Source organism: Arachis hypogaea, chromosome 3, assembly GCF_003086295.3.
Source record: "Arachis hypogaea cultivar Tifrunner chromosome 3, arahy.Tifrunner.gnm2.J5K5, whole genome shotgun sequence".
In the NCBI taxonomy this organism is placed as follows: domain Eukaryota; kingdom Viridiplantae; phylum Streptophyta; class Magnoliopsida; order Fabales; family Fabaceae; genus Arachis; species Arachis hypogaea.
This window is the reverse complement of record NC_092038.1, coordinates 9,164,599-9,223,599: the sequence shown is the minus strand read 5'-3', so window position 1 is coordinate 9,223,599 and position 59,001 is coordinate 9,164,599. Positions and strand designations below refer to the sequence as shown.

The window sequence follows — 59,001 nt, the reverse complement described above, 5'->3', positions numbered from 1 at the left end:
GACTTTTATGAGGGAGTTATTCAGTACCGTCATCTATGTCCCTCTTTTCTTGCTAATTTACCTGATTTGAAAAAGAAAGGATTTCCTTTTGTTGAAAATCTGGAATTTTTAGACTGGAATCACCTTTTCAAAATCAAAAAACCAGTTTACCCTAAGTTAGTCAAAGAATTTTATGCAAACATGACTTACCATGAAGGAACCGTGCATTCTTATGTTAAGGGCAGAGACATTATCTTGAATAATGAGACAATCAGTGACTCCTTGAAGTACACTGATGTAGGGCCGTGTGCTTATACATCTGTGAAGTGGGATGAAGGTGTTGGTATCTCGTACCATGATGCTCTCGCTCACATTTGTGAACATGTTTCTTTAATTGATGGCATCACACCCACTCACAAAGCCCTAGGATATGAACGTGCTTAGTTGCATCGTATTATCAACCACATTTTAATTCCTCAAAGTGGTTCATATGAAAGGGTTTCTTACACGGACACACTTGTTTTGTATGCCCTAATCACTAAAACAGAAATCTCCTTTGCCTATTTGATAGATAGATACATGTTTGATTCTGTTAGAAGTGTGAAGGATAAAGCACTACCTTATGGCATGTTTTTGACTTGTATATTTGAGACTTTTGGTGTTGATTTGTCAAATGAGGATTATGAAAATAAACATTCATACCTAAAAGGGGGTGGTTCAGTGAAACAGCAAAAAGGACCAACTCGATCTGAGAGAGTGGTTCTAGATGATGATGATGAAGAATACATCCCAGATGACTCTCCTCCTCCCTCCACTGAGGGTACTTCCATTTCCACTGGGAAGAAATCTGCTCTGTTGAATGTAGTTAAGGATGTGGCTCAAGAGTTTGTTTCACAATCAAATCACTTAATTGCCATGAGCAAGGAACAAAGGAAGCTAGCTAGCAAGCATGAGAACTTCCTGAAGAAATCAAGAGATAGGGTGGCTGTGCTCATGACCTTCATTGATAACATTAATAATGATGAAGACATTGCCACCGATGTTGAAGAGGAAGCTGCTTCGGAGGGGGATGGTTCTGATGCCTAAGATTTGTCTCATGAAAACTGCTGCTGCTGCTCTCTTTTTGTCTCATGAACTCTATTTATTTATTTTTTTTGCAAATTGTTGAACTGTTTCTTTTTTGGATGACTGTAATAACTCTTAATACTGCTGCACTTTTGACAGTTTAGTTAGTACTTTGATCCGTGCTCTAATTTTTTTCTGCAGGATACAAGATTTTTTGTTGTTCTATTTTATTATCCACCCTTGATGACAAAAGGGGGAGTAATAGCAATAGAATAAGAAGCAATAGGATAGGATATGTTTGCATGTTGAATATTTCTCCTGCAGCATATTCAGGTTGAATACTCTTTGTTGCATTAATACTTGCTTTCACATGCTGAATCTGTTTGATGGTATTAGCTTGATGATTGGGCTGATTATGTAATGTTGCTCATTTGATACTCCTTATACAAGATATATTGTACATAGCTCTTTATTGTGCTTTCTTTAAATATAATGTGAAACAGGGACAAAGAGGAAAGCATAAATCCAGGGGGAGCTAATACTGAAAAGGAACGGGGGAGCAATATAAAAGCAAATGAAAAATATCAAAGGGAGTTTTCTAAACCTTAATCAAATTCACTTCCTTTTGATTATTGCTTAAATCATGTTTGTCATCAAGGGGGAGATTGTTGAGTTAAGAAATTAACTAAATTAATTAGTGATGACAAACATTATTTTTGGGCAAAATAAATAATTAGTGTTGATCAAATTTTAATGGCATATTACTAACTATTTATTTCATGTTGCAGGCCAAATTCATTCAAGCAGCCCAAAATGGTATAAAGACAATATAGCAAGGCTGATGGGTAAAGCCCAAACAAAAGCAAAAGATAGAAGCCAAAGAAATCAGATGGGCCAAACGGGTTACATGAACCAAACAGATCCAAGCCCGATTTGATTTTCAATTCCCACCATATTGCTCCAACCAAAGCAACGTTCCCCTCCTCTCAAATCAAGTCAAATCAAACATTCAGAAAAGTAAGAAAGAGAAAGAGCTTCTTCACCAAACTAAACACCAAAGAAGCAAAAGAGAGAAAGGTTAAAGCTTGACACACAGAAATCTAATCAGAAAATCCAAACCAAATCAAGCTTAGGTCAAAGGTAATCCATCTCATTTTGCTTGCATCAAATCTTCTTCTCTTCTTCTCAACTCTCTGCTATATCCGAAAATGGCATTCAAGAAAAAGTGGTTCTCTGCCCTATTCTGTTTTACATCTACGGTCACAAGTGATACTTGGGGACCAAGTAGCTTTTCTATGGCTAAGATCAAGTTGACCATGAGAAGATTTCTATGGTTACTGCTTTGTGGCTTTCGGTCAAGATGAGGAAGTCATAGGGAAAGTTTCTACTCTGAGGATTAAGGAGAAAAAGTGAATATGTGGTTGGTGAAGCCCAAGGCTCAAGATGTTAACCTTGGAAGAAGGACCCAGCAACATGCAAGGAGTTAAAAGAAGTTTTTCTGTTCATTCAGAACAGAAGAGAGAAAACCAGAGTTTGAAAGTTTTGTTCTGAGAAGAGCTCTTTGAAGAAGTTCAACTAACTGGACAGTGTAACCTAAATCAAAGGTGCATTCCGCCAGTATGAAGAACTGAATCAGAGGCTTACTTATCTGGTTTTTCGCATAGCACAGAGGCTGTTAATGAAGTCAATCTCCTTCATGTTTTTACTGATTGTAATGTACTTTTCAAAGCTTATCTTTCTGTAATTTCTTGAGAGAAAATGCAGTGTGAGAAAGCTTGAGAAAAAGTCATAAGTGAAAAAGGCTGAGAGATACACTTGAGAGAAAAGCCTAGAGTTGTTTTCTGATTTCTTTAGGTGTGATTATGTCTTGTATCTTGTACCTGCAAGGTGTCCCTTTCTTAGTTGGGTTAGCACTAAGAGGTATAGTTAGGTATTAGCATAGCCAATGTCAAGTTAGGTTAGAACTTGAGTGTGATAGGATTGGGTTAATCCTGTGTTATTGGTGTATGTAATACTGTTAACTATAGTGAAATTCTTCCATAGTTGTGGAGGAGACTGGATGTAGGTTGCATAGCACAAGGCAACCGAACCAGGATACTTGCTGGTGTTAGCTTTTCTCTTCTCTGCTGTGTTCTGTTTTCTGACATTCATGAGACAAAAATAAATTGTCTCATAAATTTCTGCTGCTGAGTTCAAACAGAATCAAAACTGCAAAGTTATTTAAAAGGGTAATAACAGCAACTTAAAAAGAAGGCATAGATTCAACCCCCCTTCTCTAAGCCTACCACAACCTTCACTCCGGCATGGGAAGATTTAAGTTAGGTTAATGTTAATGCTTGCAAGCATCATCATTCAGCTAAACTTTGTGATAGTATTGTTGCAGATAAACTAAGAAGTAAAAACAGTCCTTCAGGATTTTCAGGGGATTGTTATGAAAGGATTATGTTCTATGTTACACACTTCATATATAATCGATTATAATGATAATAGATTTGGGCAACAAGTTTTCAAGTTTGTTTGCTAGGTTAGTTTGAAGTTTTTTTAGATACTTTATATCAATTATTGCACTGGTGCAGATAGTGTTAAGAAGACAGAAGATCCTCATAAAGGTGAATATAATGCAAGAAAAGATGAAGATAAAAATGGATAGGAAATGAATAATGAAGAACAATGCCATTACGGTAAAGCTTTGAGAAGAAGCAAGACTTTGAGAATTAACTTGTGCAAATTCGTATTATTAATTGCAGAAAAAAAAACGAAAATTGAATCATCAAGCTAGATAGTTTTAGTCAATTATCCATGGCCATTTTCTCACGCCACCGAGGATTAGTGTAATTGAAGTTGCGTGTTAATGGCTTTACATTGTTCAAAGTTCAAACAGGTCTTTTAGGTTAGAACTAGGCAAGCTTACTAATAGGCTACCAATACCATTGTGTTTAGAGTATGCTTTCATTTTTGTTAAGTATGTTAGGAAGAAGAGACACGAATACACTTCAATCATTTAATGATTCACATATGCACAGTATTTATACATTTTGGCGGACACATTCACTCTCTCGACCATTGGCGTGTGGCATCGTTAGTTTGAGTGGACACGTGACTTTCTTTACTCCTTGCTGGCACAGATAGTTTGAGTGAAGTGTCCCCTTAGTGCCAAATTAGAATAAATCATTTATTTTAATGATTAATTAAACAAAATTAATTAGAAACCATTCGTGACACATGGCATAACCATCCATATCAGCATGCCACGTGTCACTGGTCATTATATCATCATATCATTACACATTGTCAAACTATGGAGTGACACGTGTCACTAACAATTTACGTCATCAGGCTATGTCATTACGTCGTTAATAGAAAATGGGTCACGGACTAGCATGATGTATTTTCATCAATCTCAAAGACGTAATTAGTGCAATTAGAATCTTAGGAATGAGTTTGATACACATCGCCACTTTCAAGGACCATTTTAAAATTTAATTGCCTTTTGTTTCTATTGCAAGCTCAGTTTCCTCCTTCTATATGAATCTTAATTTTTTTCTCTTTCTTTTTCGATTCCTAATTTTTGCTCATTCGTCATTCTTATACAAATAAAAAGATGTGAGTTTTTTTTTTCAAAATACCAAATTTTACCTTTTCAAATAATTTGTATACATATATTTTAAGAAAATTAAATAAATAAAAGTAAAAGATAAATTTAAAAAAAAATTTTGATTAAGAAAGACAAAAAAAAATTGTATAAATTTATCATTTAGAGATAATATGTAAAAAAAGTTTAAAAAAAATTAAAAAATGTAGTTATTTGATATATTTAAACTGATTTTTAAAAAAATTATTTGTATAAAATAAATAAATTTTTTATCAAACCAAATAATAACATATGTCAATAAAAAATAGTTTCATGTAAAATTAACTGCCAGGTGAAATTTCACCATAATTAACTGCTGAGGCTGAGCTTATCCACGCGCACCTTTCTCACGAGTGTTCACAATCACTCTGCACGTGCCGTCACAATTCGCACGTGCTCTCTGTCCCCTTCAAAGTTAAAATTCAATTCATTAATAATTTCATTTTCTTAAAAAAAATAATAATGATAATAGTATAACTTTTATATATGACCATTTAATCATTTATAAGTCAATAAAAAATATAAATATTTTTATTAATGGGACGATATATTATTAAATATACGTATAAAATTAATTTATTTACAATATATTAAAATAATAATAAAGAATAATTTAATTTTAATATAAAATATTTTATATGATCAATCAGTAAATCTATATTTTAGATTTTTGTTTATAAAATTAATATAAAAATAATTATTTTTATTAATATAATATTAAATATATGGTCAATGAATTATAATTTAAATGATATAATTTTTCTATACTAACTTTAAGAAGCTGCGAATTCGAATTTTTTTATTTTCGGTAAAAAAATTATGGCTGCATTAAATTAAATTAATAATAATTTATACCGTATAACTAAAAATATATGTTAGATAATTAGTATTTATGTCAATACTATCAAATTTTTTAATATATTAATATTATAAATTATTAAGTAATATATAAAAAATATTAATTTTTTTAAAAACTTTTTTCTCTTATTAATTAAATTTAAATTAAATAAATAAATTCTAAAACAAAAGAAGAAGAATGTTACGTGGCAAGACCTCTATAGAATCTACAAGCCCCAATAATATATATATATATATATATATATATATATATATAGAGAGAGAGAGAGAGAGAGAGAATTGTGGGTTTTTCATTCTTGCACTTAGTTGCTTATATTTACTCTGAAATTTAATTTTGCCGCATGAGCAAAAGTTAATCAAATAGAAGAGTGAAAGGAAATTCTTCTAGGAAGAAAAGAAAAGAAAAAGAAAACCCATCTGAAACCCCCTGAAGAAATTCAGAGAGAGACAAAGGAGAGCGAGCACCATTTCAATTCTTAGTTCCCTATTTGCTTTCTTTTTTCTTTCACCGCTTCAGAGATAGGAAAGAAGGAAAGACAAATTCATGAGCTGATGTGCTATCTATCAATTACTAACAAAATTGGAAAAGAATTCTTATAGGATCATATATATTTCGTTTTTCTGTATCTGCACTTTGAATTCGGCACTTTTGGTTGGTTGGTGGTGTCGTAGCAGAAAGCTAGAAACACTGATTTTCCGCAAATTGAAAGGACAGAAAACGGTTTTTGGGAGCTTCAAAACGGCGTCGTTGGAAGGCACTTAGCGCTTCGATTGCTACAACGCAAATGGCTGAACGCCCCTGAGGTTTTAACAATGCGGCGAACAATGCTTTCCAAGCAAGAAGTACGTGATTATCTATTTCTCTCAATCCATTCTTAGTTAGGGTTTTTATTTATACTATACTCATATTCATAATATGTAGTTCTGTGGGGAAGTTGTTTTGTTAGTTTGGTACTTGTTACGATAGGGTGGGATGATTCAGTATGTTCCGGTTAGGGTTGATTCCAGAACTTGGTTGAAATCTTTGCTTCTTTTTCGTGCCTAGTTTAGTGCTTACATAGCGTTTGTTCTTATGGTTGCTAGAGTTTGGATCGATGATAATTGTTAGTGTAGTTTGGAATTACCTTCTAGATGAGTTCAGCATTGCGAGTGTGTTTCTGTGGGTAAGGAGCTGAAGTTTAATCAAATATGTGAAGTAGCAACTGCATCTGGGTCTCATTGTAGTTTGATAATTTTTTCTTGATCATTTCTGTTTCTTTAATGATTTCTGACTACATTAGATGCTTTGATTTTAGTGAATGCTGAATTTCATGGGGAATATTTAACTTTGATGCTTCTTAAATTATATTGTTTATCATCTATTTGCCATTTATGATTTATTATCCACTATCAACTATTGTACTATTCTTGGTGATGTTATCCTCTCTGTTGATGTTAAGCGATGACATTAAAATTAACAACCCACAAGAACTTTGTATGGCTTGACATATTTTTATTTTATGGTTAGTCAAGACCTAACAGCCAGCTAAAACTAGATATAAATAACGAAAAAGGATATCTTTATGCTTTGAAGGTCTCTTTTAATGGTTGATGGAACCTTGGCCTTGTAGAAAGAATTAGTGGGAGCTATATGACTAGTGAAATCTGCATCAAAGCTCATCTTTCTTTTAACATACTTTTTTATACATCAGGTATTACCTGAATCTGGAAAAAGAGGTGTGTCAAACATTCTATGATCCAGAACGCTGATATGAAACTCGAGTCAGGGACTTGTAACGTTTGCTCAGCTCCTTGTTCGTCCTGCATTCATCTTAGTCGAGCTCTCACTCGACCAAAGGCCAAAGAGTTCTCTGATGAAAATTGTCACTTGGGGGAGGCCAATCAGTTTTCTACGGATGAGGGTGATCAATCTTCTCGTAGGAGCAGAACTTGTGAAAGATTGAATCATGCTAGCAGTGGAACCGGTAACATGCTTAGTGTTAATTCCAGTCATGAATCTCTGTCTGAAAATGCTGAAAGCACACGAGTTTTATCAGAGAAGTACCGGGATGCCAAATTTTTAGAAGGTCTTGATGACAATGCTTCTTGTATCAGTAGAACCAGTGATGCTGATTTAATACCTGTTATTAATGGCAATACTGCTGTGCTTTTGACAAGAGTATATCCAAAGTCAGAATCAGATTCAGATAGTGATGTTGGTAATGTGAAAGACAAAAATCATAAAGTTCCAGTCCGTGATGGACTGCATGAGAAGCAAGGGGAGCAGGTTAAATCACCAGTCAAGCCTGAAGCTCACTCTGAAGATGAGAGTGATGACTCAGATGTTGAGCATGATGTGGGTACATTTGCTTTTATTGTTTGTTTACTTTTCTTTGAAATAGAGTTATGGAGATGAAAATTTTTACTGATCCTTTGGTGGTATAGGGTAGTGAATTGTAAATGTTAGTCTACTCACCTTAAAATCATTCTTGATCTTTCATATTCTCTTTATTCAAACTTCCATTTCTCTTGCAAAAATTGTGTATGCTGCTCACCATGAGGACAAGCATTCTTATGATTTCGTTAACTGGAAAATAGGTAAAAGTTTGTGACATCTGTGGGGATGCTGGTCGGGAGGAGCTGCTTGCAGTATGTAGCAGGTGCAGTGATGGTGCAGAGCACACGTAAGCATACGAACTGTTCATATTCACTCTTTCTTTTTAATCATATTCTGTATAACTCATTGAATAAAATGAGTCGTAATATTCTTATTTCTTTGAATCAGCTATTGCATGCGAGAAATGCTTGAAAAGGTTCCAGAAGGAGACTGGTTATGTGAAGAATGCAAGTATGCTCAGGAGACTGAAAATCAAAAGCTGGGTAAGAGTTAGGGAAATACAGGAGGATAGTTTTCTGCAGTTTTAAATTTCATCTCTCTAGTCTTTATGCTGTTTCACAATTATTTCTTTCTTTTACTGAATTTGCATTATATTGATGGCACTGTAAGCTATCAAGCACCCACATCTATTGCTGTGTATTAATGGATTTGTGGAATTTTATTGCAGGTAAAATTAATTCAACTGCACTTATCTCTGGAAAAAGGCCTCTTGAAAGTGAAGAATTGGCTAAGGCAGCAAAAAAGCAAGCTCTTGAGTCAAACATTGGGTCACCAAAGGGTTCAAGCCCCAAGAGAGTATTTCCACTGTCACGAGAGTCTTCATTCAAGAACCTTGATAAGGGAAAGTTGAAGTCTGGTTACCACAGCTCCATTTGTAATCACCCTGATGGCAGTGACAGAGAACTTGCTCGCTCTCTTTCAGCTGGTCCTCGAAGTCAAACAACAAAGAGTATGGATTTATTTTTATTTGCTCAGGACAATTCTACATTCCTAAGATATTTTTATTGTTTCTTTAAGTGGCTGTGGATTTGTTTTTAGGTACATTGTTGAAGTCAAATTCATTCACTACGAATTCCAACCCAAGAGTCAAACTTGTTGATGAAGTCCCGCAAAAGAAGAAAGGGGGCAGCGAACATGCTTCTAAGGATAGCGAGGCACCAAGGCAAATAATTAGCAAATCTACATCATTCAAATCATCAAATTTGAGCAGTTCGAATGCCACTGAATCAAAAGTTAAAATGCTTACTTCTAAGTCTGGAACAACACAGGACCTGAAAGGATCAAGACTAACAAAAGAATCTGACAGGAAATTTCTCTCTAGGGTTGATCAGCCTGTGGTTTGTTCAACCATTTCCAAACCTATAGGTGACCATAAGCTTTCTCCTCATGGTGAGACCAGTAAACCTTCTGCAGTTAACAATCGAGAGCGTAAGGTCAACCCAGATGTGAGATCAAATTCATTATCTAAGTCTAAGAATAATATAAACCGCAAGAGTTCGGCACCTTTATTTAGTGCAGGTGCGATCTTCATTGGAAACATGTTATTGCTTTGTGTTGATATTTTGTTTGATCCCGCAGGAGTTCCACTTATATTTTTAACATTGTTCTTTTCTGTGGCAATTAGCTTGTCTTGATATTTTAGTTTCAGTGTAGGAACTGTATCATCTATGAAACTGTATCTTATACTAGTTTCAGTGAGATAACATTTTGGTGTATTTTGTCATTTTGTGCTTGAAACTAAGAAACTACGTAATCTGCCAAGACTTATCTTATTTTGTTCCTTAAATTTCAGAAAGAATAGCAACCAGTGGTGAAGAAACTCAATTGGATGGGGCGCCTCAATCAATAGAATTTTCAAATCAAATTGATAATGCCAAAGATAGTTCTATTGATCATGTGAGCTCTGGTCTTACTAATGCCTCTGGAAGCTCAGTCTTTCACAAAAGTAAGGATTTTGGCCATGCAACAGAATGTCGTGGGGTTGCTAATAGAGAAGAATTCAGCCTCGAAGGATCAACCACTGCCCCAAACAGTTCAAAAGACAAGATACATAAAGATAATAGACTGAAAGCTGCAATCCAGGCAGCTTTGCTTAGAAGGCCTGAAATATGCAAGAAGAAAGAAGTACCTGATCGAACTGATGAATTTTCTACATCAGGCAGAGACTTGAATTCCGAAGTCAGTTCTCAGGATCAGTCGATTGTTATCAACACACAAAAGAATATTCTTTCTACTGAAGAAACAAAAGCGAGGCAGGAGATCCTTCACAACCCAACATTTGAAACTCCATCTTCCAATGGTTCGAAGCCAGTTAGCTTTGGTCCAATACAGCCAAGAAAGTTAGAATCTGTTGGTCCTGATCCTGGAAATCCTGTAGTGAGAGATTTCCAGAATCAAGCTTTGGCTGTCTCAAGTGTTCTTTCACAGATAGCAGTCTTTCCAGAACATCAATTCATCTGGCAGTATGTTAACATTCTGTGATAAGCTAGTTTCTCGTTATTCTAGATTGCTCTTGTTCTATTCCTTTTTAATGTTTAACTTTTAAGTGTGATCTACGTGAACTTTGTTGTTCATGCAGAGGTGTCTTTCAAGTGCACAGATATGGAAAGCTACCTAACTTGTATACTGGAATTCAAGCACATTTATCCACATGTGCATCCCCCAAGGTTCTTGAGGTAGTGAACAAGTTTCTACCTGAAGTTTCCCTCGATGAAGTTTCTCGCTTGAGCACTTGGCCTTCACAATTTCATCAAGGCGGGGCTAGGGAAGATAATATCGCTCTTTACTTTTTTGCCGAAGACATTGAAAGGCAAGGATATGAATATTATTTTATTGACAGAGCTACGAATTTAATATATATTTCTTCGATTTTCTGTCTAGTAATTATTTACTTATTCAATAATTTTTTGATTCAGTTATAGGAGACACTACAAGGGTCTACTGGATCACATGATTAGAAATGATTTAGCACTTAAAGGAAGTTTTGATGGTGTTGAACTTCTCATATTCCCATCTAATCAGCTTCCTGAAAATTCTCAGCGTAAGGACTTTTTATTGACTCTTGCTACAACCTATAGTTTGTACCACAACATAAGAAAACTTATTGTTTTAACTGCATTTTCTGCAGGTTGGAATATGCTGTTTTTCTTATGGGGTGTATTTAGAGGACATAGGATGAATAATTTTGACTCTGCAAGAAAGGTTTGTATTCCCAGTTTGAACGCGGTGCCAGTTGAGAAGGATTTTCCAACTTCTGTCATGAATTTGTCTGAAACCCACAGCTCACTGAAGCGGATGGATGAACAATCAATTGCTTGTGGTAGAACATGCAGTGCAGTTCTCCCTTCCACTTCCATAGGTGAAGGCCCTAATGTTTTCCATGGGGATTTTGATATCAAAGAAACTAGTGATGAGGCATGTTTGGCTTCACAAGTAAACTTACATAGGCAAGATAGTAGAATCAACACTAAATCTACATTGGAGATTCCTTCAAGCAGTGGTCAGTTGTGCCAAGAATTGCATTCCGCAGGTTCATCCCCGGTACTGTTTTACCCTTAAATGCTTAATTTGATATACTTGAAATTTTCTTTGCTAATTCTGCGATGTGACCCTGATCTATGAAATTTTTTAATTTCAAATGCTATTTTGATTTCCTATATTGTAGAATGTGTACAGTGGTTTATTTGGCGCTCCTAGCCTCCTACAATTAAGTTGAATTGCTGATGTTATAAAGTTACCAATCTTTAAATATTAAATCAAAGGGAAGATTAAATATAAGCATAATGAAGTTTTGGTATTAGAGACCATGTTGACAGTTATGAGTGCTGCTGCTAAGATGTTCTTGCTTTGTGCAGAAAGATGGACAGCAGAGAGTCCCCACACCTCCTGAAGCAATGAGAACACTTGTAAGTAACTGGATTGTGGAAACAAATAGTGACTATGATATTTCAGTCAAGCAAGAGAACTCTCTGTCTTCAGGGATTCCTTCTGCCGAGAAACAAGAGACAGATGCTGCAAGCAATACCTCTGAAAATCAAATTTCAGAGAGAATTAACCATGATGAAGATCAACATAGGCCTAAAAGGAAACTGATAGAAGAAGATCTCAATATTAGCATAGAGGCAACGCTTCAAGAAGACCCATCTATAACAATCATAAACTGTCAGCAAACTAATGATAAAAAAGTTCAGCATATAGATGTTTCAAATGCAGTTTTGAAGGCTTCCACAGATAGTTATCAGAAATTGCCTTGGGATAAGGTGAATGGAAAATTGGAAGATGGAGAAAGTTCCAGCAAGAAGCTCAAGTCAGGTTTAACTGATATTTATGGAAGTTGTAGTTCAGGAGGTAGGGAATCTTCCAATGGCAGTTTTACGGGCCGTGCAAACCATCCTGGTACCTTCTCTTCAGTTGAGGACCTTGGAACCATGGAAAGAACCTTCTTTCCTGTTGATTCGCATAAGAAAAATGACTCGCAATTGATGCTCAACGGCATGCCACTGGAGGGGTCTTGTGAGTATGAGGGTCAATTTCAAGTTGGGATTCCAAATCTAGAGCTTGCTTTGGGGGGCAAAATAAAACCACAGCCACTGCCAGTTCCAGCGCCGCCCCATAAGGGTATGTTCCCTTTTCTCGTCGGAGCTGTAGACAAGAAAAATAACCAGAAAAAACCACCTGAAGTAGTTGGGGATGAGCAAGAGGGCGACAACAGTGTTGCTGCATCTCTTTCCCTGTCTCTATCATTCCCATCATCGAATAAGGAACCTGTCAAACCTGCTCCAAAAGCTGAACATTCGACTGATGGGCATCATGTGAATACTCCGTTTCTCCTTTTTGGGAGATACACAGACAAATAAAATCTACCTAGTATATCTCTAATCTTGTACATTATCTGTTCCATATGCCTTTGATAAAAGCTATAGCCTATCATGTAGGACCCCTTAATCCACCTTCATGAGCCTCTAGAGTGAATAAGTGTGTTTTCTACTTTTCTTCCCTCCTTTACTCCTTAGTTAAATACATGTTTTTGGTATTATCTTTTTGGTTCAAAAACACATAGTTACGGCTGTTTGTATATATAGTGAGAAAATCAGCCGGCATAACTTCGGAAATATCAATAGGAGCTTGCGGATGACTTTCTTTTTAAATGACAAGGTTTCCTTTGTTCCTGACTTCATCATTGGTCTCTTTTTGCACTGCATATAATTGACCATCATCTCTGGTTTCCCCACTTGATTACTACTACTAGTAGTAATAGATTAGCTAAATTCTTTATTGGGATTTCTTCTTGTATGACCCATTTAACGTAGCACCGATAACGTGTATGGTTTTTTATTTGAACTAAGGGGCATTCTTTAAGCATGGATTTTGTTGAGGGTTTTTAAAATGAATAAACTATGGAATTTAAGGCATTTCAAAATACTGATGTTTTAATTATAATAAATATATATAATATATTTATTGAAATTAACTGTTAAAATTATTAGAATATTGGTATTTATTTATTTCTAAAATATTTAAAGATTTTCGTGAACTATAAATGATGTACTTGAAAGGTTCAAAACAAAAATAATTGAAAACGACAAATGAAGTTTAAGAAAAATTGAAAAGATTCAAAATTGGAAAATTCCATCAAAATTGGCTTGTAATGTGTATCACTGTATTGTATTATAGAGAAGTGTTCAAGAATGATTAAAATTTAGAGTAAAGGATATTTTCGTTCTTGACCTTTTTTTTTTTTGCGGACATTTTCATCTTTAAGGAATGGAAAATACATTCAAGCTTCTGACCCCTGAAAAATGTGGACATTTATGTCCTTCCGTTGAATTCAGTCGTTTGCATTGGACGGAAAATGATGAGCTGGCAGAGGTGGCGCTGAGGTGGCCGTAACGGATGCTAGGTGGCATGGAGCATTTCGTAACAGGACATATAAGTCCCTGGAGACAAAAACGACGCCGTTTTTGTAACCTCCATCACCGCCGCACAGCCGCGCCTCCGTCAGCCACCATCAACGCCAGCGACCTCCTCCTTTCTCTCTTTTGAGCGATCCTCAATCTCATACCCATTAATGGATGCTTCCTAATCAGGACAACCTTTATGGATAATGGATCTTCGATGCTACAAACATCAAAATAATCAGGATAATCGGCCAAAAGAGTCTTCACATAATCATGAAGAAGACCCAGATCCCATTTTAGCTTCTCAATTACATAAAGTGGCAATTTTCCCATACCAGCAAGCATCAGAAGCCTTGCAATCCTATGAACAATGTCTACATGGTTAATGAGACATTTGTGGATATCCATTTCTTCTTTGTGTAGGCATAAAGCATGAGGTGTAAGTTTTAACATGTGGAGGGAAGCCACGATTTGGTTGGAATTGCATGAAAATACAATGATACTTGTCTATAAATTTGGTGGTTGTCATGAAAAGATTGAGGGGTTCTTTCAATAGAGAAGCATTGTATAAGGAGAGGGATTTGGAAGTAGATGAAACTATTTCATTCTTGAAGGAGAGGGCCTGTTTAAAATCTTTTTCTTTAAGGATTGCATTCAACTATATTGACCAAAGGACAAAACGTCCAGCACAAACTTTTGTACCATTCAACTATGTTCTATTTTAATAGAATGCTATTAAAATAACCTACTCAAATTTTTGTCAATTGTGTTCAATTAAATCCTAATTTACTCAAATTGTGTAAACATAACCTACAGAAGAATTCTCAAATTATAAAAAAATTACAACAGGTGAAGGGGAGTGGATTAAGTCAAGCTGTAAAGGTCATATGTGTAGTTGAAATATTTAGGTCCAGTTTGGATAAATAACTTAAATAAGTTCTTTTAGAAAAAGAGCTTAAAAGATAAGGACTTTTATTAATAGCATCTTATAAATAAGTTATTTTGTATTTGGATTTTTAGTTATAAAAGTACTTGTTTTAAAGTTGTAGTGTTTGGATAAATAACTCAAAAAATAATTTTTTTTACAGAAGAGAATGAATATTAAAATAACGATGATAACAAATATTTTTCAATATTAAATGTTGATTTTACATAACCTAATCACTAATATTGTGTATGATATGGTAGGTGAAAATAAAAAATAAATATAAAATGTGTGTCAATGTATATTTTGTTGCTGTTTTTTTAATTTTTTTTACTCCTATTAGAACTCTCTTCTCCTTTATTGAGGTCAAGAACTTGCTATAATTAACTATAAAAATAATAGCAAGCTATAAAATCACATATGAAAAAAATAAATTAAAACTGAAATTTCATACCACAGTTAAATACAAATTTAATAATAAAAATAGAGTGATAAAATGATAAAAAAATACTTAGAAGGAATATATGTAGTCAGATGTAATATTGTCTGAAAATAAAAATGGTGGTAGAGGATCAATACTTCCATCAGATAAATCATTACGTGAAAATGGTGAGGTTTGGAACATTGCGGGAGAATGATGGTGGAATGATGGTAGAAGGTCAGTGCTTCTAGCAGACCTTGAGTGAAAATGGTGGTGAAGGGTCAGTATTTTTCACATAGTCAAGAAGAAAAGTAGATTTTTTTTGTTTTGAAATTAATTTTTTTTTAAAAAGTGGTAGAATGACTTATCGAGAAATAGAGAAGTCATATATTTCTACTTCTTCAAAAAGCTATAAATTAACTTTTTGAGAAGTTAAAAGCTTTTTTTTAAAATGGTGCCAAACACGCAGACTGTGACTTTTCATAATCCAGAAGTAAAAAAAAGTAGCTTCTGCTACTTCCCAAACGGGCTCTTAGTATGACAGTTAGCAACATCACAACATCCCCTTTCCAATGCAGCAAACAAAACTTTTCTGAAATTCGGCAGCATCTCAGTAGTAAATAGTACATTTTCCAAAGTCAAACAAACAATGAATTCAACAGTCAATTATAGGTAGAGAGTGTAGATCAAATAATCAAGTCTCACCGAATCAAAATTGAAGTTCAATATGCATTAAGAACTCAGCATCACTAAGCAAGAACAAAAACAAGTAACATGAACCATAATCAAGCATAGTGAAAACCAAGTAGCACAATCAACATAAGTACAGCACAATAACTTGAAATACAACACAGAGAACAAAAGCACCAGATTCAAGCAGCAATTCTCATCGAGTTCAACAATTATATCAAAAGTAAGCTACACAAAACCTAACAAAAGTGCATCATTGAATCAAAGGAATTAGCTCATTTTAAAATAGAGATGTGGCATCAGACAGCAAAATAAGCACATAAGAGTTCATTGTTAACCAAAACAGGCAATGAGAATTTACACAGCAGCAGTGTAAAACATCAGTCTCAACAATTTCTATTAACCAACCATAATCCTAACAACTCAAAAACAATTGAACAAACTAAATATAATGAACTACAAACAGTGATTGCACAGACAACAGCATTAAGCAAGTAAGACCTAATCTACTATCCACGCCAGATTTTCTAACAACCTAATGTAACTAACTAATCTAACCAAATTGAAATTAGCTAAACAAAACTAACTAAATAATATTAATTAACTAATTGCAATAATAGGGTGAATTAAACAGAGAGAAAGAAGACCTGGAAAGCACACAGTGGTGCGTCGGTAGAGAGGCGGCGGCGCGGCGACAGTGGGTCGCCGAGAAGGTTGTCGCGGACGAACGGTGGGTGGAAAGAGGGTGAGAAGAGAGAGAGACTAATGGGAGTAAGGGAGTGAGAAAGGGAAAAAGACGCGTAAAAAGAGGAAGGAGGAGGTCGCCAGAGTTGATGGTGGCTGACGGAGGCGCCGCTGTGCGGCGGTGATGGAGGCAGGGGCCAAGGAAGAAGAATGGAAGGGAAAAATGACGAAGGAAGAAGAAAAGGCAGATAAATTCGAAACAGGATTGGAGGAGGTTACAAAAACGGCGTCGTTTTTGTCTCCAGGGACTTATATGTCTTGTTACGAAATGCTCAATGCCACCTGACCTCCATTACGGCCACCTCAGCGCCACCTCTGCCAGCTCATCCTTTTCCGTCCAGTGCAAACAGCTGAATTTAATAGAAAAACTTAAATGTCCACGTTTTTCAAGGGTCATGGCTTGAATGTATTTTCTATTATTTGAGAACGAAAATATCCGCGAAAAAAAATGTTAGAGACGAAAATGTTCGCGAAAAAAAAGGTTAGGGACAAAAATATCTTTTACTATAAAATTTATTATTTTTGGTCATTATTTTTAACTTTTAATTTAATTTTTTTAATCTAATAATTCAACAATATACTCTTAACCTATACTTTTAAACATTGATAACTAATTAATGAATAAAAATAATAAATTTCAATAATCTTCTAATATTTCCTTCTATTACACAGATATAGGTTGTATACTTGTACTTTTAATGTAGGTTGCGAAAAATAATGTTACACGTTGTTTTTCGGAGTTCTTCATAGGTTTTCAAAAAATAAATCAGTTAATATATTTATAAATTACTCTAGTAATCTATTTTGGTAAATTAAATATTAAAAAATATTTAAAAAATAATTTTTAATAAATAAATTCTCAAAAATTTAAATATTTGATAAAAATAATCAAACAGTTAAGTAACTTCGTTTATGTAATTGTATTTGTCAAATATTTAGATTTTTAGAATATTTTATAAAATTTTAATTTTAATATATTAATAATATAAAATAATTATATAATTATGTTTGTTATTTTAATTTTTAAATGATTATTTATTAATTAATAAAAATAATTATTTTAAATAATATAATATTATGTAATTAAATATATATATAAAGATATATATATATAATTATAATAATAATATATTAAAATTAAATTTTATTTTATAGTTGTTATCTCTTACTTATTTTATAAGTATTTAAACTTTTTTTTCATGTAATTTTGGTAATTTAATCAGATAAAATTAGACCAAGATATTAGGCAAGAAGGCGGCGAGGTACTGCGCCGTCCTTTGCTTGTAATATTTAAATCGCGATTTGTGGCCACACGCAAGCCGGAATGGTTAGAATTTAAATAATGGTAATGGCAATTGAAAGAGATTTTTCTCCTAACCACACACTGCAATGGTTGAATTTTCAAATTTAGGTTGCGTTTGTTTTTAAGAATAACATGCGACAATGTATTAAGAATTTATTTGGGAAGCTTTTAACAGTAATTTTTTTAAATTTTTTATTTATAAAAAATAATAATATTAATATTTAGTATAATTTTTAAAATTAAATTGTAATTTTTTAAAAAATTTAAAAATTTATAAAAAAATTAAAGAAAATAACTTTTTTTATAATATTATTATTTTTTATCACATTTTTATAAAATAAATATTATAAAATTAAAAATTTAAATACAAAAAATTTATTTATAAATTATTTTTTATTTAAGTTATTTTTTTAAAAGGAGTTTAATTAAGTTGTTTATTCAAATTGGCTTAAAAATAGTATATAAAAAATAAAAATATAAAATTTTATGTTTTTCTATTCTATTTGATGATAAATTAAAATAAATTATAAAAAATTAATTTATTTTTATTTTTTATTAAAAAGTTTGAAAAAAATAATAATACAAATATAATTATAAAAAATAAAAAATAAAAAATAAATTGTATTTTTTATTAGTGTTTCTGTATCTTTTCTATCAGAATGAATATAAAATATACTAATTTAGTATCTTTGGACACAATATTTCTATCCATATCTTATCGGTCAAATACGATTTTGTATCTTTATATCTCTGTCTCAGTATTCTATTTCTGTAGTAACAGTGTGTAACTTACTAATTTTAACTTTTATTGTAATAAAAAAATAATTTTAATACACTGTAAATATAAAATAATTTTATATATATTTAATTAATATTATATCACTCAAAATAAATATTTTTTATTTTTTAGATTTGATTATGTAAATTGTTATTTAAAAAACGAATCAATTAAATTATTGCATAAATTTATATTATCAGAATTAAAATTAAATTCTTAAAAAATAATGAAAATATGTGTTGTGCTCCCTGAGCTAAATAGGAAACGAAATTACGAAAGGTTGCCACAGCGTCGCTATTGCTGCTGGTCCATCCACACAACCCACGCGCACTTTTCTTCACGTTTGTTCACGGCTACCCTGCACGTGCCTCAAGAATTCGCACGTGTTCTAGCTCATTAGAAAAAATAAAGGAATTTAATTAATGATAAACAAAAGTCTAAAACGTTGTTAATCAATCAAGAGTATTTAACCATTTTGATATTAAAAAAATTTCGCACCAAATACTTTAATCCTCAACTAAAATTAATTACTTAATTGGTTTCTAACAACTTTTTCAGTTATTTAGATTATTTGTTTCGTCAACTTTAATAGAAGATAAAATAGTTTCTGGCAACTTTAATAAGGGACAAAATAGTCCCTGACCCTTCTATTCGAAAACGATATTATTCTCTTTCAATTTCTATCATATCTGGTATAATTTTAACAATCTAATACTGTAATTTCAAATTACACAATGCACACTCTGCAACTTCAATGTTCACAAGAAAAAAATCATCAACTTGTTTTCAATTAATTCATACTCAGGAAACTAATGAATATGTCTCTCAAGTACTTGTCGTCTTCGATGGATCCTATGAATATAGACAACAAGTCTGATTTGTTAAAACCTGTCGTCGTCATCATCTCCCTCCTCCTCTGCCCTATTATCTCCATGGCCACATTGTCCACCACTCCAATTGCTTCCTTTAGCTTCTTCACCGAATCAATGTTCAGTAATCGCTTTAATTTCCATATGAGCGGCGACAACGACATTGCTCGTTGTACTAATAGCTTGGATGTGAAGTCGAAGTTGTCTACCAGCTTGAACTTCGAGAGAGAGAAAGAATGAAACACTCGGGGTTCATTCCAAATGAGAATTTGCATATGATGTCGAAGGAGAATCTTCTCCTGATGTCCTAATGTCCAACAATCTATATTGCTTGCCGGAGAGTGGAGAAAGGCATGCCTTTAGGGTAGTTGTGGAACTTGGTCTTGAAGATGTGGTAAACGTTGTCGGAGTTGAAAATGATGCTGTTATCGAGGACGTGGAAGTAGATGCTTCTAGTGGGTGAAGTGCAGAAGAGGAGGGTGTACCAGTCACAGAGATTTAAGAAGTGTGTGGTCTATGACATGTTGAAGTAGATACGACATGCATGGTAGTTACACAATGGTTTGATTTTGGAGTTGAAGAAGAGGAAGGAAAAGATGGAAAAGAAGAATGTGAAGGTGAAGAAGAAGAGTATGAATGTTAGGGTTATCCGATATATGATGGAAATCGGGGGATAATAGTGTCGTTTCCGAACAAAAGGGTCAGTGATCATTTTGTCCCCTGTTAGAGTTACTAGGGACAATTTTTTCTTTTGTTAGAGTTGACGGGACAAAGGACCTAAGGTAGCGTTTAAAAGAGAGACAGAGACTAAGAGACCGAGACTGAGAGACAGATACTGAGAGATAAACACCGAAAGAAATTTCAGTATTGTGTTTGATATAAAGTGAGAAATAGAGACTAAAATAAGAATGAAGTTCTAATTTAATTTGCACAAAAGATAAAGTTAAAATTAATTAATTGAAATGAGGGTATTTTAGATATAAAATATTATTAAAGTTTTAGTCTCTGTCTCTAAAAATATCAGTCTTATGTGTTTTTACTTTTTGATAGTACTAAAATACTAAAATTTTTGAAAATAAAAACTGAAATTTTAACACTAATTTTTAGATTAAAAAACATAATATTAAATTCCAATTTTTATTCTAATATTTTAAAATAAATACTACCTAAATGACTAATAAAATTAATTATTAAAAACTAATTAAATAATTAATTTTAATTAAAAACTAAAATACCTGATTCGAAATTTTTTAGAAATCGAAACGGATAAAATACTCGTCCATCAAAAATAAAAATCACTTGGGAAGACCGTGTAGAATCTACAAATCTTAAAAGGAAAATAAGTATAGGGCTTCTCAAGCTCTCATACTCGCATTGATTAAATGATTATCTTATTATCGTGGGGCTTAATTAGAAGAAGAAATAGATTTTCACTTTTAATCATGTGTCAACTAACACTGGTTCTATTTTTTTGTTTTAGCGTGATTTCTTTTAAAAAATTGAGTTACCTCGTTAAAGTGTTTATAAATTGTGATCCATAGGTCACTTGTGAATTGATAGATATTATTTTGTTGAAAAAAGAAAAGTTTTATTGAAGCGTTGAATGTGTTTTTTGGGTTTGGTTTTTTACATTATTTTCAATTTAATAGACCAAAAATTAATCTGTCACTATATGAAACTCAATTTAAGCGTTATATATGTTTATTGGTTCTAACTTTTGTCTTTTGCAAAATAAATTCTAAGTTTTTTAATTTTAAAATTATATTTTTAATTTAATTCTCATTCTCAATTTGTAACTCTTTATTATTGAATTTTTTAATAAATAATTTTAATATTTTATTTATGAATATAAATAATTTGAATATAATTTATATTTTTTATTCTATTATTTATTTCGTTTACAGTATAAATAAATTAACTATACATGTATTTCGTTTATATTATAAATGAGATAAGACATATATATGTAAATGTATTATAGGTGCACACGTGTTTAAGTAATAGCTTATTTCGTTTACACGGTAAATAAAATAAGTGTATAATTAATTTATTTACACTATAAACGAGATATGTTCAAATGACGCCTATATATAAAACTCATTTATAACATATTTGTAGTGTTATTTTTAAAGTTTTTTCCCTTCTCTTCTTCTTTTTAGACATTTTTTTAAAGATATTTGAGGTATTTAGACGTTATGACACGTCCAAATATACATAAAAATTATATCAACTGGCTGAATGTGATATAGCGTATTATTGGAGCGATCGACTCTGTGATTAGCGTTGTTATTTTGTTCTTTTGATAGAAAAGCATATGGTTATAATTAGGAAAGTTTGATTGGTTTTATTTTGTAATATATATGAGTATATTAGATGTTGTGTTACGAACATATAAATAAGGGTAGTTGCTAATTTAGTTTTTATTAGTTGTTAATATCTATTTTAGTAATGTGTGTTATTGAATATTAGTTGAAATTTTTGTTAAATGAATATGTTAAATGTTTTATTTAGAAATTTTAGTTGTTAAATATTTTATTTAGAAATGTTTTATTTTAATAACCATTGTTACATTTGAATTAATTGTTTAATAAATTTTAGGTTAATGTACATTTTTTGTTTTTAAAATTTAACAAAAATTTTAAAAATACCCCTAAGTTTTATTTTGTTTTAACTTTGTCCTAAAAGTTTTCGATTTACATCAAATAAACTCTTAACGGCTAAATTTTTAAAAAATTTAAGACCAATCTAACAATAATACATGAAAATTATGTTTAATTTACTTATATTGAGGGGTTGTTCTTATGAAATTGTAGTTGAATCGGTCTTAAATTTTTTTAAAAATTAGCCGTCAGGGATATATTTGATGCAAATCGAAAACTTCTGGTACAAAATTGAAACAAAAAAAATTTAAGAGTATTTTTAAAACATTTGTCAAACTTCAAGGATAAAAAATATAATTTATCCTAAATTTTATTTTAATATGTATGCTGAAAATTAAGTTTAGTAATTTTATAAAAAAATTAAAATTATAATATTTGAAATAATTGTTTATTACATTCTAATTTATTTATTTTGTATTTTATATTTTGTATTTTATTTTTAAATATGACATTTATTAATTTATAATTTATTGTTAATAGAAGTCTCAACTCCTATTTTTGAGATGAATTAGCTACACTCTTATACCACTAAACACCATTTACCCTTATTTAAGGGAACTGATTTTGGAGACATGGACAATTCATAAACTGTTTGTTTACAATAATTGATTTATGCATTTGTTGAGCGTTAACATCCAGAGACTCAAATTTTTCACCTGTCTTAAAGTGAGTGCACTATTATCCTGTAAGATATTGCGTACCACCTTAGATTACGCACTAATAGAAAATCAGTGAGTGACTAGTTGAGGAATTTTCAGACATGATACCAACACCTGACGTGGAAGTGGGTAGAGGAGTTACTGAGTTAGGCCTCCTCATACTCAAGGGGAGTAAAGAAAGGAGTTGTTTTCTATCAACCTGACGTGGCTTAGGGAGCGAGTACATCATATGCTAGCTGATACAGATCTAGCCACTCTTTGTCAGTATACGAGGTGCTACATCCTGCTACTGATCAGGGGTTATCTGATGACAAATAAGTCAAAAAATTAGGTTCATATCAGGTGGCTTCTCTTGTTAGACGACTTTGACAGTTGTCATAGTTTGTCTTGGAGATCCGCTATGCTGGCATGAACATATTACTCGTTGTGCTTTGCAGCACATCGATCCACTACAGATATTGCTGGTTATGGGACATGCATAAGATATTGAATTGTTATACCTACCGGGGTCTTAGGTACAAAATCCTTATTCTTTATCCGACTTCTCAATATTCACGTCCATGTAGCCACTAGAATAGCACAGTGGAGAGGGGGTGATGCAATAGGTGGGTCATCTTGGACAAAATTCGAATGTCCAAAATCATTACCGCCCACATCATCAACCTCTGCAAAAAGATCCATCACTTGTTGGGCCATGATTCTTCTGTGGATATTAAACATTAGGCGCACATGCTCATCGCCATCGAGCTAAAAAATACGAAAACAAAATACTATATTTTCCATCAGTGCTAACAACATATACCCAACAGTTCTAACCTCCTTTGTCCCATTAACACTCATGCTCATCAATATTAAGCTCTTTAACTCAAATAGAAAACTTAAATGACGAGTGCACAATAGGATAGGATTATCACACTCAAATACAACTCCATCATCATTGTTTCTCATGTGACAATTAGGATATACACTCGTAAAAATATATTCACCACTAGATATTTTTACTAAACTTATTGAAAGAATCGAGAAGAAGAATGAAGAAGGAGTGAATTGTGAGGAAGATTAATACTTCCAAATCTTTTTTCTAGCTGGTTTAAATTTGTCATATTATATCTTATTTATAGTGTAAACGTTTTAATTATAATTATATCTCATTTATAATGTAAACGAGATATGTTGAATGTGTCGTCTCTCACGTGTCACTGTGAACTTGTTTTATTTGTTAAAAATGTGTTGTGTAAACGAGATAAATAATATCACACAAAAACATAAATTGTGTCTAAATTATCTATATCCGTAAATAAAATATTTAAATTATTTAAAAAAATCCTTTATCATTGCTGTCACTATTATTTCAATTCCTAACTCTTTATTAATATTATCCAAATCTTTTCTCATATAATTCTCCTTTTCGACTACTCCATCGCCATCACTGCTATCACTACCACTGTGATTTTCTCTTGACTAACATCAATAAAAACATAATTGAATGACTAAACCAGTTGCATAGCCTTTTGAGACTAGGCGAATTGGCAGTTCACCTACTCTTAAATGAACTAATTCCTAAGTTTAAAAAAAAAAGAAGTGCATCCAAATAAATAGCGTTATCTTAATTTTTCTTTTGAAAATAAAGATTTTCTTATTTTATTTAAGAGAAAATTTATGACAATATAATAGCTTGATTTAATCCATATATTATAGGAATTTTATTCGATAAAGTGTGAAAATGAAAAAAAAAGAGATTAAAAGAAAATGTTGTAAATAGGAAGGAAAATAGAAGGTATTAATTATGCATTAATGTCTCACAATTTCAAATTTTGGGAATCAAAATAATTTATGTGGGTATAATTTGGGCTAAAGAATTTTAATATGAAATAAAGAGGTGTGTTTTTGTTGGAAATATAGATTTTCGGTATATATATACAGATGGGTGGATATTACAGAGGTGCAGGCACAACACACAGGTAACGTGCTGACTCAGCACACACCCAACGTGTTGGACAGTTGTCCAAATCAAATGCAACACGCATTATCCGTGTGTTGACACGTGGCGCACATCCATTCAAAACGCATCATGCGTGATTCACACGTGGCAACCTGGCAAGCAACACTCATCCTGCGTGTTGTACACGTGGCAGACGCTGGTTGGATGACGTTGCAACACGTAACCTATGAGGTGAATCTTCTGCCTATAAAAACTGAAACTCGTAGAGAGGTATTTTTCTCCAGGGTTGGTGCAGTACAGGGCACTGCAAATATAGTGGTTTACCATAACGGTGAAGTTATACGAAATACATATGAGGGGGTGAGCTTTGCCTGTGAGAATTCATTTTCGTTTGTAGTTCCATGCACTATAAGGGTGATGGCTGTGCTGGCTGTGATGCGACAGCTGGTTGTGATGTGATCTATGATGACACTGATGGTTGTGATGGCACTATGCGATGAGACTGATGGTTGTGATGCCGTGACTGATGGCTGTGATGGCTCGACTGCCCATGACCTGAGTTGTCGTGCTGAGATTGTTGTGGGCAATGATAAAGAAATGGCTGAAATACTACATAAGGCTGTGCTGGCTGCTGGGGGGATGCTGGAGTGGCTGCTGGGGCGTATACTAGGGTGGCTGTTGCGGTGGATGCTGAGGAATGACATCCGACAGCCTCAGGTACATCCTGTATGATCCAATGTACCAACTCCGGTAATCGGAAGACGGGGGTAAAGTTAACGATTGGTTGCAGATCCCGATCTCGCATACGACTGTTGCGGTGGTTCTCCCATTGTTGTATTCATTCGTCATGTATCCCGCGCCAGTCATGGGGCTGTACTCCCCGAAGAGTATATCAATGTCACAATGTGTGTCACTTGTATGGCTTGTGCTGCTAGAGGGGAGATTGTGCATATTTGTATTGGCGAACCATTCGATCCACCGGAAGTCATTCGACACACTCGAATGACACCAATGGCCCTACCGTGTCACAGACATCAAGGTGTGCGTGTAGTTCGGCATGTATGATGATGCTGACATACGACCTCCAGACAAACTACAAAATATTGCGAGGGCCATTACATTATTAATAATACCGTAAATTATAATAGAAAACCTCAAAACCCATACTCACCTCTTCCATAAAGTCAATTGCGTGCCTAATAGACGCCACGCTCGTAGACATCCATGTGTTGGGTCCATGGATGATGACTCCATCTGCAACACAGAACATTATTTACAGAGTTTAAATTACATATTGCCAGTAAAATATAATTAACATACAAGTGAAATTCTAATAAATTATTTACTGTTAGCTGCGTGCCACCGGTATATCAGCTTACACAAGCTGCTGCTGGGGAATGGGCGCAAGTCACGGCATATGCTCCCATGCCCAAATAAACAATAAATGAAGTGGGCCATCCATCTCCTTACAATCGTACCGTGATCCATGACACAGTGACCTGTAAAGGTGCGAGACACAAGCTAACCTCCAACTGTAATTGCCGATCTAATCAAAATTCTGGAGCAGTGGTAGATACTTCGCGTGGGCATATGCCGTCGACTTATTCGCGAAGAGGGTAATACCCAGCAGACAGAAGATGTGACACCTAACATAACGCTTAACAGACTCCGATGTGTCTAAAAGTCGTGTGTCTCTAATATGGCGAACCCATGAAAGTTTTATGTAGCTTTTGGAGGAATTGCTCACATGGGTTCGCTGCCGAATATCGCGAGGCTTTGGGTGACCAAGAAGTCGTGACTGCTATCGGTCCAACCGGTCACAACCTCTCCATCGATCGGTGGGCCGAATATGTGTAACACATCCTCCAATGTCACTGTAACCTCATCTATTGGCATTACAAACGTATGCGTCTTCGACCGCCACCTTTCCACAAGAGCAGATAGCATCGCAAAATGCCCTCTAATCACTCCAACTCTCAAAAGCTGGTACGATCTAGTGGTTCGTAAGGCTTGGTCAACTGTCGAATGCCATGTCTCTGGTTGGTTAAGCTTACGGGGCAGAAGATTCCTATTAGCCTGATAAAGTTCAACCACAAAATAAATTAATTTAATAAATAGAAAAAAGAATAAAATTAATAATAGAAAATAAAATAAATAATCATTACAAAAATTCAAATTTCTTATTATTCATATTCATATTTTTTATTAATTTCTTTAATAAAATCATTTAGACAAATTATTCAAATAAATAGTGACAAACTACTAAACTAATGCTAATCAACTAAATACTAACAAATTAACTGAAAATAATAAACTTACATAGTTAGGAGTCAATAATATGATCTTCTGCAGATGTATAATCACGTACTATTTTAGATGTTCTAGTCTTACTTTTAACTCTAAAATTAACTAATCACTCCTAACACAATAAATAAAATAAAATTAAAAAAAAAAACCGTTGCTGCTGATGACTGTGGCTTGATAAGATGAGAGTATATGGTGATAGTGAAGGAGGGAACAAAAATAAAATGAAGCCAAGCCCCACTTCACCTCCGCTTTTATACACTGGAACCAAACTAAACCGTAAATGACACTTGTTCCCCAAGCAAGGCTTGCCTCTTGTATAGAGACAGCAGTTAACACGTTACTTGCATGCTGTTGCATGGCCGACACGTGATGGAAGGACGTTACCACGCATCCTGCGTGTTGCTTGGATGGTGCACGTGGCTTTCGCGTATTTGGAGTCACTGATCAATGTACTTTGAGAACATGCGGAGAATCTCTACAAAGAGTATCAGGGATGCTGCATGTTGCTTTGCAACTGCCACGTGGTGGATCTCTGTTGGAATCTATGATAAAGTTGCCTCGAAAATTTGCGCAAAATCTCTGCTACGTTAACACAGAATCTACATGTTGCCTGGGAATATGATACGTGCGAATTTCTGTTGAAAATCTCTAATAAAGCTGTTTTTATTTTATGAAAAGCTAACACGAAACCTGCGTGTTGAGCAGTATTTTGGCACCTCTACATTTCTATAAAATATTCTAAACATCAATATTTAAGTAACACACCACTTTTTTTTTCCATATCTAAAATAATTTCTATATAATTTAAGATTAATTTAATTTACACCTACAAAAATAATGGTATAATACGCCAATTAATCACGTTAGTATTTTATTAACAAAACTAATACAAAAAATATTATATGTTTGTTTGAGTATCATTAAATTAATAGAATTTTTTTAATATAATTTTTTTATTTTTTTATTTTTTATTAATTTTTAATAATAAAAAATATATTAAAAAATTAAAAAATATTTTTAAAAAGTTATAATTAAAATTTTTAAAAATATATTTTTTTAAAAAATATATTTTTATATAATAAATAAACAAAAAATATTTTTATATTATTATACTTAAATATAATTAATAAATAAAAAATTTATATAAAATATTTAAATATAAATTTTTTTTATTCTTTTAAAAGATTTTTTAAAAAATAACTCAAAAAATATTATTTCTTAAAAATTCATCCAACAGATCCTTAATATAATACCTTAATCATTTTTCAATTTTGCATTTACTTATATTTATTGTCAATTTTATTTTGCAGCATGCGGAAAAATAATTTTAGGGAAGAGTGAAAGGAAATTCGTGTGGAAAAAAAAAACACAGAAGAATTTTAGAGACACGAAAGAGAGCGAGCTCCGTTAGATTATATAAATTGACAAATTGATTAAATTCTCATTTGATAAAAACTCATCTCTGAGATTTTTGTTTTCTTTTTTTCACCGCTTCAGATCACAGAGGGAGGGGAAAAAAAAGAAAAGGGAAGAAAAGAATTTATGAACTGATTGCTAATTTATCAATTACTATAAAAAATGGAACGAGAATTCTAATCGGATCGTGTGTTTTTAAGTTTTTCTGTATCTGCACTTTGAATTCGTGCATTTTTGGTTGGTCGGTGTTGTCGTCACAGAAAGCTAGAAACTCTTATTTTTTTGCAAATTGAAGAAGAAAGAGAGAGGGGAGAGGTTTTTGGTGGCTTCAAAACGGCGTCGTTTAAAGGCACTTTACGCTTTGATTGCCGCAACGCCAATGGCTGAACGCCCCGGACTCTTTTGCAATGTGTTTGGAAGCAAGACGCTTGTGATTATCTGAATCCATTCCTATTTAGGGTAACATGTTATATTAATTATTCAGATTTGTTCATATTTATATATATCCATTTTGTTTTTCTTTTCTTCGTTCATATCTGTAGTTATGTGGGAAGTTGTTTTGTTAAGTTTGGTACTTGTTAGTTGTTATTATAGGGTGAGCTGATTCAGTGTCTTGGAGTTAGGGTTGATTACAGGACTTTTTTTGAAATTTTCGCCTGCATGTTTTATTGGTTAGTTTAATAGACTTAGCGTTTATATGTGGTTATGCAAATTTGCAATAGTTGAATATGTTATTTGGTTCTCAGAGAAAGAATTTATGGATTAGTGCTTGCAAGGTGTTTGCTCTTATGTTTGCAAGAATTAGGATGGATGATAATTGTTAATGTAGTTTGGGATCACCTTCTAGATGATAATTGTTAATGTAGTTTGGAATTCACAATCTGTTCTCTTTTTAGCTCAAATATGTATAGTGGCAACTGCATTTGGAACACATTGTAGTTTGATAATTTTGTCTTGATTCCTTCTTTTATTATTTATGACAATGTTAGAAGTTAGATGCTTTGATTTTAATGAATGCTAAGTTTCATCAGGAATAATTAACTTCAATGCTTCTGAAATTTTTTTTAATCATTTATAATCTCTTTCCCATTTATGATTTATCCATTATCAGTTACCATACTATTCTTGATTATGTTATTATCTCCCTAGAGGTTAAGCAATGAACATTAAAATCAACAACCAACCAGCTTTCATCTCTACTACTTTGTAAGGCTTGTCACTTAATATTTAATTTATGATTGAAGTCAAGGACCTAAGGTCGAACTAAAACTATAGATAAATAAAGGTGAAGGGTATCAATATACATTGATGATCTCATTTGTCGTTTGATGGAACTTTAGCCTTGTAGAAAGAATTAGTGAGAGCTATTTTTGATTAGCGAAGTCTGAATCAATGATCAACTTCCTTTAACATTGGTTTTTACACATCAGGTACTACAAGAATTGGGGGAAAAAAAGTTTGTCAAACATTCTATGATCCAGAACGCTGATATGGAACTTGAATCAGGGACTTGTAATATTTGCTCAGCTCCTTGTTCATCTTGCATGCATCTTAATCGAGCTCTAACTGGAACAAAGGCTGAAGAATGCTCTGATGAAAATTGTCGATCAGGGGAACCCAGTCAGTTTTCTATGGATGTGAGTGATCTATCTTCTCATAGGAGTACAGCTTGTGAAAGATTGAAGCATGCTGTCAGTGAAACCAGTAACTTGCTTAGTGTTAATTCTGGTCATGAATCTCTGTCTGAAAATGCTGAAACCACACAAACTTTATCAGAGAAGTATCACGATGCCAAGTGTTTAGAAGGACCTGATGACAGCTCTTCGTGTATCAGTAGAAACAGTAATGCTAATTTAGTTAGTGATAGCCATCAAAGAGATGCAGACAAAATAAATATTTCTTGTAGTTCATCCTCAGTTAGTCACTTAGGAGTAGAAGGATCTACAAGTGGGCCATCTGTTTATATATCAGGCTTGTGTGAGATACCCTCTTCTAAAGATGCAGATATGCCAGAGAATTCATCAGAATGCTGTGTTGGAAATGTTGAGTCATCGCCAACCAAGGAGATAATCACTGCTAATTTTTCAGGTGAAAAATTTCTTGCAAATAACAAAGGCCTTGTTAATGGCACTACTAGCAAGTTTTCGGCAAAAGTATATCCAAAGTCAGAAGCAGATAGTGACAATGGTGTTGGTGATGTGAAAGACGAAGATCGTAAAGTTCCAGCCCATGATGGACTGCACGAGAAGCAGGGGGAGCTTGTTAAATCACCCGTCAAGCCCGAAGCTCAATCTGGAGATGTGAGCGATGACTCAGATGTTGAGCATGATGTGGGTACATTTCCTTTTACTGTTCTTATACTTTTCTTTGAAACTAAACTTGATAAAGATGAAAATGTGAGGAGTGGATTGTACTGGTTTGAATTTTTCAATGATTCTGTTGTGGTATAGGGAAATGATTTGCAAATGCTATTTACTCAGCTTATAATCATTCAAGAACTTTCGTATTCCTTTACTCAAACTTCCATTTCTCTTGCAAAAAAAGTTTATGTTGCTTATCACAAGGAAAAGCATTTTCATGATTTTATTAACTGGAAAATAGGTAAAGGTATGTGACATCTGTGGAGATGCTGGTCGCGAGGAGCTACTTGCAATATGTAGTAGATGCAGTGATGGTGCAGAGCACACGTGAGCATATGAACCTTCCATACACAATCCTAGTTTCTATTAGATTACCATATATTCTCATTGACTGAAATGACTTATAATTCTTATTTCTGTGAATCAGCTATTGCATGCGAGAAATGCTCGAAAAGGTCCCAGAAGGTGACTGGTTATGTGAAGAATGCAAGTATGCTGAGGAGACTGAAAAACATCGGCTGGGTAAGAGTGAAGTTTCACATATGGTAGTACATGGGAAAAACAGGATAATGTTCAAATTTCAGACCCTTTATTCTTTATCCTGCTTCACACACATTTCTTTTTCATGCTGAATTTGCTTACGTTTAGGGCACCATATCGAGCACCACATATATTGCTGCGTGTTGGCATATCTGTGAATTTTTTTTCAAACACAGATTTCTGATTTATTTTATTTATTTATTGGTTGCAGATGTTGAAGAGAAAAAGGTCCATAAAGTTTGTTCAACTGCGCAAATATCTGGTAAAAGGCCTTCCGAGGGTGAAGAATTGGCAAAGGCAGGGAAAAGGCAAGCTCTTGAATCAAGTAAAGGGTCACCAAAGGGGTCAAGCCCCAAGAAAATATTTCCACTGTCGCGAGAGTCTTCATTCAAGAGCATTGATAAAGGAAAGTTGAAGTCTGATCATCAGACCTCCATTTGTAACCACTCCAATGGCAATGACATAGAACTTGCTCGTTCTCTATCTGCTGGTCCTCGGAGTCAAACAGCTAAGAGTATGGATCTATTTTACATTTGTGAACACCTTTCTACCTTCCTAAGATATTTTTTTGTTTATATATGTAGCTGTGGATTCTTGTTTAGGTACATTGTTAAAGTCAAATTCATTCAACAACATCAATTCCAAGCCCAGAGTCAAACTTGTTGATGAAGTCCCGCAAAAGAAGAAAGGGGCTGGTGAACATACCTCTAAGAATATTGAAATGCCGGGACGAATGATAAGCAAATCTAGTTCATTGAAATCCTCAAATTTGGGCCATTCATGTGCCACTGAATCAAAAGTCAAAATGGTTACTTCCAAACCTGGAACTACTGCAGATCAAAAAGGATCAAAACTAGCAAAAGAATCAGGTGCCTCTGATAGGAAATTTTTCTCTAGGGTTGATCGGCCTGTTGTTTGTTCAACCATGGCTAGTTCTGCTCTTCTGACATCTAAGAGTGATCAGAAGCTTACCCCTCGTAGCGAAACTGCTAAACCTTCAACAATTAACAACAATCACGAATTTAAGGTCAACCAAGATGGGAGATCAAATTCATTATTGAAGTCTAAGAATAATACAAGCCGTAAGTGTTTGGACCCTCTAGTTAGTTCAGTTGTGGTCCTGATGGGAAACATATTTTTCCTGTTATGTTACTTTTATTTTTTAACATGATGTTTTTACATGCCAATTAGCTGTCTAGGTATTTTTGTTTCAGTTTAGGAACAGCATCGCTTATGAAATTGTCTTATTTTAGTTTCAATGGATCATCTTTTGGTTCATCTTGTCATTTTGTGCTTAGAACTAAGTTGAACTATGAAATCTGCAAAGATTTCCTCTTATTTGATTCCTTAAATTTCAGAGAGAACATCAACCAGTGGTGATGAAACTCAATTAGATGGGCTGCCTCAATCAAGAGAGATAACAAATCAGGTTGATAAAACCAAAGGTAGTTCTGGTGATTGTGTGAGGTCTGGTCTTACTAATGCTTCTGAAAGCCCATTCTGTCACAAATGTAAGGATTTAGGCCATGCTACAGAATGTTGCATGGTTGATAAACAGGAATTTGGCCTGGAAGGATCAGCCACTGGCCCAAACAGTTCAAAAGACAAAACACATAAAGATAATAGACTGAAAGCTGCAATCCTGGCAGCTTTACTTAGAAGGCCCAAAATATGCAAGAGGAAAGAAGTGTCTGACCAAACTGAGAAGTTTCTTACATCAGCCATAGACATGAAGTCCGAAGTCACTTCTCAAGATAAGGCGTTTGTTATTGACACTCCAAAGAATATTGTTTCTACTGAAGAAACAAAAGTGAGGCAGGATATCCTTCAGAATCCTACATTTGAAATTTCGTCTTCCAATGATTCGAAGCAACATAGCTTTTGTCCAGCTGATTTTGGATCACAACCTAGAAAGTTAGAATCTGTTGGTCCTACTCCTGGAAATCCTGTAGTTAGAGACTTTCGCAATCAAGCTTTGGCTGTCTCAAGTGTTCTTCCAAAGATATCAGTCTTTCCAGAATATGAATACATTTGGCAGTGTGTAACATTTCGTGATAAGCTAGTTTCTCTTTATTCTTTATTGCCCTTGTTTTGTTCATGTTATAATGTTTAACTTTGAAGTAAGATCTACATGCTTTTTTTTCATGCAGAGGTGTCTTTCGAATGCATAGAAGCGGAAAGCCGCCTGACTTATGTACTGGTATTCAAGCGCATTTATCCACATGTGCTTCCCCTAAGGTTCTTGAGGTAGTGAACAAGATTCTTCCTGAGGTTTCCCTCAATGAAGTTTCTCGCTTGAGCACGTGGCCTACACAATTTCATCAAGGCGGGGCAAAGGAAGATAATATTGCACTTTACTTTTTTGCTAAAGACATTGAAAGGCAAGGATATGAATATCATTTTTTTTATTGACAGAAAGCTGCCAAATAAAAAATTGAAAACACGTTTCTCTGATTTTGTGTCTAGTAATTATCTACTTTTTTTAATAATTTTCTCATGCAGTTACGAGAGACACTACAAGGGTCTACTGGATCACATGATTAGAAATGATTTAGCGCTTAAAGGAATTTTTGATGGTGTTGAACTTCTTATATTCCCCTCCAATCAGCTTCCTGAAAATTCTCAGCGTATGGATTTTTAATCGTTCCTTGTGAGAACCACTAATAGTTTATATCACAACATAAGAAAATTAATTGTTTTAATTTCATTTTTATCTGCAGGTTGGAATATGTTGTTTTACTTATGGGGTGTATTTAGAGGGCAGAGGAGGAATAATTCTGATTCTGCAAAAAAGATTTGTAGTCCCAGTTTGAATGCGTTGCCAGTTCAGAAGGGTTCTCTGACTGCTGTGATGACTTTGTCTGAAACCCACTGTTCACCAATGCGGATGGATGAACAACCAATTTCTTGTGGTAAAACCTGCAGTGAAGTTCTCTCATCCACTTCCATGGACCAAGGCGATACTATTTTAAGTGGGGATTTTGATATTAAAGAAACTATTTTTGACCAGGCACGTTTGGGTCCACAAGTAAACTTACGGAGGCAAGATAGTAGAATCAACGCGGAATCTGCATCAAAGAATCCGACAAGCAGTGAACAATTGTGCCAACAAATGCACTCTCCAGGTTCACCTCCGGTAATACTTCTACTCTTCAATGCTTAATTTGATATACTTAAAATTTTCTTTGTCAATGCTGTGATGTCAGTGATTTATAATAGTTTAAAATTTCAAATTTTATTTTGATTTCATAGATTATGGAATATGTAGAGTGGTTGGTTTGATGTTCTTGCTTTGTGCAGAAAGATGGACAGCACAGAATCCCCACACCTCCTGAAGCAATGGGAACGCATGTAAGTAGCAGGATTTTGGAAACAAAAATTGATTTTGATATTTCAGTCAAGGAGAACTCTCTGTCTTCTGGGATTCCTTCTGCTGGCAAACAAGAGATAGATGCTGCAAGCAATACCTCAAAGAATCAAATTTCAGAAAGAACTAACAATGATGAAGATCAGCGAAGGCCTAAAAGGAAACTGATAGAAGAAGATCTCAATGTTAACATGGAGGCAACCTTTCAAGAAGACCCGACTATAAGAGGCACCAATTGTGAGCAAACCAATGATAAAAGAGTTGAGCATATAGATGTTTCAGATGCAGTTTTGAAGGCTTCCGCAGATAGTTATCAGAAATTGGAAGATGGAGAAACTTCCAGCAAGAAGCTCAAGTCAGGTTTCGGTGAAATTTATGCAAGTTGCAGTTCAGGTGGTAGGGAATCTTTCAATGGCAGTTTTACAGCCCCGGCAAACCATCCCGGTACCTTATCTTCGGTTGAGGGTAGAGGATGCAAAGAAGCTTGCTTAGATAAAGTCATTCATGAGGACCTTGGAACTATGGAAAGAACCTTCTTTCCTGTCGGTTTGCATCAGAAAAATGACTCACGCTTGATGCTTAATGGCATGCCAGTGGAGGGGCCTTGTGATTATGAGGGTCAATTTCAAGTTGGGATTCCAAACCTAGAGCTTGCTTTGGGGGGCGAAACAAAACCACAGCCACCGCCAGCACCGCCACTACCACCACGTAAGGGTATGTTCCCTTTTCTTGTCGGGGATGGTGACAAGAAAAATAACCAGGAAAAGCCACCTGAAGTAGTGGCGGATGAGAAAGAGGGTGATGACAGTGTTGCTGCATCTCTTTCCCTGTCTCTATCATTCCCATCTTCAAATAAGGAACCTGTCAAACCAGCTCCAAAAGCTGAACATTCGCCTGATGGGCATCATGTGAATACTTCGTTTCTCCTTTTTGGGAGATACACAGACAAATAAAATCTACCTAGTATATCTCTAATCTTGTACATTATCGCCTTCGATAAAAGCTATAGCCTATCATGTAGGAACCCTTATCCACCTTCATGAGCCCCCTTTAGAGTCAATAAGGGTTTTTTGGTTTCCTCCTTAGTTAAATACTTGCTTTTGGTGTTATATTTTTTGTTACAGATCAAATAGTTACGGCTGTTTGTACATAGAGAGAATTCCGGCCGACATAATTCAGAAATGTTACTAGGAACTTGCGGATGATACTATTTTTTTTTTTTATCACAGGGTTTCCTTTGTTCCTGGCTTCTTTTTTAGTCTTTTCTATTGTTATAATTGAGAAAGACGGACGGATAAATGTATAGAAAGATTTTGGCGCCGAAAAAAATAATTTTAAAAAGATAAATATTATATTAGTTTTACAAAAATATTAGAAAATAAAACACTGTTTTAAAACCTTGAGTGTATAATTGTATATCATGTTCAATTATTTTTATTAAAATAATACAATTTTTTTAAGTTTTCATTTATCTTAACAATCTTTTAGGTAGCGTTTGTTTTAAGGTACGGAGACAGAGACTGAGATTCAGTATCGTATTTGTTAGTTCAGAGATTGATACTAAAATTTTTGTCTCTGTCTCTAAAATTTCCAGTATTTCAGTATTTCCAAAAAGTAGGGACACAGGGGACTGAAATTTTTAGAGATGGAGACTGAAATTTTAATAACATTTTATACCTAAAATACTTTCATTTTAATTAATTAATTCCAATTTTATCTTTTGTGCAAATTAAATTATAGTTTCATTTTTGTTTCAATTCCTGTCTCCCATTTTACACCAAACAGAATACTGAGATTTATTTCAATCTCTGTCTCTCAGTATCAATCTTTCCGTCTCTCTCTATCAAACGCTATCTAAAAGATTATTTTTGTCAGCTTCCATACTTATATGATTTGCTCATTTGGTAATGTAACTTGTAATAGATTAGCCAAAGCGTTAATACTTAACAGGCAAGTACCCTTTTGCTTGGTTAATCCTCCCCAAAGTTATTTTAGAATGTGATAAAGTTACCAATATTTACTTGCATCCCTTGGTCTTTACTAGTAGTAGAATTTCTTATTTAAAAAATCTCAGATCATCATCAGCTAAAGACCAATTGTTTTAGGCAACATGCCAAAATTACTCGGCAGCAAAGTACAACGCGGTGCTTTGCTGCACTATTTAAATTGGGGGTCTCTCTCTCGGTGCAGTTTATAATGTATGATTTGAAGTTTGAACTTTTGATTGAAATCCATAAATAATTAGTAACTTAGTACCAAATCCTAACTATAGAAACACAATAGCATGACAGGTTGGCGATGGAAACTTGAAAGGGAGAGGCAGACAATTTACAATTGATAAAGGCGGATCAACCTATAAATTTATAATAATGATGGCGGACTAACCGACGAAGACCAAACTTGTCCATTTTCTAACTGCTACTACCAACCTTAAACTTGTTTATAAGTTCCTGCATTTCTTTATTTCATAAATAGAAATAATTTTTACACAATAAAGAGCCATAACAAAATTTTTTAACCAAAAGTTTGTTTTTATTTAAGATTTTTTTTAGAAAGAAAAAACACTCAAAATTTACAATGGAAATTATTTTGATATGATAAGACGTAAGAGTAATCACTATACATGTCCTTTCTTAAAAAACCAATTATCAATTAGCTAATAAAATAATTAGTAGATAAAAATTAAGAAAAGACAAAATAAAATCCTAAAAACGGATATGACTACTTTATTTTCGAAAATAAGATAAGATAAGATATTGAAAATAAGATATAATATACAGAAACACCAAATTTTATGTTTTTGTATTTTATTTAGTGATAATTAAAGTAAATTATAAAAATCTAATTTATTTTTATTTTTTTCATTCAAAATTTTAAAAAATATAATAATAAAAAATATAATAATAAAAATTTAAGAAAAATAATAAAAATAAAAAAATAAATTATGTTCCTTTATTAAAGTTTTTGTGTCCTTTCTCTAACAATAGACACAAAATACACTAATTGTGATAATATCTCTGTTCATATTTGATCCGTAAAATACGATTTTGTGTCTTATTAACTAACTACTACTTCTCAAAGCTTATTAGCTCAGTAGCTTAGCATCTGAGAAGAAAAAACCAGCGGCAGCAATAAGCTTCTCTTTTTCTCTCATTTTGTCTGAGTGTTATGGCATTGACTGCTTCTTTTGCGCCATTCTCCATTCCAGGTTCTTTCTTCTCACTTTCGATCCTTTCATTTTCAATGGTTTTGCTGAACCTGCATTGCTAAGATCTATGCGTTTCTCTATCTACGATTGATCCGTAAATGAACTTGAATTCAACGGTTTTGCAGACTCGAAACATTTTTAGGTTTCTAGAAGCATCGAATGAATTTCTTTTCTCTATATCTTTCTACTTGATGTGTGATTCTTTGCTTTGGGAATGGTGAATAGGTGGCCATGTCAAGGCATCTCAGGAGCTATGTTTAACAAAGCGTAATTGTTCTGGGCTTGGATCTGGGCGTGGGCTCTGGCCTGGGCCTAATCTCACTGCTCAGAGAAGATCACACTCCGCTGTGAGCAGGAATCGCAGGTCATCTATTTGTGCAGAATACCGGTATGCCGTATTGCAATTCTTTTAAGCAGTTAGATTCATAAGACTCATTGTTATTTATACACGTATCTTAATATGAAAATTTTTAGATATTGTGGAGCTACTCCGTATTCCTGTACGGAGTGATTGATAGTAGCCGATTTTGTAGTGTTCATGTAGCATGATTGAAAAAGCAATAATAAAATTAAGTTTCCTGCTAATACGGATAGAATAAATTATACTGAACTACCTTTAAAGCTTTGATGAAATTCGCTGTCCTCGCACTCGATTTTCGATAATACACATTGAATTGAACTCTCCTAAATATAATTAATATTAAACTTGATACTCTTGTATTTTGTAAGATGTGATGCTAGATATTCTGCTCAACATGATACTATCATCCTCTAATGAGAAGGTTAAGACAGATTGGAGTATACCAGATATAAAGTCATGTTAAATTTCACAGAACTGCAAAGGAAGGGGAAGCATGTGTAGTTTAGTTTCTTATCATTGGGAGGTGTATTAACCTACTCTATACTTGTAACCACCGACAACATTGTTAAAGAAATTCAGCGTTTCCTTTTAACTTTCGATTGTTCTAGCTTAGCTTTTGAATGCTAGGGCCTAGGAGGCTAAGTAGTGTTGAAATTAATTCCTGGCACTTGTGTTTTAATTATTTCTTGCCTTTGAAGAATATGTAAAGAGTCATTGTTCTTTTCATTTGTTGCCTCCCTTGTGTACTGTTACAGAGAAGGTGGAGGTGGAGGTGTGGATTTTCTTGCCGGATTTCTTATGGGAGGTGCAATTCTTGGGACTGCAGCTTATATCTTTGCCCCCCAGGTGATTGCTTCCCCTAAATTTCAAATTTATTGTGTCTAGCAAGTGTGTGATCTGAGCTTGGTTTATGTTATTCAAATGAACCCGGAAAAGATGTAGAGGAAGACGGATTAACTATAGGTAGATGTCTACATTTGAAAATATTATATCCCCGGTATCATTGATATTTAATTATTTTTAATTGGACAACTGTGATGTATGTCGTTGAAAGCATGGTATTGAAAATTTTCGATTTCCAAATCACTACTTTATGCTGGGTAATACCATGCACGTTCTCTTACAATACCTTAGAGGTTCAGTTTGTGCTGTTCATGCTTCTTGTAGCATTTATTTTCTTTTCTAGTTTTCTAGCTATAATAAGGGCCATCTTTATATCATTGGTGATACTGTTGCATAAATGTTAAATTTTTCTCGTAGGCAAAAGATGCATGAACACATCTCCTAACCCTAAGTGACTCATCACAACACACCCTTTTCTTGTGTTAAATCCCCCCCCCCCCCCCCCCCTCTTTTCTCTACTTTTTGTTTTCAATTTAACTCTTTCTTAATTTTTCCCCCTTCCCTTGTTTCTCAGTGAGTGCATGCATCAGCACTCTTGTAACATGTATTTTATTGTTCCTATTTCTAGCCTCTGATGATGCCCGAGTCTGGAAGTCTTCATGGTTTTGTGTAATGCAGATCAGAAGATCTCTACTAAATGAGAACGAATATGGGTTTCGCAAGGCAAAAAGACCAATGTATTATGACGGAAGATTAGAGGTAACTTGGCTTGCTTCACATTACAGTTTTACATTCAACTCTTCTGTGCCTGTATATGCTGCTAGAATATCATGTTTTTGTTATAAGTGTTATGGTGTTCCTGGAAACAGAGGACCAGGCAAACATTGAACAGAAAGATAACCCAGCTGAATGATGCCATTGATAATGTTTCTTCACGTTTGAGACGTGGCAATAACAATGTACCTACTGCAAAGATGGCAAGTGATCCTGAAGTGGAAGCTAACATGTGAGGTGTCTACAAATTGATTTTGTTTTCATTTTAATCAAATTGTCAATGATGACTGAATGATGGATTACGAAGAACTAAATAAATAGTTAAATACTACATTTTCCTTTGAAGGAAAATCTTGTTGCTGGACTTATATTGTCAAATTCTGAATTGCGAACATCATATAAGTGAAGTTTTTTTTTTTTTGTGTGGATAATTGATTCCTATCTCAACCATTATTAGTTTATTACATTGTTTGGACTGGATAATAAAACAAAACACAAATACTTACATACATATACATACATGCCTACATATATATTATATGTATTAAAGACTCAAGATTATGAAGGAAACTGTTTAGCAATTGACTCAGAGATTATCTGTTTAAACTATTTTTAGTCTCACTGTTGCATCTCTTCCTTAATATTAAAGGGGAAATTATTAAAGTCAGTCAATTTTACGTAGTATTGGAATTCATAAGATAAACGATCCCTCTGTAATTTCCTTTCCTCCATATATAGCTCACTAGAATGCCAAAGATTCTCTTTAGCTTGAAGTAGAAAGCATAGCGTACCATGTGATGTTTGTTGGGGAGACAGACAGTATCTGGCCATTGGCTATTTTCATGTCTGATTTGGATAGGAGCATGGTCCATGCAATTGAAAGTTCATTTTCATGATATGACTCCACCTTATCCACATTTCTTGAAATTATAGATGCAGATATGACCCCATATAGATTGTTTAGATCCTATCTATGCATGATGCAAACAAAAAACGTGACGTGATGCAAAGTATCCGAGTTAATTTCAAAGCTTAAATCTTTCGCATGGTGTCCACAAAAACTCAAAAAAAGAATCATATCATGTGTATCAAATCAAGTACCTATATAAAATACATATTACAATATAAAATACATAATGAAAATGTATGAAACAATAGTACGTAGTTTACGGATAAAACAAAATATTTTTTTTTTCCAAAGCAGAGATAACAACTCTTAGAATACGTTTTTTTTTTTTTTTGGGGGGGGGGGGGGGGGTCTTTTACATAACACACACTCACACACACCACTACTATTATGAGTTCTATAACTTCTTGCGCTTACTCAGGATTCGAACCTTGTGCAGCTCCTTGTGAGCTAGCAGATTCTGCCACTTCTCTAAAGTCATGTGGTGCTGTGTGTGAATTGGATCCTTACCCCTGTTATTGAGGATGTGCTCTATCTCTTTTTGATTCGGTTCTTAGAATAATAATATATCTTGATGACAACTTTCACACAATTGGGTTGTTTCAATAGCTCAAATGCTTGTTCTATATCTGTTAATTGGACCTCATGGGTGAATAGTTCTTGAAGAGGAAATTCCTGAAAAATGGTAATAGATGGTCTAATTATCACAATTGTGAGACATTTACATTACTATTATTAGACACATACAAGATATAATTAATCTATGCTATGTATATAGATTGAGAATACCTGATTAATGCATTTGTCAGCTAGGATAGGCAGGTCCGATTTGGGTTTTAGCCCACCAAACATCGACCCTTTCAAAGTTCTCCCAAAAGCAATAGTAAACAGACCTAATGATACATAGGGTTCATTTCCTAAACCAAGTATTATTGTTTTACCTGAACCCTATACATGAGAAAGCTATAATTAGATTCACAAAATTATTTGTAAAGGTTAATTTAATTTGTAGACAAAAAATTTATGAAGATGAACTTATTGAAAATGAAACTAACCACTTTTGTAGCTTCTAATGATTCAGTAAGCAAAGGGTCAACTCCAGTGCACTCAAAGGAATAATCCACACCCATTCCACCACTAAGTTCCTTCACCAATGCTGAAGAAGATTTATGAGAATTACTTGGATTTATAAAGTGAGTCATTCCAAAAGCTTCACCTTTTTCTCTCTTCATATCATTTATGTCAATCCCTATTATCTTAGTTGCCCCCAACATTTTTGCTGCACTTATAACCTGCATTACAATGAAATTCATTTTTAATCAAACGCAATGCTAAAAACCATAACCAATTCAAAATACTAATGACAAAGATAATCATACCCCTAATCCAACAGCACCAAGACCAAAGACAGCAACACTTGATCCACTTTCAACCTTGGCTTCCTTCCATGCAGCTCCATAGCCAGTTGAGAACCCACATGAGATGAAACTGGCATGGGCTGGATCAATGCTTGGATCAACTTTGACGAGCAATTTAGCATCAATAACCGTGTACTCAGACCACGTGGCACAACTCGAAGGGTGGTATAGCCTCTGGCCTCTGCAGGACATCCTTGAAGTGTTATCTGGCATCAAGCCAGTCAGCCTCACAGGACATGTCATGCACAAATTTGATTTCCCTGAAATGCAATTCTCACATTCTTGGCACTCTTCTATGTATGTTGGAATCACTGTATCGCCTTCTTTCACACTCTTGACTTCATCCCCAACAGTTTCTACAACCCTGCAGTTGATGGTATTCATTATGCATGGATGGTTCAAAAAAATATCCCAACAAGTTTCTTTAGCATGATTTGAGTCTATGGGAAAGAATTGAAAGGTATAAGGTTATTCTTGGTAAGTGTATCATGAATGAAAATACATAAATACTGCGCTTTATGTCCTTAGTATTTTTAGTATCAAAAAATTTGCACAAATTCTGTCATAACATAGAGAATTAGCCAAATTCTTTTTTTGTATCCAAAAAAACTGATCAAATTTCACCTATTTCTGTATTTTTCTGCTAATCTTCTCTAAATAGGTTTATGTTTGAGTCTCTGTATTTCTTTTATGACACAATTACCAAATAGAGTCTAGGGTGTATGGAGCTTACCCAACTCCTTCATGTCCAAGTGCTAGAGGATAAAAATTAAACTGCAAATTGTTAGCATTAAAGTACCATTAATTAGTGGAAGAAATATGAAGAGTAACATAGGAGTTAGTCCCATAGAGAAGAAAACAAAAACAGTACTGAGAAAGAGTCTTAACCATAGGAGATCCTTGAATGCTTGAGATATCAGTGTGGCAAATGCTAGAACAAAGCATCTTAAGTCGAACTTCATTTGATTTTGGTGGATCAACTTGAATCTCTTCAACCTTCACACCCTCTCCAACCTTCCAACATACTGCAGCTGAAATTTCCATACCATGATATATTCTAGTTAATAATATGAGACACTCTTTTCTTGTTCTTATGTATTTAATCATGTCTACTATGAATACAGTTGCATGAAAATGCAACATAATGTTCAAATGCTTGAATGGTTAATTATTTCATACCTTTGCATGTAATAACTTGAGAGGTGCTTGTCATATTGTAAGTGCAATAATTCAGTTCCTACTTGATGGTTGAAGATAATTTGGACTTTGAAGTAAAGGAAAGAGGAGGTAATGTATTAGAGTGCTTTGTTCTGTATTCCCTTTTATAGCCAACAAAATTAGTGCTTTATGGTATTTTTTTTTATTTTCTACGGTATCTCCCAACTCGACAGCTAAGGACTAATCCATAATTTTAAATATTTTTTTGAGATAATAAGTGACAAATATTTTTTCTTTAATAATCTGTAAGTTGACTAATTTCAAATTCAAATTCTAAATATAAAATAATTGATACTAAAAATATTATACTCCTTAGAATAGAATAATTTTCTTTCTTATCAAGATAACATAACAGTGACTCAAAAAGAAAATAATTAACATATTTGATTGTCCTTATTTATTACTTGTATTGGTGCAACTATTGTGTCATAGTTTATGAAAAACTTGAGGTGTTGAATTTGACTTTTTTTTTCTTTTTATTTGATTTGAGTTGTCATCTTTTAATTCTCCCTATTATTATTTTAGTGTCTGCTTGATGAGTTACTGATTAGGACATGAGTACTGTGTAATTAACATCAAGTTGTTGGGTTCAAACTTTAGAATCAGTGATGCATTAAAAAATATTGTGAGAGAGAGTGTGAGTGAGATTCCACATTAATCTAAAAATTGTTTGCCGAAGACTATTTCACTGAATACTTAATTCCCATCATTTGACTTATCCAGTTATATAAATTTCAGGGAACTGGAGAAGGATAATGTGACAATGTCACACCAAACATAAGCATACACGTTTTTCGTTATATACATTCTCTCATACCAAACATACACGTTTTCTTTAATACTCATTTTTATATAAGATAATTAAATTTATGTATCTTCTAATCAATTTCAAAACAACGCAATACTTTTGAAAATATTTTACAATTATTAGTATATACTATATATATATAGATACATTTCTTTAGGATTCACAATTTTTGCCACCTTTAAATGGTTTTCATATAAGGATCAATCTTAAATACTGTAGTCACAGTGTCTATCAAAGCGAAACTTCTTTTCCTACTAAAGTTTGAATAAGATTAAACACTTGGTACACCAGAAATTAATATAAGAAAGGTTGCATTAGCGAATTACTAATTTTGGACCACCAACATTTGATAATCAAATTAAAGTCACATGATCTATATATTGAAACCATTTAACGTCATTTCAATGCACTCACATTTTCTTTTGGCAGTTTCCTTGCTACCTTAGTGATCTGCAGACTTCAAAACTCACACTCGTAAATTTCATATACAAAACCTAGTTAGAGAATAAACTGTAAAACTAAAATCTATCTTTTTACCCTGTTTTTAAAGTAATAATAAGAGAATAATAGTTAAAAATTATTTTATTTTACTTAATATTTATAATTTTATATATGTAATATTTGTAATTATATATTTATTATAGATAAAATTATTAATTTATTTTAGCAATAATTATTAAAGAAGAGTGTATAATAAAAAAAAAAAACTTTGGGCTATTTTTGATTAATTTTTATTGTTTTTCAAATGTTTCTTTTTTTAATCTCACGTTGTGTCTCTTGACTCTTGCCTAATTGATATTAAAGGGGAAATTATTAAAGTAAGTCAATTTTACTTAATTAGTATTGAAATTCATAATATAAACAATGCCCTCTGTAATTTCTTCTTCTCCATGTAAAGAATGCCAAAGAATCTCTTTAATTAGGTTGAAGATAAACGACCAAAGTACAATGTTGTTCACGTTATCCTTAGGAAACTGAAAAGTCAAAAAGAAAGCTCAGCGTATCACGTGAAGTTTGTAGGGGAGACAAATAAGTATGTGGCCAGAGAAGCATGCTGCATATCTGCATGGTCCATGCAATTGCAAGTTGATTTTTCATGATAAGATTCTTTATCAACTTTTGTCTCATACTGCATTTTCCAATTTCAATCATATTTTATTTAAAATTTGAATTTTATTCGATTTCAAATTGAATCAAACTGCATCTCAATTTGAAACAAATTCTGAAATTCAAATTTGAAACTCATCATCTAGCTTAATTCATTCCATCTAGCCTTTTAACACTTTGGTTAATTCTTATAATACGGTTTAATTTTCAATTAAACTCTAACATGTTATTATTATTATAATAAAAAATATTAAAGTGTTAATATAATTTATTATTTTTTATCAGTGTTATTTAAAAATATAAGCTAAAAGTATGTGATTAAATTGTTAGAATAAAGAAATTGGACTGATAGTTAGAAGCGTTAGCCACAAAGGCACAAACAATAATTTCTACTAACTTTTAAATTTTTTTCTTATAATAAACTTTATTTATTTATTTATTTGTTCTAATTTCTTTGACCAATGTTTTATTTAATTTAATCATTATAATTTTAGGGTTCAAACTCTTTATCGAGAGTTGGTAAATTCTGTTCGTATTTAAATCATATGTAATATCTATTTAATTAATATATATCTAAAATCAAATTATAATAAATATTTTGTTAATTATTATAATATTCAGATGTCAAAAGAATTTTTTATATTACATTTATCGTAAAAATATTCGACTAACAAATATATGATAATTATAACGATTAGAAATTTTCATTTAATTAGTACAATAATCACCAGTGGCGGAATTTGGAATAAAATTTTAGGAGGCCCACATAGAAGATAATTGTCAAAATGCTTTTTATATGGACTCCATTTAAGATAAGCTCGTTTAATCTCATTTCTCTGGTTTTAGTGATATTGCCAAATTTAAAGCTGTTTTTTAGGGTCTCGTTCCAAAAAATTAAGGTCAAACTTATCAGATGTAACTTTTTGAACTTTTAAAAGTTGTATCTCACTTTTTTCGCGATTCATTAAAGTAGAAAAACTATCTACATGTGTTGATATTGTAAAAATTATATGTTCTCCTTCTTAAATATTAGTCTTCCTCTTAAAAAATGCATCAATTCTTTAATTTTTCATTATTATTTTATAATAAAATTTAAATATATATCCTGTAGAATATGTAAAGAAGAAGTTAGAAGAACAAATATTAAAATTTATAATATTTATTGAATTTTTTTTATCAATTTATACAAATACAATAATATTAATACTTATTGAATATTCAATTATTTTTTATCATATAAAAAATTAAATTAAATAAATAGTAAAATATAAAATAATATTAAATTAAATAAATAAAAATATCTAATTTTTTATATTTAAACTTAAAGGTAGAAAGAGTGTTGCTTATTAAATTTATTGGGTACTTTAAGTCATAGTAAAGTATTTAAACCAATTGAATTATTTTTTATTTTTTGAAAAAGTACTACTAATTTTTTTAGAAAAAGTTTGGGGGGGCCGTGGCCCCCCCTTGTCTGAGCTAAGCTCCACCACTGATAATCACATTTTTAATTTAACAAATAAAATAGATATTGCCACCCTCTTTTTTCTACAAATTCATATAAATATATAATACAAAAATATTATATATGGAGTAGTATTATAAAAAATAAGGGTGGAATTATCATTTCTATTCTGTATTATTAATATCTTTTTTAATAATTTTATGGTTAAAAATAATTTTGATTAAATTTTAAAAAATTTATCATTATTATTATATATATAATTATAAAAAGATTATTGTATAAATTCTTTGATTATCGCATGGTCCTAAGGAATGCCTTGGCACAAGATTTTGGCGATAGGGCACTGCGACCTTGTGGGAATGAACACAAAGCACCACCGGAGGAAGCCAAATCGAAGCCTGCTGCGGTAGCGTTGAAGATAAGGGTGAAAATGGAGCGAGTAATAAATTGATGGTCCAAGCATAAATCTGTTACTTAGGCATTTTTTCTATGTTAAAGTATTCTAACAAGTTCATAAGCCTATTTAAAAAAATATATTTTGTGAATTAAAATTTAAAACAATATATTTAAAAGATTTAAATTAATAATAAATATATTTTAAAATTTAAAATTTATAATTTGTTAAGCATATATAATTTATTTATATATTAATTATTAGTCACATATTATAATTATATTTATAATGCATAAATTTTTTTTAACAAAAAAATTACAATCTTAATTATTCTTGATTATTGATTTTTGTTTTGTATTTAATATAAGTAAATAGTTAAAATTATAAATTAAAAATAATTTAGTTTTACAAAAAAAAATATTTTGACGAATCGACACAACAAATTTTGTAGACTTTTATTTAAAGCATATGGTCTGATCTTTTTAATTAATAGACTTTTCAAAATGTTTAAACTTAACATGTTTAATAAAACAAGTCGAATTTAAAACGAGTCGCGAGTTTCCATCAAATAATCCGGCCCACTTCCACTCCCTAGTTGAAGGAGTGAAACGAGATGAGAGAATTGATAATTTGTGATTGAAAAAGTATAGGTAGATAATAAAAATACTAAACAATGTAAACAATGAATATATTGAATGTTCATTTCATTAGATATCTAAATGATTATTCTAATATTAAGATTTAAGTGGATAATTTGAAGAATTAATATATTTTAATTTCATAGTTTAAACCCACAATTTTGGAGGTCACACGAAAACGAGTCAATTATTAATATTACCAATACTTTAAAACTTCTTCTCACATGGTATCCATATAAAATAAAACAACGTATACTAAAATTCAGTTATTAAATTAATTATTTGTATAAAATATATATTAAAATATAAAATATTAATACATATATTTATATATAAATATAACTGATTTAAGCTAATTTTTAATATACATATAACGTTTATAAAAAAAAAGAAAAACAAAATTGAGATAACACAGTTAGAAGGATTGTTTCTGTAACATATTTTGATGCAATTCACAGGTAACTATATATCCTTTAAATAGGTACATTTAATTTCCAATAATTTTCAAACTAGAGATTGACAACATCTAGCTCTCAAAAGCTAAGTGGAGTTGTGTGTGACTGTGTGACTTAATCATTACCAGTTACCACCAACCATTATTCCTTGCTTTATCTCTTTTGGATTCGGTTGTTAGAATAAAATTATATCTCGATGACAATTTTTACACAATTGGGTTGTTTCAATAACTCAAATGCTTGTTCTATATCTGTTAATTTGACTTCATGGGTGAACAGTTCTTGAAGAGGAAACTCCTGAAAAATTATAATAAATACTTAAATAGTTCATTCATCATAATGGTGAGATATTAACACTATTATTATTAGAATGTATTTAAGATATAATTAATTTATATAAATTTAGAATACCTGTTTAATACATTTGTCAGCTATGATGGGTAGGTCTGACATGGATTTTAATCCCCCAAATATTGATCCTTTCAAAATTCTTCCAAAAAGAATAGAAAACGGATCAAATGGTACATAAGGTTCAGTTCCTGAACCAAGTGTTATTGCTTTACCTGTTCCCTATATATTAGAAAGTCACAATTAGATTCACAAAAGTATTTACTTACAACTTCAAGGAATTAACAAGAATGTGTAAAGGTCAATGAAATATATTAAAGAGTAGAGAAAAGGAAAAATAGGTTTTTAACTTTTTTATTCAACTTTTTGATTTGTAGATATTTAAATTTTTTAAGATTTAAAAATACATTTAAGATTTTGATTATTTTAAAATTTGGACATATAGATCATTGATGTTCACTTAAATGTGTATTTTTAAAATTTTCAGTAACTTAAATGTTTGCGAACTAAAAAGTCATTTTCTCTAAGAATTATATAATAGATTTAACTCAATTTGTACATAATAAAAAAAACTAAAATTTGAAAATTAAAAAAAATTTTGACTAAGTGACAATAAAAAAAATTGACGAAAGAGACATATTTAAAATTTATTTTAAATATTAAAAATAAAATAAAATTAAATTAAATATTAACAGGAATTTTAAAAAAATTTAAAACTATTAAGAAAAAAAAAAGCATATTTTTTACGAAATAATTCATAAGGATGAAGTTGTTTAAAAATGAAACGAACCATTTTTGTAGCTTCTAATGATTCAGTAAGCAAAGGGCCAACTCCAGTGCACTCAAAGGAATAATCCACACCCATTCCACCACTTAGTTCCTTCACCAATGCTGAAGAACATTTATCAGAATTACTTGGATTTATAAAATGACTCATTCCAAAAGCTTCACCTTTTTCTCTCTTCATATCATTTTTGTCAATCCCTATTATCTTAGTTGCCCCCAACATTTTTGCTGCACTTATAACCTGCATTACAATAAAATTCATTTTTAATCAAACTCAATGCTAAAAACCATAACCAATTCAAAATACTAATGACAAAGATAATCATACCCCTAATCCAACAGCACCAAGACCAAAGACAGCTACACTTGATCCACTTTCAACCCTGGCTTCTTTCCATGCAGCTCCATAGCCAGAGGAGAAGCCACATGAGATGAAGCTGCCATGAGCTGGATTAATGCTTGGATCAACCTTGACAAGGTAGTTAACATCGATAACCGTGTACTCGGACCACGTGGCACAACTCAAAGTGTGGTATAGCCTCTGTCCTCTGCATGACATTCTTGAAGTGTTATCCAGCATCAAGCCAGTCAGCCTCACAGGATATGTCATGCACAAATTTGATTTTTCTGAAATGCAATTCTCACATTCTTTGCACTCTCCTACAAATACTGGAATCACCATATCGCCTTCTTTCACACTCTTCACTTCATCTCCAACCGATTCTACAACCCTGCAGTACAGTTAATGTTATTCCTTGTGCTCGGAAAAAGTAGTATTACAACAATTCAATTTATCAATATGTGCCAGATAATTCTATTATTATTATTCAATTAAAAATTCTTTTGATTATTGCAAACTATATTCCGTAGCCCAACAGGTAAGTTCAAAGACTAATTTGTCGCGAATTTAAACTATATTTAAATTTAGATTTATTATTACACTTGTTATGAACCTCCTGTGATCCTTCAAAATACGCACGGTTCATCCAAAGAATTTAAGAATCTCTGAACAAGTTCCTTTAGCATGATTTGAGTATATGATGAAATTTATGGGAAAATATCGAAAGGTATAAGGTTTTTCTTGGTAAGGGTATCATGAATGAAAATACAGCTGTACTTATGAATGTCCTTAGTACTTTTAGCAGCCAAAAAGTTAGATAAATTTTCTCTTAAGATATAGAATTAGAAAAAAAAATCTGATCAAATTTTACCTATTCTTATATCAAGTATACACTTTTTTTTTATAATAAATATTATTTTATACCAGTATTTTTTTAATAATTAATACTCGTTCTCTTTTATTTGTTAATTTAAAAAATAATATAAATAAATAATTAATAGTCAATTAATAATCATTATATTTTTAGTATAATGTTACATGTAGCAAATTTTATTATTTTTAGACCAGTAATAATTTATATTCATATTTATAAGAATTTTATACACAAAAAACATATAGTTTATACCTATATTTATTAGAATTTATACACATGAATCAATCCAGTTTGTACCCACATTTTTCAAAGTTTACATGCATAAATTATAAAATTTATCCGTTAAAGATAATTTAATGTTTGTATTGGTAAAAAATACTAAATATTGCATGCCCAAAAGTTTCTCATGTTTTTATACACGAGTAAGGATTAAGGAATTAGGGTGTTCATGGATCGGATATGATCTGCATATCTGTGGTATTTATCCGAATCCGATCTGAAAATTGCGGATATCGATCCAATCCGCAAAGTTATCGGATCGGATTGCAGATTTTAAGGTGATATTGATCACGTATTCGATCTGTATATTCGCAAAAATAAACAAATAAATAAGTAAATGGCCTTTTTATGTTTTATTTCAATTAATAATTATCATATATGTTGTATGATTTTATTTTTATTATTTAAAAAAAGTATGTTTAATAATATTTTAAGAATAAATATATTTAAAAGAGTAGAAAAATAGTATTTTATTGATATTTTTAAATAAAAATAAATTTTTTAAAATATTTATATATTTTGCGGATATATTCGAAATCTAATTTGCAGATCGATTGGATCCAAGCTAAAAAAATCATAAATATTAGATCCGATCCGATCCGATAATTTTATTGCAGATCGAATCGAAATTTTGGTTATATCCAATCCGATCCGCATTCACCCCCATAAAGAATGTCTGATATATTAATAGTATTCTTAGTTCTGTATTTGCCTGCTAATATTCTTCTCTAAATATGTTTATGTTTGAGTGGCTGTTTCTTTTACGACACAATTACCAAATATATTCTAGAGTATAGTGTATGGAGCTTACCCAATTCCTTCATGTCCAAGTGCTAGAGGATAAAACTTAAACTGAAAATTGCAAATTTGTTAGCATTAAAGTACCGTTAATTAATTAGTGGAAGAAAGATGAAGAGAAACGTAGAAGTTAGTTCCACAGAGAAGAAAACAAAGACAGCATTGAAAAGAATCTTAACTAGAGGAGTTCCTTGAATGCTTGTGATATCAGTGTGGCAAATGCTAGAACAAAGCATCTTAAGTCGAACTTCAGTTGATTTTGGTGGATCAACTTGAATCTCTTCAATCTTCACACCCTCTCCAACCTTCCAACATACTACAGCTGAAATAAATTTCCATACCATGATATATTACATTCTTGTGATTAATAATATGAGCCACGCATTTATCTTTTTCTGATGTAATTAATCTTATTATCTACTATGAACAAATTAAAGTTGCAAGATAATGTTTGAAAATGACATGAAAATTCTCTGTGATGTGCATATGCTTAAATGGTTGATTGTTTCATACCTTTGCATGTAATAATTTGAGAAGTGTTTGTCATATTGTAAGTGCAATAATTCAGATCTTACTTGAAGGTTGAAGCTATAATCTGGACTTTGAAATAACTGAAAAGAAAAGAGGAGGCAGGAGTTGCTGTTGTAGATTCTGTTCTGTAATCCCTTTTATAGCCAAGAAAATTAGTATTTTAATAATGGTATCTAATAAGATAAAAAAATATCTTAATATTAAAATCAATCTCTAAAATTAATTATCATATAATTTTGAATAAATATATATTATTTAACTTATTTTTAATATATATTTTATATTTTAATATATATTATATATTAGTGATTAATTATAGTATATCATACTTAACATAATTGAATAAGATAAAATTATCATTCATTTGAAATAAAATATTAACAACTTTAAATTCTTTATAGTATAAATATTGATCATGTGAATGATGATCAATTGGCTGATTCAATTTTGGAATGAATCAGGTATACATGGCTATAACGATATTAGACGTGATTTGATCACCAAACATATTACATATAATTAGATATAATTTAATCCTATTTTCTAATTTTAAGAAATATACTATTTTCATGATTTGACCATTGTTATTTTCATAAAAATGTTATCAATGATGGCAATAGTAGTAATGGAATAATATCGTTATGTCATTTTAAAATGCCTTGCATTTTGACGCAAACATGTTGAAGTGACGTGTTCTGTCATTAATCTTCATTATCCATATTCTCAATATTTAAAAAGAGATAAAAATTAATATTTAAATTAAAAAAGTATAAAAATAAATAATTTTTTAATATTTAAAACTTATTACAAAAAGCAACTTTGATAATTTCGGCACCAAAATTAAAGGCACGAGAGAATTTGCCATTCTCAATATTATTTATGAGAAGTATTATCTATTTATAATATATAAAAATTAATACCAATTTTTTATACAATAAATTTTAGTCATTTTATTTTTTTAATAATATCACATCAACACTTTTAAATACATGACAACATATGAGAATTAGTCAATTATTTTAAAAAAATAAAAATTAAAAAGATTCTTATTTATTATTTTTCAACTAAAACATAAATTGTTAATTAAATATAATAAATATATACAAATAAAATATCATAATAATCATAATCATAAAAAATTTCAGTTACAAATATTCAAATTCCATATTATTTATCTTACTTATATTTATTATATAAGACTCTTATTTAAATATTATTTAGTCTATTTATAAATCATGTTGTATATAATTCTTATTAGTATTATTACTTTTGTTTCTGCACAGTAATCTGAGCCACGGTATAACTCCTTCTTCTATTTATATGGAGTTTTTTGTCCTAATAAGAGCACCAACGCTGAGTTATACTTCAATCGTTGAGAAATACTGGAAGAGGTTGGAACCTGCAAAGAGACTCCAACGTTCAAATAAAAAAAAAGTATAAGATGAGGTATATGTTATTTAGAGTACATAGCGTACCTTTCACGTAGTTAGGATTTTATATTTACAGAAATGTTGTGTTATAGGCAATTACTCAACAAGCCTAGTATTGCGGAGCTGTTAAGGATGTCAACCTGATTTTGTAGTAAATGCTCCTGAACATATTCAAATAATTCTATTATAGCCAAAATTCTCTCTAACTGAAGATCAATCATCTTTATTATCTCAATTGGACTCTGATTTAAAGGTACAATTAGGTCGAGTTATAACTAACGGATCAAGAGATAAATTTGGGACGAGTTATAACTAATAGATCAATGGGTAAATTTCGGCCGAGGTATAGGTTTCATTGGCCGAGTTATAAGTAATGGATCAAGATTTGTTCTCTGAGTAATAGGTGGTAGTTAGCGAGTAATACGGAATGAACCAGACTGTAACGGCCAAGTTTGAGGTATAATGACTGAGTTATGTGTTGGTAATTTGTGAGTCATAAAAATCCTAACGCCTTGACCTAATATCCGAATTATATTGTAGCTGCCGAGTTACAATGACCAGATCACAGCCCTCAAACTTGATCTATTTATTTTTAATAGAAGCAGGTTAAGCTTTTATGAAAATTGAGTTATAACTCGGCAGGATACAGAAGAGATGCGGTTGTGTTATAATTTGGAGATATGAAGATTAGCCCCAAGATCAACTTGATAATCTTAAAAATAAAATTGGACAAGTTCGTCATTGAAAAATGTGTTGCTTATTTCAATATATTTTTTAACGAACTTATAAGTGTTTGTTTGTTGGACTGACACCAATTTATAGGTTTTGGCTTGCTTTGACTGATTCAAATTTATAATTATCAGTTTGTTTAAAGTGATACCGACTTATAGGTGTTAGTTTGTTTAGATTGATTCCGACTTATAGTTGCTGATTTGTTGCATTGATTCTAACTTATGGTTGCCGGTTTATTAGACTGGTTCCAAATTATAGTTGTCACTTTGTTGGATTGATTCTGACTTATAACTGTCGGTTTGTTTTTGTATGCCAACTTTAATATTGGTTTGCCATAATATGTGTAAGCGTAGGAAAAACAGTAGCCAAACTAAAGGCATAAATAAAAATAAAGAATGATGAAGTTAAAATAATGTACTATTTATTGAGGATTACTCTTTTAACATAAAAGGGATACGATGAAGTGCCTCATTAAAATCTCTCCAAGCAAAATCCAATGTAAAAAAAATTTTGTGAGTGAAAAAAATAGTATATCTTTGAGTCATAGTTCTTTTTCTAGTAGTGCTTGAAGGGTATAAGTCCTTTACCGATCAATTTGTTGATTCGAAAAGGTCTTTTTAGTCGTATTCTTTTAATTGAGTTGGTTTATCGGTCCGTTGAACTTGTGTAAGTCCTTCTATTTCCATCTGTCCAACTACTTTTTCTCAGAATTCTGCTAAAGTCATTAGCTTGGCGACAGTAATAGTCTTGTGAAACTTGCTAGGGCGAAGACCACTCTTAAGAGCATGGAGGTGGACGTCAAGTGTAACATCCTAACTATCAAAAGTCACGCTTCCAGCTACACCACTCTGATAGCTCGGACATTACGACGACTCTTATACTATTTAATACTAAAATATGAGCCTATTTAAAACTTAAACCGAATTTTCGAAAGCATACATTCATACTTACAATATAAGTTACAATACTAATCGGAAATATATATATATACATACATACATATTAATTTACAAGCATCTCAAATATAAATCATATCCCTCTTACAAGACTTGCAAAGTTAAAGGCGAGGAAAACATAAATACTAAAACAATACAGAAATATCGTCTAACAGAAAAGAAATAAGCTCTTCAGAACTTCGTCGTCCGTAACCTGAAAATAAAAGACCTGTAGGGGAGTTAGAACATCATCCTTGAAAGGGTTCTCACTATAGGGTTGCAGAATTACTATAATAGGATACGTGAGATAAAATTGTTATAGTGATTAATAACTGGTGCACGAAATTGTGATCATCAACAATGGCGCCAAAAACTTGGTAGGGCTCTCAAACGTGAATCACACTTAGTCACAACTCCGCACAACTAACCAGCAAGTGCACTGGGTCGTCCAAGTAATACCTTACGTGAATAAGGGTTGATCCCACGGAGATTGTTGGTATAAAGCAAGCTATGGTCATCTTATAAATCTCAGTTAGGCGGATAGTAAATGTTATGGAGTTTTCGAATAATAAATAAAACAGAAAATAAAGATAGAGTTACTCATGTTATTCAATGGTAGCAATTTCAGATAAGTGTGTGGAGGTGCTTGTCCCTGTTGGATCTCTATCTACTTTCCTACTGTCTTCCTTCAATCCTTCTTATTCCTTTCCATGACAAGCTGTATGTAGGGCATCATCGTTGTCAATGGCTACATCCCATCCTCTCAGTGAAAAATGTCCAAATGCTCTGTCACGGCACGGCTAATCATCTGTCGGTTCTCGATCATGTTAGAATAGAATCCCTTGATTCTTTTACGTTTGTCATCACGCCCAACAATCGCGAGTTTGAAGCTTGTCACAGTCATTCAATCCCGGAATCCTACTCGGAATACCACAGACAAGGTTTAGACTTTCCGGATTCTCATGAATGCCGCCATCAATTCTAGCTTATACCACGAAGATTCTGATTAAGAAATTCAAGAGATATGCGCCCGATCTAAGGTAGAACGGAAGTGGTTGTCAGTCACGCGTTCATAGGTGAGAATGATGATGAGTGTCACAGATCATCACATTCATCATGTTGAAGTGCAACGAATATCTTAGATTAAGAACAAGCGGAATTGAATAGAAAATAGTAGTAATTGCATTGAAACTTGAGGTACAGCAGAGCTCCACACCCTTAATCTATGGTGTGTAGAAACTCCACCGTTAAAAATACATAAGTGAGGAAGGTCCAGGCATGGCCGAATGGCCAGCCCCAAACGTGATCAAAAGATCAAAAAATACAATCAAAGACTAGACAATCAAAGACACTGAATACAATAGTAAAAAGTCCTATTTATATTAGACTAGCTACTAGGGTTTACAGAAGTAAGTAATTGATACAGAAATCCACTTCCGGGGCCCACTTGAAGTGTGCTTGGGCTAAGCTTGAGCTTTACATGTGCAGAGGCTTCTTTTGGAGTTGAACGCCAAGTTGTAATGTGTTTTTGGCGTTCAACTCTGGTTCGTGACGTGTTTCTGACATTTGACTCCAAAATGCAGCATGGAACTGGCGTTGAGCGCCAGTTTACGTCGTTTAATCTCAAATAAAGTATGGACTATTATATATTTCTAGAAAGCTCTGGATGTCTACTTTTCAACGCCGTTAAGAGCACACCATTTAGAGTTCTGTAGCTCCAAAAAATCCATTTCGAGTGCAAGGAGGTCAGAATCCATTGTCAGCCTTCTTATCATATACCAATGACAAAGATAATCATACCCCTAATCCAACAACACCAAGACCAAAGACAGCAACACTTGATCCACTTTCAACCTTGGCTTCCTTCCATGCAGCTCCATAGCCAGTTGAGAACCCACATGAGATGAAGCTGCCATGAGCTGGATTAATGCTTGGATCAACCTTAACAAGGTAGTTAACATCGATAACCGTGTACTCGGAGTCTCGGACCACGTGGCGCAACTCAAAGGATGATATAGCCTCTGGCCTCTGCAGGACATCCTTGAAGTGTTATCTGGCATCAAGCCAGTTAGGCTCATAGGATATGTCATGCACAAATTTGATTTTCCTGAAATGCAATTCTCACATTCTTTGCACTCTCCTACAAATATTGGAATCACCATATCACCTCCTTTCACACTCTTTACTTCATCCCCAACACTTTCTACAACCCTGCAGTTAATGCTTTTCATTATGCATGGATCATTCAAAGAATCTCCCAACAACATGATTTAAGTCCATGATATATTTATGGAAAGGAATTGAAAGGTATAAGGTAATTTTGCATATTTGTGAAAGAAAACATTTATTTTCAATTCAACAAGTGTATTCTGAATGAAAATATAGACATACTACACTTAAAGTCCTTAGTATTTTTAGTAGCAAAAAAGTTGGATAAATTTTGTCATAAGAAATAGAATTAGAAAAAAAAAAGTTGGATAAATTTTGTCTATTTCTATATCAATCCAATTATGTCTACACTATTTATAGTGAATATTATAAAAAAATGTGACGTGTACACAAAAAAATTAGGTACTAAATCAGTTACCATATATTTATTTATATTTATACACACTGATTTACGCATTTTTTAGTTAAATAAGCAGTCATCAAAATAATCAAACATGCTATATATTGTAAAATAATCAAACCTAAAAAATAGTAGAATAATCAAATTTGTTTATATTAAGATACCATATATATATAGTAATGAATTTTTTATATATGCATAGCATGATTGAAATAATATTTTAATATATCAGTATTTTCTTAATAACCAACACTCGTTCTCTTTAATTTGATGATGAACTAATCTTGTTTATATAGATTTATGTTTGAGTCTCTGTATTTCTTTGATGACACAATTACCAAATAGAGTCTAGAGTATATGTTCCTTACCCAACTCCTTCGTGTCCAAGTGCTAGAGGATAAAAATTAAACTGCAAATTTGTTAGCATTAAAGTACCATTAGTGGAAGAAAGATGAAGAAAAACATAAAAGTTAGTTCCATAGAGAAAAAAACAATAACAGTATTAAAAAGAGTATTAACCATAGGAGTTCCTTGAATGCTTGAGATATCAGTGTGGCAGATGCTAGAACAAAGCATCTTAAGTCGAACTTCAGTTGATTTTGGTGGATCAACTTGAATCTTTTCAATCTTCACACCCTCTCCAACCTTCCAACATACTACAGCTGAAATTTCCATACCAAGATATATTCTTATGTATTTAATCATATCTAATATGAACAAAGTTGCCTGAAAATGCAATGTAATGTGCATATGCTTAAATGGTTAATTATTTCATACCTTTGCATGTAATAACTTGAGAAGTGCTTGTCATATTGTAAGTGCAATAATTTAATTCCTACTTGAAGGTCGAAGCTATAATTTGGACTTTGAAGTAACTGAAAAGAAAAAAGGAGGTGCTGTTGTAGAGTGCTTTGTTCTGTATTCCCTTTTATAGGCAAGAAAATTAGTACTTATGGTATTTAATAAGAAAAGATAAATTATTGAAATAGATGTGAACT

General features: G+C 32.5%; 5 protein-coding genes and 1 long non-coding RNA gene across 6 annotated transcripts; 3 read left to right on the top strand and 3 right to left on the bottom strand.

Annotated features, from left to right (window-relative positions):
- Nucleotides 1-5,788: 5,788 nt before the first annotated feature.
- Nucleotides 5,789-13,086, top strand: LOC112789342 (ASI1-immunoprecipitated protein 2). The gene is made up of 11 exons (XM_025831189.2): nucleotides 5,789-6,376; nucleotides 7,225-7,868; nucleotides 8,111-8,196; nucleotides 8,298-8,392; nucleotides 8,578-8,859; nucleotides 8,949-9,428; nucleotides 9,703-10,372; nucleotides 10,489-10,719; nucleotides 10,826-10,950; nucleotides 11,038-11,450; nucleotides 11,765-13,086. Exons 2-11 carry the CDS (start codon nucleotides 7,266-7,268, stop codon nucleotides 12,764-12,766), a joined length of 3,987 nt encoding a protein of 1,328 aa, XP_025686974.1. The 5' UTR covers nucleotides 5,789-6,376; nucleotides 7,225-7,265; the 3' UTR covers nucleotides 12,767-13,086.
- A 15,234-nt stretch (nucleotides 13,087-28,320) lies between these two features.
- On the top strand, nucleotides 28,321-36,039 carry LOC112789341 (ASI1-immunoprecipitated protein 2). The gene is made up of 11 exons (XM_025831188.3): nucleotides 28,321-28,980; nucleotides 29,952-30,851; nucleotides 31,123-31,208; nucleotides 31,309-31,403; nucleotides 31,633-31,935; nucleotides 32,024-32,503; nucleotides 32,780-33,458; nucleotides 33,572-33,802; nucleotides 33,924-34,048; nucleotides 34,142-34,557; nucleotides 34,722-36,039. Exons 2-11 carry the CDS (start codon nucleotides 29,994-29,996, stop codon nucleotides 35,739-35,741), a joined length of 4,293 nt encoding a protein of 1,430 aa, XP_025686973.1. The 5' UTR covers nucleotides 28,321-28,980; nucleotides 29,952-29,993; the 3' UTR covers nucleotides 35,742-36,039.
- A 1,734-nt stretch (nucleotides 36,040-37,773) lies between these two features.
- On the top strand, nucleotides 37,774-40,405 carry LOC112789340 (uncharacterized). Its single transcript, XM_025831187.3, has 5 exons — nucleotides 37,774-37,996; nucleotides 38,222-38,384; nucleotides 39,113-39,203; nucleotides 39,879-39,959; nucleotides 40,070-40,405. The coding sequence occupies exons 1-5, from the start codon at nucleotides 37,957-37,959 to the stop codon at nucleotides 40,208-40,210; spliced, it is 516 nt and encodes a 171-aa protein (XP_025686972.1). The 5' UTR covers nucleotides 37,774-37,956; the 3' UTR covers nucleotides 40,211-40,405.
- Nucleotides 40,406-41,058: 653 nt separating this feature from the next.
- LOC112789339 (8-hydroxygeraniol oxidoreductase) lies at nucleotides 41,059-43,785 on the bottom strand. The gene is made up of 7 exons (XM_025831186.2): nucleotides 43,479-43,785; nucleotides 43,188-43,330; nucleotides 43,033-43,073; nucleotides 42,261-42,663; nucleotides 41,937-42,173; nucleotides 41,671-41,829; nucleotides 41,059-41,556 (listed from the first exon to the last, which is right to left on the bottom strand). Exons 1-7 carry the CDS (start codon nucleotides 43,510-43,512, stop codon nucleotides 41,413-41,415), a joined length of 1,161 nt encoding a protein of 386 aa, XP_025686971.1. The 5' UTR covers nucleotides 43,513-43,785; the 3' UTR covers nucleotides 41,059-41,412.
- A 4,581-nt stretch (nucleotides 43,786-48,366) lies between these two features.
- On the bottom strand, nucleotides 48,367-52,453 carry LOC112789338 (8-hydroxygeraniol oxidoreductase-like). Its single transcript, XM_025831185.3, has 7 exons — nucleotides 52,320-52,453; nucleotides 51,986-52,128; nucleotides 51,820-51,860; nucleotides 49,844-50,246; nucleotides 49,520-49,756; nucleotides 48,793-48,951; nucleotides 48,367-48,678 (listed from the first exon to the last, which is right to left on the bottom strand). The coding sequence occupies exons 1-7, from the start codon at nucleotides 52,351-52,353 to the stop codon at nucleotides 48,568-48,570; spliced, it is 1,128 nt and encodes a 375-aa protein (XP_025686970.1). The 5' UTR covers nucleotides 52,354-52,453; the 3' UTR covers nucleotides 48,367-48,567.
- A 5,917-nt stretch (nucleotides 52,454-58,370) lies between these two features.
- On the bottom strand, nucleotides 58,371-58,896 carry LOC140183711 (uncharacterized). The gene is made up of 3 exons (XR_011879506.1): nucleotides 58,781-58,896; nucleotides 58,523-58,665; nucleotides 58,371-58,412 (listed from the first exon to the last, which is right to left on the bottom strand). It is a non-coding gene; the product is annotated as an uncharacterized lncRNA (long non-coding RNA).
- Nucleotides 58,897-59,001: the final 105 nt, after the last annotated feature.

Excerpts from the sequence above, each read along its gene's own strand:
- LOC112789342 (XM_025831189.2), top strand. The coding sequence starts at position 7,266 with ATGATCCAGAACGCTGATATGAAACTCGAGTCAGGGACTTGTAACGTT. Across the intron at positions 7,869-8,110 it reads ACTCAGATGTTGAGCATGAT|GTAAAAGTTTGTGACATCTG; the intron begins GTGGGTACATTT and ends ACTGGAAAATAG. Across the intron at positions 11,451-11,764 it reads ATTCCGCAGGTTCATCCCCG|AAAGATGGACAGCAGAGAGT; the intron begins GTACTGTTTTAC and ends TGCTTTGTGCAG.
- LOC112789341 (XM_025831188.3), top strand. The coding sequence starts at position 29,994 with ATGATCCAGAACGCTGATATGGAACTTGAATCAGGGACTTGTAATATT. Across the intron at positions 31,209-31,308 it reads AGTGATGGTGCAGAGCACAC|CTATTGCATGCGAGAAATGC; the intron begins GTGAGCATATGA and ends TCTGTGAATCAG. Across the intron at positions 33,803-33,923 it reads TTTGCTAAAGACATTGAAAG|TTACGAGAGACACTACAAGG; the intron begins GCAAGGATATGA and ends TTTCTCATGCAG.
- LOC112789340 (XM_025831187.3), top strand. The coding sequence starts at position 37,957 with ATGGCATTGACTGCTTCTTTTGCGCCATTCTCCATTCCAG. Across the intron at positions 37,997-38,221 it reads TGCGCCATTCTCCATTCCAG|GTGGCCATGTCAAGGCATCT; the intron begins GTTCTTTCTTCT and ends AATGGTGAATAG. Across the intron at positions 38,385-39,112 it reads TCTATTTGTGCAGAATACCG|AGAAGGTGGAGGTGGAGGTG; the intron begins GTATGCCGTATT and ends GTACTGTTACAG.
- LOC112789339 (XM_025831186.2), bottom strand. The coding sequence starts at position 43,512 with ATGACAAGCACCTCTCAAGTTATTACATGCAAAG. Across the intron at positions 43,331-43,478 it reads TCAAGTTATTACATGCAAAG|CTGCAGTATGTTGGAAGGTT; the intron begins GTATGAAATAAT and ends TGGAAATTTCAG. Across the intron at positions 41,557-41,670 it reads CTGACAAATGCATTAATCAG|GAATTTCCTCTTCAAGAACT; the intron begins GTATTCTCAATC and ends ACCATTTTTCAG.
- LOC112789338 (XM_025831185.3), bottom strand. The coding sequence starts at position 52,353 with ATGACAAACACTTCTCAAATTATTACATGCAAAG. Across the intron at positions 52,129-52,319 it reads TCAAATTATTACATGCAAAG|CTGTAGTATGTTGGAAGGTT; the intron begins GTATGAAACAAT and ends AATTTATTTCAG. Across the intron at positions 48,679-48,792 it reads CTGACAAATGTATTAAACAG|GAGTTTCCTCTTCAAGAACT; the intron begins GTATTCTAAATT and ends ATAATTTTTCAG.